Consider the following 72,089-nt stretch of genomic DNA (forward strand, 5'->3'; position numbering starts at 1 on the left):
GACCCTATTAAAGGATTTCAATCACCTTGTTAGGAGTGGGCCTTGTTAGAGGACTTTAGACCATTCAATTCGAATGCCACCTGGTTAAAGGATTGAAGAATGACTGTTAGGTCAACCTTAATCCAAAAGATTTATGATTTACCCTAGACTAATACAATTGTTATAGAGTAACACTAAGGCTTTGATCTAATACAACTTACAACTTCTCTTGTAGATTATAGATTATTGTTCAGTCCTCAACTCTACTTGGCCTTCATACTCTATAGCTCTAATAGCTTGTTCACCATTCAAGCATTTATCTCCTTAAGTCTTCTTGCTTAACATGCCATTGTAGACTCTTCTCTTAGGTCACTAGATGAATAAAAACCCTTGACTCCTTGTTTCTCTTAGGTTCTTGCACATAACAACCTTGCTTCATGACCTATCATCCCTATAAATAGGAAATTAAGATATTTTTCTGCTCATTTTCCATCATACAATTTAGGGTTAAGATGGATTAGGTAGGATGCAATGTATCTACCCCATATCTCATATCTCTTCTAGAAACTTCTCTTAGAATCTACTTTAAATTCACCTTAAAATGGTTTACCTTGAATTCTATGCCACTATCTCATCAACCTTATCTTCCACATGATTGATACAATCCAAGAAAACAAACTTGTTATCTTAGATTGATTGAATCCATGATCTTTTAAATAATGCAACAGCTCAACATTATCAACCTGTATTGCATAAAAATGTAATAAGAGGAATAAACACTAAGAAACTAATGCATATTCTTACATGATTATGTAAAATTCAAAATATGAAAGAGAACATGGAAATAAACATAACATGAACATAAAATAATTTAATCTACTCAACATAACACAAATGCAAGCCTCATGAAATCATCAAGTGTAGATGATTTCATTGTTGTGGGATGTGGTTGCTCACAAATCTAGCAGCATAACAATTAGGTAGATGGTGCTTATGGAAATGAGGAGAGGGATCTTATTTTATAGGAAATGAGATGCAATGGATGGTTGAGATTGAATGCAAGATGAAGGGCTAGGATCTCTCAGGATCGATGAGGTGTCTATGAGGTGGAGGCCAAGTAGACTCCACATGGATTAGGGTTTTGACCAATTCAAAGGGGGCAATATGCTCACATGTGTGTGAGCAACCTTTGATGGTGACATGATAAATAAGGTGTGAGAAGCATGGCTTCTCACACATGTGTCAGACAACTTGACTCTCATGCAAGAGGACTAGTGTGCAAGAGGTGTGAGAAGGCATGGCTTCTCACATGTGTGAGACACCTTGACTCTCATGCAAGAGGACAAGTGTACAAAAGGCATGGAAGACATGAGGGATCAGGGAAGTGTGAACATCCCTCACACATGTGTGAGGATTCCTCACACATGTGTGAGCACACACTTAGGATTAAAAGGAGATTAGTAAGGTGATTATGCAAAGCAAGCATGATTAAGGAAGTGGGTAGGTTTAGAAAGAGGGGTTAGTTAGGAGCCATGTGCTCAGATAGGATTAAATGTAATATTTAATTCCAAATAGGATTAGGCAAGGATTAATTAAGTAAATGAAGTACTTAATTGAAGTGAATGGGTTAGGATTTAAATAAATCTTAGCATATTTAAATCAAGGAAAGGCTAGGATTTAGATCAACCTTAGTTTATTTAAATAAAGGAAAGGTGAACATAATTAAATAAATGTAAATTTATTTAATTAAAGGTAGGGGAATTAAATAAATAATAAATATTTATTTAATTGGTCAGGAAACATAATTTGGACAATTTTAGGTGTCTATACAACCTTCTGATGCTTAGCACATAATGTGTTTCTGGGCATCCATTGTGAAATTACTCAGAATGAACTAAATTTTACTAGTGCTTGACATCAACTAAAATTTACTTGACATACTCTATAATTAATTTTTATTCAGCTCTAACTAATTTTCTACTTCACTTGTATTGACCTTGCTCAACACCTACTATCCACTCAGTCAAGCTTGGTAGACAAACTTTGTGTAACTTGTTCTTCTAAACTTTTTTAGTGTAACCAACCTTTACAACCTTAAGTCGATTATCAATACATCATGTCATCACTATCTCAACTTATCCTTGTACTTCATTACATAATCATAACTCAACCTTTCCTCTAGGTGCTATTGTTACATCTTTTGATCAAATCCTCTTCATCAATCAAATAAGTGACAGTACTTGAATCTTATAAACAATTGTCTTACCAACAAATAACAGGTTTGACATTAGTGACAAAACAATGATTGAAACACATAGTCTTCTTCAAAAATCTCTCTCTTTCAATAATCTCTCTCAACAATGATCTTTTCAATCTATTTTCAAAAATGAATCCCTCCAAAAATGATATTAGTAATTAGGAATTTATAAAATTCCCAAATTCATGGAAAATGATTAATTAATTAATTAGAAATTAATTTATTGGGAGAATTTGGTTGAATAGGTAAATATATAAGATTAAGTGACAAAAATGATTAGGTGAATAGGAATAAACCATGGGTTTTTTTATCCCTATAGGAAAAATTAGTAAATGATTGACCAAATTCATGAAGTAAATGTGGAGATAACTTGATTTCAATGACTGCAATGAAGATTTAGATTGATTGTGATGATAATCAAAAGGATCATATCATAACCTGATTAATTGGATAGTGATGATGTCATTTTAACTTAAAGGATTTTATGTCTATTCAAGTTAATTGGATGAGGATTGATGATGCATATCATTAATAAACTATGTCAATGCCATACAATTAATTGATAAGGTTGGATGGAATGATATTAATGGACATTGTCAGTACTATTAAATTTATTGGATGAATACTTGATTAAATAATAAGGGACTCACAAATGTTAATGATCATTGATGTAGGGGACTCCCCTTAATACCATAAACTCATAACAAAAAAAAAGAAACAACAGAAAATGCGAGAAACAAAATATGGACTTCTTATTATCACCACAAATGTGGAATTACAGAACTCTCAATTACAATATGCTAACCCAAATGGGCACCTTCATTACAGTAATATGCAAGACAGTATTGCGAACTATCACCAAGAGCTATCCTAGATAATATTCAAGCCTTTCTTAAATAGGCAATTTTATTGCACTTAGGAAGGTTCTAGATAATCAAACTTAATACCTAGGGCTGACAGGCCCTAAAAATACACATAGAGTCGGCCAAACATATCTTTGACAAATTATTTTAGAAATTTTGGTAGCCCAACTTTTGAAGGCCATAACTCATGAACCATTTCTCCAATTGGCTATTATAACCACTTTTCAAAAATGCTAGCTCCTGATCTACAGACTCAAAATGGTGCTAGCATCCTTCCATAGAGTTTTTGGATCTCATCCAGGCACTCTAAGGCCTCCAACGGTAAGCCTGAAGATTTTTCTGGAAAATTTTCCACTAAAAATCTGCAATAACTTCTCTAATACTTAAGCTAGAGCAATGAGATTTTAATGGTAGACTTATATCTCTAAAATGAACCTTCTTATAGAAAATGAGAACATTTCGAGCTCGTATGACAAACTTAAGTTCCCATAAATAGTAACCACCCTATCTACTAGTCCATATTAAATTAGAAAAGGCTCAAAATAAAATATTTTTTGGATGATGCAAGCTTTCCCTTACACGTAGGATGCTTCTGCATCAATCCTATTGATGATAAATAATAAAGGATTAGGTCAACAAGGTTTGATTACACACTAAGGGATTTAACAATTCAAGAGGATCAATTTGATGATGGTTGATGATAAATTAGGTTGATAAGGCATTAAGGGAATGCAAAATGTGAGATTATCAATTTACATATGATTGATCAGGTTGATTTGATTAGGGCACTAAGGTAATTGATAGTCCCAATATTTGGTAAAAGTGGTCAAAGTTTGGTGTTGAAATATTTTGTGACTGATTTGAAATGATTAGAGTTATTTTGAAACATCTTGAAACAATTTAGGGTTGATCAAAAGTGACTATGATGATAGGAAAAAGGTTTTTTAATTTACTTTGAAGTATTTAGGATCAATTTGGATTGGTTTTGACTAATTTTTCATTTATTTTGAAATGATTTTAAAAATAATAATAAATGATCTTGAAAAGGTAGGAACTTAGGATATAGTGATCAAACCATAGCATAAAATCAAATAAATTGATTTTTAAAGATCTGTTCAAGGTAAATTATTTAATATTTTTAGTAAAGCACTAAGAAGGTCTCTAATAGTTTAGATGACCATTTTTGGGTGATTAAAGTTTCCCCTCTTTGACTAGTGTGTGATCAATGTGGGAACACATTATGTCAAATAATGAAGAGGCCAAGAAAGTGGTAAAGTGATCTGACTATGAAGAATGAAGAGCAGGGAGAAAGTAGATCTTGAATGTGCAGTTTGGTAGTGATAGTACCAGAAATTGTGTGTGTGTGTGTGTGTGTGTGTGTGTGTGTGAGAGAGAGAGAGAGAGAGAGAGAGAGAGAGAGAGAGAGAGAGAGAGAGAGAGAGAGAGAGAGAGAGAGAGAGAGAGAGAGAGAGAGAGAGAGAGAGAGCACTTGAGATGAGGACTAATATGTCAAGAAAGGTAAGAAAATAGATCAAAAGAAAATGGAAAAGATAAAACATATGCTCCTTAGAAATAGATAGCCATATCAAGAAAACACATTACAATGATGATAGAATATTCTTGCCCCCTCATTATCAAAATTTACATAAGGTAGAGGAGATACAAAATATGAAAAAAATATTATCAAATCAAGATAAATCAAGGTCCATGATGTTAGATAAGAAATTAAGACCAAATAATGACCATCAAGTAATGAACATATGCCCTAATTTACCTAAATTTTACCAAGGAAGATAAAGCATTGGAATTAGGTCAAATCAAGGAGAAAGATGAAGTTAAAGTTAAATGAAATGGAATTAAGTGAGAAAGAAGCATGGAAGAGAGTAGAAATAATGAAGGAATGAAGAGATGATGATGCCCCATCAAGATTCAAAGAGTAAGCCTCAAAAGGTTAGCTAACTGCATAGAAGGAGGAAATTTTGAAATAAAATTTTGACAAACAAGACGCACTCAAATTTTGATTTCAATACTGTAAATAGATCTAGGATGTCAAAATTAGCTAGGGTTGCAATTTTTGCACAATTCCAAGGAGTTTAAAATTTTGGTCACAATATGAGGTCAAAAGGTATAAAAGGGGTCCAAGGGTCATTTTCAATTCATTTTTTCTTCTTGTGATTGTGAGATCTTTTGAGAGATCAAAGGAGAACTCTAAGGATTACAAGATTCAAGTGGCTATTGTATTTTCTCCGTATCTAAGAAAACCATGGCCTTCTTACTGCACTAGAAGAGATCTAGCACAATGAGCATAAAACCTTTCATTTTCCTACTAGAGAGGCCACTATCACACTTGAGGATGTGTATCACATCTTGTAGATAGCTTGTCACATGGACTCAATAAGTATAAAAAATATTTCTCTGTTTCTTTGCATCATGTTGTGATCATGAGTGTTGACATGAAATTTTGTGTGCCATAATTATATTATGATCAGCCCCCAACAGAGGGTAGGGAAAAAATACGATAACTATTTGAGGATATGACCATCCTTGATAGACATCTAACATGGGAGAGGTTGATAGAAGATAATGGGAAGAAGTACCCAAGTATATGCATCATGTGTTCCTTGGTTGCATAGGCATTAGTCATGAATAGAAGTTAGAAGGGCTTCCCATGCAAATGGGGGAGATTGGTTATGGATCTAATAGGGAGGCCATGACATATGCCATGGGGACCAACCATTCTAGCTGATATACACCATGAGTTGTATGAGATTTTTTATAGGGAGGGGAATACATGGGTATGTGGCATAGTAGTAGCACAAATCTAGGCATGGGACAACATAACACTCATCCAGACTTGAGTACAACCTTGAGAGAGGTCATACCCCTTTATCTACAAATTTTGTGGCTTCTTCTCTTAGCCACACAACAAAGATGTGATATACTATCAACAACTATTTGATGAGTTGTCATATTTTGTGTGGAAACCCTACAAGGGATGTGAGGATTGGATGGAGGCAGTGGGTGAGCAGGGATACATGTTTAGGATACAATCATTACTAGGCCAACATCTAGGTATTATGGAGTGATTTGATGACATGAGTGAGGAGGAAGTTTGGGTGGTGAGAGAGGGTCTTGACAGAGATGACTACATACTCTAAGTTCTATGGAGAGGAGGATTTGGGGTAGTTGTTGATGCTTGACTATGCCCTACCTCTACAAGAGACATAAGGTCTAAATTAGGAGATGTGGGACTATCTCTTAGAAATTATGAATGGAGGAGTGTCACCAGATCATGCTTGGAGAATGAGGAGGTATCCATTTCATTCATTTGTGATCCCTAATGCACAAATAGAGGATGCAAGGGAAAGAGATGGTGGAGGTGGTGATGATAGAGGGGATGAAGGAGGCATAGGAAGAGGGGACATAGGGAGAGAGTAGGGGAGTGAGTCAAGGGTGCATCGAGTAGCTAGAAATGGTTGCAAAGACAACTAAATATGGAGGTAGAGGAGAAGGAGGATGAGAGACATGAGAGACTAATGAGATGACCTTGGATGGAGAGGCATCAACCAAAATAGAAGAAAAGGTAGGCACCACCTACCCTAGTTGAGTGATAGTATGATATGAGGGACCAAAAAATCAATGTACTAGAGGGGGAGTTACACAAGGCATGAATCACCACAGTGATATGGGATCAATAACTCATATATGAGTGGCCACAAAGTGAGGAGATGAGGTAGGAGAGATACATAGCTAGAGGAGATTCTGAGCACCATAGAGTAAGGGAAACCTATTACTATGTGGCTTATAGATTCATAGTGTCTCCAAGAGACGGGTTTCCTGACTACTATGAGAGAGCCAAGAGATCAAAGGGAGTGGTACAACCATGAGACAAGACACAAGTACCACTTCCATAGCCTCTTCCCACACATAAGGGAGAAATTTAGTTGTAGGTGTAGGTTTTGATGCCCTTTTGACATTGTTGATGTATATTTTGAGACAACTATGCATATTTTGGATCCTATTTTGTACATGTACTTGATTAATCATTATTTATGAGGTTCTAGATTTGATTTATGAAATTTTGTACTTGTCTCCTTTGTTTCTCATTTGATGGGTGCTTATGTGTATTTTAGCACATGTCTTTATGTTTCTATATGATGTTGCTATGTATGCTCATCTTTTGTTTATATACTCATGGATGTATCTCTCTAATAATTGTTTTAACTCTCATGTTATGATGTGGATTTATAATTTGAAAATATGGGACTTGGATAGATTATATATGATGATGAGGTTAATCTGTAGGGCCCATTTGCCATTGCACCAAAAGCCATGACTGTTAGTGAACATGGAACACTACATAATTAACCACCTGTGGGCAGGGGAGTGCATTGCATTACCCAACAATCTTCCCCTCGACATGCATACCAGGCACTTACGCGGGTTGGGAAGGCACCGAGGAGATTTTAACCCATGACTAGGCCAATACTAGGCTCTGATACCAATTGTAGGGCCCATTTTCCATTGCACCAAAAGCCATGATTGTAAGTGAACATGGAACACTACATAATTAACCACCTGTGGGTAGGGGAGCATGTCGCATCACCCAACATAATCTCTTGTGATGATAGGAATTAAAGAAGCATTAAGTTGATATGATTGACAAGGAGTGAAAGAGGAATCCAAGAGGTGAACAAAGTTAGTTGACATGTCCATGAAAGTATCTCACTATGCAAGACACAAAAGATAAAATAGAATGAGTCCTTAAATGCAAGCTAGTATTCAAAGGTGCAATTACAAGGGATGCATAAGAAAACTCTACTTTTTATCATTGAGCTTTATTAGGGACATTGAGATATCATATAATATCATCTTAAAATGGAAGAACTTTGTCCAACCCTCCAAGTAAGTGGTTTAGGGTCATGTTGAGTGCCTTGGATAGGTCTTTGCATGGATCTGGCTATTTTCCCCCTATTGTACTTCTCTCTTTGTATTTCCAACCTATTTTTGACAACTTTATCTATGAATCTGAGGAATCTAACTTTTTGGGTCAAGGACAATTTGAAAGGTCAAGGTTGATCTCGACCCTCACCTTGATCAAGGATGATCTTGAGCCTAACCTAGGGTAGGGTTGACCTCGTCCCTGACCCTAGTTCTCATTTTCAAGTTTTAGGAGTTTTGGGACATCAGGCTTGAAAAAGTTTCATTTTCCCACTTCTAGGTCGATTGTTTTTGGTTTCAAAATTGTAAACTCTTAAATTGTATTTAATCTAAGTCCATTTCTAGGGCTTAAGATTAATTGGTTTTTAATGCTCCCATGTCAACCTTCTCTAGAAGTTTGTGTCCTAGATCTCTATATAAGGAATCCTTCTTCTCTCATTTTGATATCCATCATCCACTTACTATGAGTGAATACCTACCTTTCATAAGGAGATATTACATCAGATGATCTATTTCAAGCATCTATTTTCAAGTGAGCAAGAATTTTGATCATTCAAGCATTCAAGTTTTCCATTGAAGATCAAGGATTGAAGCATTCAATTCTTTGAAGAGATTTGGTTTAAGCATTCAAGATTCATCTTTCAAACCCTAGATCTATCCATCATGGTGTTGTGATCTTCCTTAAAGATCCTTTGTTCATCTTCCATATCAATTCATTATTTTCTCAAGGTGGATTCCAAGCATACAATCATGGAGGTTTTGATTTACATTTGTTAATGTTATTTTCAAGCTTTCATATCAACATACTTGTTTACATTTCAAATATAATTATATATCTATTGAATATCATAGCTTCATTATTAGATTTACTTCTACTACTTGCTAGCTTTCTTTATTTCAATTTTATTGTTAAGTTTGATTCCAAACAAGGGTTTCACCAAAGAAAACCCCTCTTCCAAAAAAACAAACCACTTTTCTTGCAAATAAAGGTGAGGAACAATGAATTAAAGTGCATATTTGGAAACCCTTTTCGTCAAACTTACAAGATCACAAAAAAAAAATCCATCAAAGTAGTGTAGGTTAAGGTTGACTTTTTGGGGTATAATTGTGCCCTAGGTTAAGATTATGCCCCACTATCTAGGTCAAGGTCAACCTACTTTCAAAAGGACAATTTTTTTATAGATTTTCTTTGTCGAGACATTCCTAGTCCAGATCAGGTTGCAGAATTCCCCAAAACTATACATAGACATCAGGAATCAACATTTTCTAGATTTACCCTACTTTGAGGTTAGTATTATCTTCTATTTATTCAAGATTTCAAGCACATACTTTCTGTAGTAGATTATAGGATTTCCTCCTTTCTTCATACTCTTTATTTTTTGATATATTTGTGCATTGGTCACTTCCTTGTGGTTAATCAATTTGGATAATTCCTTTTCGGAATTTGGATTAAGGATAGATCCTATATTCCCCACTCATCATATTTTCCTATGTTCATTTTTACTTTTATTGATGTTTGAAAACTCGAAACACTTACCCCCTATCTTTTTTGGAATTAGGCACCCTATTGTGTTTTGTAGTGTTAAATTTCATTTCATATTTGTTAGGTCTTTTCTTGCATTAAGATTAGATTTAGTTTATGCTCTTGCATTTTAAAATTCAAAAATTCAAAATAAAATAATATATATATATATATTCATTAAAAATACAAAAAACATTACTTGCATTTCAGCTACTATGAAGATTATTAAGATGCTTTGGTGTGTGGTTATGTTCCTTATTACCCTTCTTTTAGCATCTCTTTAAAATACTTATGTTGTTTATGAGAGTATCATTCACTTTCTTATGTTGATGATCCTTCATTTTATTCTCACTTATGATTTTGTGAATTTTACTGATACTAGTCTTCCTATATTCAAACCTTTCATTAGAGATTCATGTGTGTTGGTTAACTATTTGTTCTCCTATTATATTTGATAATCTTGACTCTTTGATTCCCAATGTTTGGAGCAACAAAAGGATGTTTACCAAAAATAGGTTAGTGTATGTATTCTATCACTTCCCTCTAAATTGATTAGGTACAACTCCTTATGATTCTTTCAATAATATGCAATGAATATGTTTTTATGTGATTAGAAAATCTTTATATTATAAGCTCTTAATCTGAGAGGAGTAAAGGATAATCAAGTTGTTTGTAGACACAAATAACTCAGGAAAGATGTATGTGAATAACCTATCACACTCAATGGAATGATTGCAATAGATTAAGTTGATATTTTCTGATTTCTAATTCTATTCTAAATGAAAATTACTCATCTAAATGTAGAATTAGGAAAGAAAGGATTGTACATATGAGGGAAAGTGGAATTGCTTTGACTATTAGGCTTGTCTGAAATGGAATTCAATAAGTATCCAATAGATTCACATACATTATCCTTTAATTTCCAATGAAATACCTAACATGTATGAAACTTATCAAGAGAAGAAACATAATCATATATGAAGTAGAAAATGGAATTTTTGTACTACAAATATCAAAATGAAGTGGAATCAATTTGATTATTTACAGGATCACAGATAATTGTCTTTCAACTCTAGGTGCAAAGCTATCTAATACATGGGCTACAAAATATGAAAAGAAAATACTATAAATAGAATTACAAAACCTTTCCTTCTCAAGTTTTCTAACCCTTGTATTATCAAATGAGGTTACATTTATAATTTGTTGTGATCCTCTTCTAATTTTGGTAGAGAAACAACCATATAATAGAAAAAGAATAAAATATAAAATTATCATGATATGAGCACTTGATATCTCTTTTACTAACAATGCATAATATTTTTGAAAATACCCCATGACATTTTAGCTTCTTATGATTTCACAAATTCTATAAAAACCTTTCGATCTTTCATATTCCACTATTTCCCACTAAACTACATTTTTAATATTCCAACAATTACTGCTAGTTTAAATTTCCATCGTTGATCTCACACAATCTAACAATCATGATGAAACCTTTATTACCTTTGTTATGAGTGCAAAACAAAGCCCTTCAATGAATGAGGGCACATAGATCCATGTGTCAAGAAGTTTCTTCCCTACATCATTTAAAGTTTGAGCATCTTCAAAAAGTGGGCAAGCACCCACAACTTATCTTCCAAGATCAGGAAACCATGTAAGGCTAACCCACTTTCTTCATGTCAGAGAAGTTGACCAATTGTAGCACACTAATTTGGCATCCATTCTGACAATCTTCTTTTATTGCTTACAAATTAAATTTTTCCCCACAACCACATGTATAACGGTTACTTTCCTAGATTTTCTAAACTTCAAGCATCTTTGAAAAGTGAGATAGTGACATTTGTAGATCTCTTTCTGATCTAACAGTGAAAGCATCCAACTTTCAATTTAATATTTAAATGGGACCTGATCTAATAGGTAAGCATTTAGACTTTTCAACTGTCCAATAACACACTTTCTGTCATTTAATTGACTTTTCAACTTTGGTCTTCACCACCTTCGACTTGGTTCTTTCACCATTTATGTAGTTTTTAGCATTGATTCTATATTGGATCTAACTAATTTTTCCTTTAACTTTTTTTCATGATCCATATATCAACCTTTATTCTTAGTCTTCAATGTTCTCCACTACTATTTACTCCAAATATTCCTATGATTACTTCGTTCTACCTACATTAATGCCTTTGATGGAAGATTTGATCATAGAATTAGGGTTTCTCAAATAGTTGTAGAAATATTTTCATGAGATACTAACTCTCAACATAAATCTTTGTCTTTCACATGATTGGGAATAAGGAACATATGAATATTTAGAACCTTTAGACCTTCTTCTCATTAGGAAAAGAATGAAGAAACCCTCCCAAAACCCTAATCACCTAGCTTTGGACTGATGCATTGCTCATATGATTCCTATGTTAGATTTATCTCCAAGGAATGGCGAGAAGAAAGATCATCCTATAGGAAATCTAAACTCAGACTCAAGACTTCAACACTTAACTTGATTCAAAACCTAAAGGAAAAAGTTATGAACTAAAACTTGGGCAACAATTGGCTCTATCTAGGGATTTAAGCATGATAATGCTTGAAAGAATCCAAGAAATCTCTAGTTTCACACAAGGGTGAAAAATTGGAAATAAAAAGAATAGGCTAAACTAAGAAAGAAACAAAGAAATAACTAAGGAAAACAAGCAACTAAACTAAGAAAAAAAGGAAAACCTACCTAGCTATCTACTACACAGGAGTTACCTATTTTTAATTTTACATTTGATACAACATTAGATCCTACCCATTATAAGAACACGGTAGGGTTTCTCCCATTGGATATGTCGATTTGAAAGAATTATTTTGATTAGCTTATGTGATCTAAAAAGGTCCTTTCCACAAAGACTAAAAATTGGAATGCATACCTCTTGACTCATGTCTCTTATCCCATAACAACACTAAATCATATTTCATAAACTTTCTAGGCCTTGCCCTTTTATCAAACAATTTCTTTATCCTTCCTTGATGTTCAATAATTTTTCCAACCATCTCTTCTCTCTCTTCTTGTAGTTTAGTAAGATACAAGATCCTCTTCTCTAACCCATCTTGGAAAAAATCATCTTCAATTGTAGTTTTCAATTTATAGGTAGCTAGTTCTAATGGCAATGGAAAATTATCTTCTACTCCTTACACTAATTCAAAAGGTGAGATCCCAATAGCTCTCTTAGGTGTGGTCCTATTAGCCCATAAATCATCATGAATTTTCTTATGCCAACCTTTTTGATAATCTCTGACCAATTTCTTCAAAATATTAATTAGATTTTTATTACTAGACTCAGCCTGATCATTTCCTTGAGGGAAATAATCAAATGAATGTGCAACTTGAATACCATTATCATAACAAAACACAATGATCTCTAAAGAGAAAAAATAAGATGCATTATCCATTACTAACTTCATAGGAACTCCAAACCTTACAAGAATATGTTCTTTGATAAATTCATATAGGACCTGTGAGGAAGTTTTCTTCATTAGATTTTCCTGTATCCATTTGTTGAAATAATTTGTGGTAGTGAGCATGCATGAACGTCCTTGACTAGAGGGAGGATTAATTGGGCCTATAAAGTGTAAACCCCATTGATGGAAAAAAAAATCAATTACTACTGGCCTAAGAGGCAAGGCAACCACCTAAAGTTTACCAGTAAACATCTTGCATTTTTCACAATTAGCAACTCACTTATATGGATATTTAAACATACCAAGCCAATAATAACATTGTCTCATAATTTTGAATGTAGTTTCAGTACTAGAAAAATGTCCTCCACATGCCTTATCATGAAAATATCTTAACAACTTTACCTGTTGTTCCTTATACACACATCTTTAAAATGTTCCACCAATTTCTCTCTTATATGAGACATAATCATGAATTACATATTTCAAGGCTTTAGATTTTATATTTCTCCTTTTCTTAGTAGTCAATTCATTAGGGCATTCACCATATATTAGAAAATAAGAAATGTTTGAGAACCAAGGATCTTGAAGTCTTACCATAAGAACTAGTGGCATATCTTCTTTTTTGAGTTGTTGATCTTCTGCTAAAGCTTTACAAAGTGCATTTCCTCTTACAAGTTTGGTTGGTTTTTTCTTTCTCTTCTAGTTCTAGCTTGACCTTTTTGTCTCCAACTTGTATACTGGCACTAGACCAATCTAATTTTATTTCTTCCCCATGTCTTGCAAAAGCTTCTACTTAAAAGCATCCCATAGCTTGCAGGGATGTCCACTACTAGAATGGTAAGTTTCAATCTCTTAGAGGGGTAAGTAGAAAGGGAAACTTGATCATCTTTAATACATCCTAGAAATGGCAGTTGTTTGGCATCCATTGAGTAAAATCTACCAAAATTTTTAGTCAATGGGAATCCTAAATCTTTTGCAACATAAGCAAGCATCACATTATCATAGGCTTCTAAGTCTATGATGCAATTACTCAATTTATTTCCATTGATGAAAAAAAAAATATAAAAAGGTTCCGGCTTTTGATTTGGGTAGGTAGCTAAAATAGTAGATTCTTCTTCTTGACTCAGTCTAGGAATTGCAAAATCTTCATTATTAAAAGAAGCTCGACTAGTGCTAGCCTTATCATGATGTTCGGTATTGGAATTAATATTAGCATGATTTGTCTCTTTACTATTGCAATACTCAACTAATCTTTTCAATAGATCAGAATTATATTTAAAAAAATTCAATGGAGATATCTAAATTCTTGTTTCTTCACAATATTGTACTATGTCAATAGATTTAGTAGACCTACCTTTATACTCCTTTTCTGAAGATGAAGTTACTATGCCACTATCTTTATCAAGTTCACTTGATGGTGCATTATTCTTAACAAGAACTAAGTTGTTGTTCTGATTTATATTTTTTTGACCTCTAGTCATTACTATTAATTGAAGTCCTTCTAAAGTAGTGAAACAATCTCCTCCTACTTCTGAATCTGACTCATACTTTAAGAAATAATTTTTAGAGTCACCAAAAGGAGCATGATCATCCTCATTTTTAGGATATGCAATTGTTTGTTCTTTTTTATCCACCATCTGTCTATATCTCATCGTATCATCACATGTATCTCCATCATGATCCACTCTTAGGTCAAAAACACACATATTTTGCCTTTGTGGAGCAGGTTCAATTGCTAGTCTCTATTGAATAAGTGGTATTTGCAATTATTTACCTTTATTTAGATTTCTATAACCTTCTTGATGAGGTTGATGAAAAGAATGAGAAGGACTATTAATTTGTTTCTTCAATGAAATGAGTTTATTAGACAATTTTCAAAGTATGGCTTTTGTAGTATTGGTAGTACTAGTTGTATTACTCGTAGTTCTAGATTGAAACTCTCTTTTCCACTTACTAGAAGCTATCATGTCATCCTTCATCTCCACAACTAGTATTTGAGAAGCTTGCAAGTTGGCTACATTTTCTTTTCTAATTTGGTATCCTAGATTAGGTGGCATGGATCTAATGTAGAAAGTTTTCTTATTATCATCAGTAGCGGCACTTGTAGTAGGAATTCTTTTGAGAATTTTATTGAATTTTTCATTGAAACCTCTAATAGAAATTGAGGTTTCTTTATTTATTTGTGCCAATTGTAATAACAAGGTTTGTGCATCTTATGTGCTTTTGTATCTTTTCTCAAACCTTTGTTTCACGATGTTCCAATTTGTGATGAATCCTATAGGTAGGCCTTGAAACCAATCAGCGACAGTATCCACCAATGTATTTATAAATATTCTGACTGTCACATCCTCATGTTGAGGATTTACTATACCACAAGACCTTTTGGAAAGCACTCAAGTGTTCTACAAAAGTAGATTCGTCTCCATTGAATCTAAGAAAGTTCTTCCTTGATGATTCATGGTAAGGTGGGCATCTTACTGGGTGAGGTAATCACTTCTTCTTTTCTTTCTTTTTGCTTTGATGCTAATAGGACTAGATCATGAAGCTATGTTATTTATAATGTTTCTCTTGTATTTGTTATGCAATCACTTATATTTTTATGATAGCTTTCCAAATATGATATTAGTATGAGACTTATTTCTTAGCAAGGTTTCTTGTGCTAGTTAATTTGGGTTTGTTTAGTACCAACCCTTTATTTATTGTTGTTTTAGTTTTCTTTTCATTTTCACACCCTCATGCATGTATTTTGAGTTAGAATCCTTATCCTAGGGGGCTTGTGTCCTTAGCTAAGTGTTATTGTATCTAGTTAAGAATCCACTTGGATCTCTTATTTCTTCTACTTTACCAAGAGTTTGCATTGAATCCATACTCTTGCTAAAGTGGGGGCTTAATATATCATCTTTAAATGGAAGCACTTTCATGTTAAGAGCATTTAGCTCTCTTAGTAAGTGGTTCGGGGTCATTTCAAGTGCCTTGAATAGGTATTTTAATGGATCTAGCTATTTTCCCCCTATTTTGCTTCTCTCTCTCTATTACCAACGTCTTTGTGACAACTTTCTCTATGAAACTGAGGACTTTGACATTCTAGGTCAAGGATGACCTAATAGGTTAAGGTTGACCTCAACCGTGATCTAGATCAAGGATGACCTCAACCCTAACCAAGGGTAGGGTCAACCTTGTCTCTAACCCCAGGTCCAATTTTCAAGTTTTAGGAGTTTCAAGATATCGAGTTTTGGAAAGTTTCATTTTCCCACTTTTGAGTTAGTTGTTTCAAGTTTTAGAATGATAAAATCTTTAATTTATTTTAATCTAGGTCCATTTCTATGGGTTAAGGCGAATTGGGATTTAACACTCCCATTTTTGCCTTCTCTAGAAGTTGTGCCCTAGATCTCTATATAAGGAAGTTTTCTTCTCTCATTTTTACATCCATGATCCAGTTACTATGAGCACCTACCTACTTTTTCTAAAGAGATATTATATTGGACAATCTATTATTAAGCATTTATTTTCAAGTGAGAAAACATCTTGATCATTCAAGCATTCAAGTTTTCCATTGAAGATCAAGGATTGAAGCATTCAAGCCTTTGAAGGGATTTGGTTTAAGCATTCAAGATTCATCTTTAAAACCCTAGATCTATCCATTATGGTGGTTTGAACTTCCTTCAAGATCCTTTGTTCATCTTCTAGATCAATTCATTCTTCTATCAAGGTGGATTCCAAGCATACAATCATGGAGGTTTTGATTTATATTTGTTAATGTTATGTCCAAGCTTTCATATCAATATACTTGCTTACATTTCAAATACAATTGCATATCTATTGAATATCATAGCTTCATTGTTAGATTTACTTCTACTACTTGCTAGCATTCTTTATTTCAATTCTATTGTTAAGGTTGATTCCAAATTGGGGGTTGAATAAGGCAAACCCCTCATCCAAACAATAAAACCATTTTTATTGGGGATGTAGGTGTGGAAAAAAAAATTAAAGTGCAATTTTAGATACCATTTTTGTCAAACTTGTAAGATCTACAAACATAAATTTTGTTAGAGCAGTGCAGGTGAAGGTCAACTTTTTGGGGTACAACTATGCCCTAGCATAAGATTGTACCCCACTATCTTGGTCAAGGTCAACCTACCTTCAAAAGGACAAATTTTTTCTAGGTTTTCTCCATTTTGACATTTCCAGTCTAGATCAAGTTGCAGAATTCCTCGAATTTATAAATAGACATCTAAAATTAGCATTTTCCAGATTTACCCTACTTTGAGGTTACTATTTATCTTCTATTTATTCAAGATTCCAAGCACATAATTTCTATAGTATATTGTAGGATTTCCTCCTTTCTTCATATTCTCCATTCTTTTTTTCATTTATACATTGATCACTTCCTTGTGGTTAATCAATTTGGATCATTTTTTGTGGGAATTTGGGTTAAGGATAGATCCTATATCCCCCACTCATTATATTTACCTCTATTCATTTTTACTTCTATTCACATATAATCACCACAAGTATAACTATGAGGATATGAATATGGTCTATATCAGATAGAAACCGTGAGAACCAGACCTAAGCATCAATGATATATAGATCAAGATGATGAATGCAATTAGGTTTCCTAAGTTTAGTATAACAAGATTACACTTTTATAAGGCATGAGTACTGGGATAATGTCTGAATGTGGTCTATTAGAAATAGACAAGGATGATACATTGTATACCCAAAATGTCAAGTAGGACAAGCATGAATGCCCATGACAGTTTAGATCAACAAAGTATACGCACAAGTAGAAAAAAAGTAAAACATGCCCCATGCCCCTAGTCTTCTAGTCCATGACATCATTGAGAGACTATTATGGAGAGAAAATTCAACAAAGAAATTTTCATAGACAAAACATAAAGAAAATAAACTCAATAAAGTCTCATCAAGTTTAATATTCAAGTGTGTGTGCATGTAATTCAGATGACCATTCCTTTAGGACTTGAATATAGAAGTGACAAATATTGCAACATTCTAGATTGTAGCTAAGGTATCAAAAAAGTGTTAAGAAACACTTTATTTCAAGGGAAGTGTTAAAAAAATACTATTGAGCAAGTTGCTAAAGAATCACCTATGCAAATAGAGAAACCCTAATAAGCTAAGACAAATCCTCATGGCCCTATACTCCTCATTAGTGATCAATCCATGCAAAAAGAATCATAAAAAGTGAATCTCAACTTATAATGGGAGCACAAGCTCAGAGATATAGACCAGTGCAAAGGGTGTAGCCCTCGTGGGAGTGTGTATGTGGTTTTATAGGTCCATATTAGAGGATTAATCTGTAGGTGCCAATCCCTTCCTGATTTGTTTACCATCGTATGCAAAATTTTTGGCAATGTTTTATTTGAGGCCTTAGCTTGGCCATTACCTTGGGGGTAGTATATGGAGGACCAATGTTTCTTTATTTAAACTTTTTGCATAGTTGCCTAAGGTCCTTGTTCTTAAATTTTTCCCCATTTTCAATGATATGGGGGAGGGAATGCGATAGGAATAAATAATGTGATTCAATATAAACAAGGCAACATGTTTTCCTATATCAATAGAGTGTAGAATAACTTTGACCCACTTAGTACAATATTTAGTTTTTGTGATAATAAACTTGTGTCCACTAGATGAACTTGGATGAATGTTTCCAAAAAAGTCAAAGGCCCATTTCTAGAAAGACCAATGTGTAATAGAAGGGATGAGTTCACACCTAGGTGCATGAATTAGGTTGTCATGTAGTTGGCACTTCTTATAGGATTTAGCATATCCAAAAACATCAACTTACATAGTTGACTAATACCTTTTCACACTCTTCTATCTCTATATACCTAAGGAGTGCTTTGTCTAAGCTATTTCTAAAGAAGTCACAAGAGACGAGGGTGTAATGGGAAGTGTTATGAATAAGCTAATACTTTTCATTACATGTAAGGTTCTTAGGAACGATTTGGTCTTGTAGATAAGAGAAAATGGTGGAGCAGAAGGAAGAATCATGAACAAAAATACTACAAATGACTTTGTTCTCATAAGAATCATAAGTGGGATGGCACAACTCTTCCACTAGGAACATGAAGTGAGACTTATGCTCTTGTAATTGTAGGATAGATGCAAACAATGCCATAACATTTCCTAGCTTATTTTCTACCCTCAAAATTGTTAGAGTAAATAATTAATTAATTATTAATTATTTATTCTATTTACTTAAGCTTACTTAGGTTAATGCATTTATTTAATATTTAGCATTTAATAGTTGTAGTGGTTAGGTTTTGACAACACGGGAGTTTGTTCCCTTCTAGCATGTTCCACCTTTTTGTGGATGCTTGGTTGTCAACCTTATCTTCTACCACTTTCCAACTTGTTCTAGAAGCTTCCATGAGGCCTTTATATTTAGTCTCTCTCTCATTGTAAAATCATCCATTCACATAGCACTTTCATTTTTCCTATTGTGAAATATTTTCTCTTGCTTTGTTTCCTTCAAGCTCTTGCTCCTGAGGTTTCTCTTCGGCAAGCTATTTGCATTGTAGGTGATCTTGGCAACTATAGAGTTGGATTTCATCAACTCCTACATGGTATCAGAGACTCCCTGTTGCTTCTTGTTCAAAATATTTTTTTGAAGCCGCAATTTGGAGACACAAACCCTAGTTTGTTTGTGATTTTTTCTTCAATCAAGAGGAAGAGCATTTTTTTCAATATTTGGAGAAAAAGGAGAAAGAGGGTTTGGCATACCAAATCTGATATTTTGGGCTTTTTCTTTATTTTTTGGAGGTGCGACGGTGGTGATTTAGAAAAAATAACTACATAGGTGATTTTCAAATAGTGATATCTCCCTCATACCGACTCATTTTTTCGAGCAATTTTTTTTGTTTTGGGGTAGAATTTTGTGATCTACACATTGGTGTAGATGGTTTGATATTTTTGTTCCTAAATTTTTCTACAAATCACAAATTCCAATTTTTACCACTTTAAATGCTTTGTACGTGCTCATCTGGACACATAATCAGGTTCCATTTTTTTTGAAAGTGCATATTTTTTTGTCTACATTCCAGATCTAGAATTAGATTATAAGTTCTATGGAAAAAAATATTACTTTTAGAAATAGGCCCTAAATTGGCTATTGTAATTGTACTAAGTAAAGAGTGCCCAATTTATACATTGTGGAGGGGGGGGCAGCATTTTTTTTTCTATAATTTAATTCAGAATAAGACCCTTCTACTTTTGTCTTCTTCTTTCTCTCAATGGCGGATCCATCTATGACCCATCTCACACCACACAACTATCACACCTGGAAGGCACAAATGACATGACTTCTCATGTCAAGGGGCTTATGGTCATGTTTGGATGAGAATCAACCTGTTCTTACACACCCTTTTGAGGTTCTTCAGCACAAGAACAAAATGGATGAGGCCATGGGATTGATTGCACTAAACATTTTAGACAATCTACTATTTCACTTGGATGGTTTGACTACTCCACAAACTTATTGCCTAAAATTTCAGACTTTGTTTGGCCAAGTAAATGAGTTCTGGGCACTTCAACTAGATGCAGAGTTGACTTCTTTGACACCTAACAACTTTACCACCATTGAGGACTTCTTGATGAAGTTCAAATCTCTATGTACACTTTTACAAGGATGTGGGAAAACCAAGACAAATGATGAGTGTATCTTATTTATACTCTCAAAGTTGAGGGGACAGTATCACATCTTCTCTTCCACTTTCTACTCCACTATGGATGCCTTAGGTGATAGACATAGGATACCTTCATTTGAGATATTTTGTGATCAGTTAACACATGAACAGTCCAAGATCACTCAAATGGATTCACTTTCAGGTTCACAGTCATAGGTATTGCTTGCCAAGGATACACAGGAGTAGAATTTGAAGTAGATATTAGATCCCTCTTCTACTGGTTCATCATCTTCTAAGAAGAAGGATAAAAAGAAGACCGAGACTCCTACCTATTCCTATTGTGGGAAATGATCTCATTATGAGGCACATTGTTTTCAGAAGAGATTTGATGGCTATGAGAAATAAATTGCAGATTTGCAAGCTCTTTGTTAGAAGAACATTGTCTCTTCTCCATCCTCTTCTACCTCACAGTGGTTTTCCTTTCAATCTTCTTCCACATCTTTTCCATCTACATTGGATCTTGGAAAGGGTCATGCATTACAAACTACTATTACATCTCATTCACAGGTTCCTTGGATATTAGATTTAGGTGCTTCTCACCATATGACATCTTCTCAAGGTGTCTTCTCTACTCTTGAGGCTTCTTCTATTCCTCATATTCTCATGGGGAATAACACTACACTACCAGTCTATGGGAAAGGTTTAGTTCACATCCAAGATGGCATATTCAATGATGTATTGTATGTTCCATCTTTTTCTACCAACCTTCTCTCGATTTCTAAGATTACATGCAATTGATCAGGGAAGATAGTTGAGTTCACTACTAATTCAATCTTTATTTGGGATTGTGTAACATGAGGTCTTATTGCTATAGGGGTAATTGATCCTTCCACTTGTCTCTACACCTTCTCACACTTTGGTCCACCATCTCCATTATTGAAGCACACTACTTCTCTTTTGCAGGAGCATCATGTGGTGCACTCAAGATACTTGAACCTTTGTATTGTTCCTAAGATCCCTATTTTGACTACCACACCACATCTAGTTGAGGACTTTTTTCTTCAACAGGATTCTTTTTCTTCTACTCTACCTAATCCTCTAGCTCCATTCATCAAGCCTCTAGGTGCACCTATTGTACATTCTATAGTGGACATTCATGACAGTGTCATCACACCTGCCTTAGGGATTCCCTTTATGATTCCTCATACATTCTCCTCTAGGCATCAACTAGGCTTTCCAGTTTTGCCTCTCATTCATGGATTCCCTTGCTATGTACCCTTTCTTCTTCCACATTGGATTTGCATTGGTTTGATCCCTCCGTCAGGGGCTCCTTTATTCTAGGGAGGCTTTAGTATCTCTCATGGGGGGGCTAGTTGTACTTATGGTTTTGAGCAGGTCTCTTGAATCTTTTTTGGTAGAAGTTGTCCTTGGGGGGATTGGTTGAGGCCTTCCTTCCTTCACCTCATGTTTTTTTGTCTTTACATTGTACATGGCTACCTAACATGGCCTCGTTGTCGAGACCCATTCTACATTTCATCTTAGTTTTGTGAGCTTAAGGCATTCCCCTAAGTTGCACTTAAGGGGGGTATTAGAGTAAATAATTAATTAATTATTAATTATTTATTCTATTTACTTATGCTTCCTTAGGTTAATGCATTTATTTAATATTTCTTATTTAATAGCTATAGTGGTTAGTTGTTGACAACACGGGAGTTTGTTCCCTTCTAGCATGTTCCACCTTGTTGTGGATGCTTGGTTGTCAACCTTATCTTCTACCACTTTATAGCTTGTTCTACAAGCTTCCATGAGGCCTTTATATTTGGTCTCTCTCTCTCATTGTAAAATCATCCATTCACATAGAAATTTCATTTTTCCTATTGTGAAATATTTTCTCTTGCTTTATTTCCTTCAAGCTCTTGCTCCTTAGGTTTCTCTTCGGCAAGCTATTTACACTGTAGGTGATCTTGGCAACTGCAGAGTTGGATTTCATCCAACTCCTAAAATTTTTTTTTGGAAGGTAATGACTATGAAATAATTCCTTAAGGCATCAATCACTTTCTTGTAGGGTATTAGCTTGTCATCCTTATTTTGATAATCATTGTTAACTTGAGTAATCATACGCTAGGAATCTCTATAAATGTAGAGTTATGTTATTTTCCATTCAAGGGCTTTCTTGATTCCATTAGTGAGAGTTTAATATTCACCTATATTATTAGTGCATGGGAATAGTAATTTTTAAGATTTTGATATAGTATAGCCATGAAGTGTAATAAACATAATTCCAACACCAGCTCCATTTTGAGTATATGGCCCATCAAAGAAAATCTTCTAGGTCCTTTCTATAACATACATGATTGATACATCGGGGAAGTCAATCTTCATAGGAGCATTATTTTTTATTGATAACTTACCAAGTTGATAAGCAATAGCCTATTCTTTAATAGCCCCACATTCAACATATTGAATGTCAAATTTGGAAAAAATCATCATCCATTTTGCTAGTCAGCTTGTAAGCGTAGCCTTACTCAAGAGATATTTCAAAGGATCAATTTTAGGAACAAGTTGTGTGGTATGTGCAAGCATGCAATTGCAAAATTTTTGTGACACAAGCACTAAAGTGAGATAATATTTCTCAATATTATTGTAATTGATCTCATATGCAACCAATGTATGGTCCATGTAATATATATATCTATTTCTTTCCCATTCTCATCATGTTGTGCTAACAAATCTCCTAGAGAATTTAGAGTAGCTAAGATGTAAAGAATCAAGGGCTTCCCTTGAATTGGGGGCATGTGGATAGGAGGCTTTGATAGATTTTCTTTGATTTGAGAGAAGCTCTTCTCACATTCCTTATTCCATATGCATCTAGACCCTTAATACATATTTTTATTGAATGGCTACAATCTATAAGCTAGTTGAGATATGAACCTGCTTATGGACTTAAGGAATCCTTGTAGCCTCCTTAGTTGTGTAATTATTTTGGGAGGTCACATTTCTATAATATCATGTACCTTTTATGGATCAACCTCTATGCCTTTAGCTAATATTATGCACCCTAACATTTTTCTAGATGTGACACCAAAAGCACACTTTTTGGGATTAAGCCTAAGTTGAAACCATTCCATCTAGTCTAGTATCAAACTTAGGTTAGATAGATGAGTGCTTAATTGATTAGACTTTGTGAGTAAATCATCAACATAATCCTCCATATTTTTATGAATCATGCCATAAAAGATTTTAGTCACAGCTCTTTGGTACATAGAACCTTATTTTTGGTAGCCTTTCTCATATCTTTTAGGAGAAATAGGGGTAGGTGATATGAATTCAACATTATCTTCTTCCTCTCTATAGGTCTGGTCTCTAATGGTTTGATCCTCTTTTTCATCTTCTAAAGGAATTGAGGATTGAACAAACATGCCAAAGCTAGTTATAGCCAATGAAGTTAATTTTATTGTCTAAGACAATTTTCCATAGGAGCATGGAGAAGAAGGTAATATTGCAAAGGAGTCTAAGATATACTCCCCCATGACAATAATCATCATTTTTGAATTTTTTTCACATTATACCAATGATGGTCTAATGTCACTTTAAGGTTCATTTTGTGGAACTACCAATTCTACAATAAAAAGCATTTTCATAGACATGGAATTGTCTCCTAAGATCACAATCTCTACACCATTGAATGGGAACTTGATACACTAGTGGTATGTTGGTAGTATAACTTGCATTTCATGGATCCATGGTCTACCCAATAAAATATTATAATAAAGTGGGATGTCTAATACTTGGAAGACCACATCTATCAACTCCATAAGACCTACACATATATGAAGTACAATTTTTCCTTTGGAGGACTATTCAACTTCATCATACACTTTTATGGTTATCTTGCATCTAGGATAGATTAAAAATTTTAACATTCCTAATTTTTTATTACACTAAAGGAAATAATATTCAACCCTACACAATTTTCTATCAGAACTCATCAGGCTAAAGTATAGTAGATGTGAACTTTAATGTGGAGAGAAAGGTTTTGTGGGTGACTCAAGGCTTTTTCATCCTCTTTCAAAAATGTGAGATAGTGAGGTGAGGAAATGTGGTTTACAATAGCTTGGAATCTCTTAGTATCAATATCTACATGAATGTTAGTAGTGCGTAGAGCTTTTTCTAGGATCTCTTTCAAAAAAGGTGACAACTCTAGCAACTTGAAGATAGAAATTTGTGTAGGAGTTCATTGTAATTAACTCACAAGGTTGTAACTGGATATATCAAGTGGAACCACTTGTTTGGAAGATGAGGCATGTTTGATATTATTAGCCACTTTGAAAACAACCTTTGATTTCCCCTTAGTGACAACATTTAAGGTCTCATGGTGAGAAGAGGAAGAATCCACCACCCTAAGGGATGCCCTAGACCTTTGAAGTTTTGATGAGGATTGCATATTCTCAAGACCACTTTAGAATTTTCATTATCAGCATCATTATTGGGTTCCTCATCAAATTTGGAACTCATCATATAAACATTCTCAATAGGTTCCAACATGTTGATAACATTATCTATGTTGCCATATGCATAGCTAATCTTTGCTTCATTACCCTTTTTGTTAGCTTTATATATCTTTGCCTTTTGGTGTTCGAGAAATGCTAGTTTAAAATCCTTATGGTCATCAGTATTATGGCCCTTATTCCTATGATAATTTCACAATTGGTCATCTCTCCACCAATTGGGTTTAACAAGTGGATTATAGGGTCATTAATTAGTAGGCACTATGATAAGATTATTGGCAAGAAAATTTTTCAAGACCACTTCATACAAGTCAACCATTGGTGTGTAAGTGTGTCTTGGTCTAGAGGATTTCTTAGCCTTGCCGAAAGATTGGGTCTTTGTGGTCTCTTATTTCTTAGTGAAATATATAGAGTTTGGTAAGTGAAAGGTTGGCTCCTTCATCTTAAGAGCATTTGCAACTCCATATTTAATGACATACTTTTCTTTTATTCCAAAGCTTACTCTTATCCTTCACATTTCGATTACTAGTTTTATCCGTGTTGAGAACAATGTCACCCTTCTTAATAACAACACCTTTGACACAATAGGTACTTTCAAACATGTCATTGAATAATGTAAATAGTTTCTTCCTAAGATCATGATACAATTTAGGCACAAATGTATTGACAAAAATGTTAATCTTCTCAATCTTAGTTATTTTTTTGGGATACCTAGAATGTAGTGACCTTCATCATTGTAAGTATGTGGAAAATGGTTCTCTTTGTCTTTATTTTATGTTGCAAACATCCAACATAGTAATAGGGTGTTTTATATTATACAAATATTGTTGGATCAATCTCTATGCAAGTTTGTCAAATATTTTGAGAGGGGACAATTTGGTAAACCATTACATGTCTTGTCCAATTAAACTTCTAGGAAATGTAGACACCTAAAAACCTTTAGAAAATAAAGTATTTTTATTTTCTAAAAAAGTTTTGATGACATCATCATTAATTAATTAATTAATTATTTAATTAATTAATTAATTTTCATGCCATTAAATCCCTTTATCTTAATTAAAAATATTTAATTAAGGAATCCCTCCCAAAAATGTTTAAATCTTATTTAAAAATTATTTCCTTATTTATTAATTATTTAATTAATAAATTGACAAAAATCCTAAAATAAATAAAAAATTTATTTTTTGCCCAAAAACTTGGCCAATTTCCTTATGACCAATAACCTCTTCCAAAATCTTCTAATCCTTCTTTAATTTTGATTAAAGGCTAATCCCATCATTTCCTACCCCTAATCCCAACTCAAAATATTTAATTAAGATTAAATATTAATCCTCATGTTTATTAAAAAAGTTTTAATAAATATCTCCTCAACCCAAACCCTTGAAATAAATAAAACTTTATTTATTTCTTAAAAATCTAATTTATCCTCATCTTAAGAAGTTCTAGACTCTTCTAGAAAGTCTTCATCCTCATCCTAGGAAATTCTAGACTATTCTAGAAAGTCTTTATCCTCATCCAAAGTCTAGACTCTTCTAGAAGATGTCTTTAAACCTAATCCTAATCCCCTCCTAACCTTGTCACATTCCCTAAACATGGGTTAAAACTTACTAACCCAAGCCAAAGTTAACAAATATCTCCTCCTTCACCCACCCTCATTAAATGCCATCCACTTGCCTATCCCTAAGCTAATCCTAAACCATCCTAATCCATCCTCTAATCATTTGCACAAGCCTAAGCAAGCTTAAAACCTTCCTAATCAAGTCCAAGTCGAATTTTCTCTCATCACCCTCAAAATATCTCAACCATAAAACTTTATGAAGTCCACTAGGTCATAAATGACTCTTACAAGCCCTTTTATTGCTCTTACAAGTCATTATGAGGGTCTATATGAAGATTTTATCCCTTGAGCCTCCTTTGTTGACTCATCCTTCCCCTTTCCTCCATCCTCTCACCATGTGACATGTGTCACTCCTTGATTCGCTATAAGGAAGCACAATCCATGTGCTCTCTTCTCATGCAATTTGAGCCCTCCATAAGCTTTTTCCCATCCTTGCATCTTAGCCCTCAATCCCTCAAGCCTCTTGCCTATAAATTGGGTCCTTCCCCTTTGCAAAATAACACAATCCATGAAGTAAAGTTATAATTCTATTTTGAGAGCCAAATCCATACTAAAGCCATCTATCCACACCAAAAATCCACAATCATCCATTGAAGCCCTTTTTGAAGCATAAAGCTTGAGCATACATCCTATCTATTTAGATAAAGCCACTCAACAAGAGAGCTTCTCATTGAGAGAGCCCATTAATGGCTCATATTCTCAATTGAGAGCTCATCTTAGTCTATCTTGAAGTTTATGAATTTTGTTTAGTTTGTAGAAGCTTTATTTAAATTTGGTTTCTATTAGCATACTAACATTTCTCATATACATTTTGGCACGCCCGGTGGGACCCCGCATGGGTCATCTTCATTAGCTTTTTTTAGTCAAAGTTTTGTATGTTATTTGTTGATTTTGGCTAATTTTTCTTGTTTTTGTGATTGGTAGGATTGTATAAATTGGTTTTGTAGGTCCACATGAGCATGAAGAAGACAAAGGAACTCATAATCTATCTCATAGTGTTTGCAGATTTTTCAAGCTTATAGGTGGACAAAGAACTTTAAATTCTTCTTCCTCTTCTTGTCTATATTCTTCTTATTCCATCTACTTCTTCTTCTTCTTCTTGTGGGAGATCTTGGCCATTTTCTTTTAAGGAAGCAAAATCATACACACTTCTTTTTAGTGCTTAAAATGAACCCGCAAATCATACTTAAATCCATTGAAAAATTAAAAATTTGCAAGAAAGAAAAAATCTTTTAACAAGTGAAACTAAACCAATCTAATCATTTGCATCCTTGAAACATCAAGGTTTTAGATGCATTCATACAAAATTAGGAACACTTCATTTTTGAGAATTTAAAAAGAACTTCAAGTTTCCATTTCAAAAGGTTCAAAATCAACACTAAATGCACACTAAAGTTCTTTTAAAAAATCTCATGAAAACTAAGAGTCCTAAATGGTTGCCAAAAATTGTCCTAAAAGCTTTGTTATTTGTTCCAAACAAATGTCTTATTGCAAAATCTTGAACGTTTCTTAGGATTTTCATGCATCAAAACAATCTAGGAATATCATTTTTGGGCTTAAAATATGCAAACTAGAACACAAAATCTTGAATGAAAACCAAAGTCCAAAGAGTCATTTTCACTTTTGAGTCCAAAACAATCTTGAATGATCTAAGGTTAAAACAAAGCACTTCAAAGTTCTTAAAACAACACACAAAATCTCAATCTTGAATGCTCAAAAGAAAACACTTGAATGTTTAACCACTTTTCTTTGAATGCATGTTGCTAAAATCACTCTTGAATGCCATGGATTAAAATCAAATTTTCTTTGAATGCATGATTAAAACAAAAAATCCAATCTTGAATTCTAAGGATCAATTAACCATTGCAATATCAAAAACTTCATTTGGAGCTTCTAAAAATTGAACAAAACGAATCTCTTTTCCACATGCAATCTAGGTAAAGTTTGATTTTTGGACATTTAAGAAACCTTGTTAAGTTAAAATACAAATTTGCAAAAATCAATTTGAGTAGTTCCTTAGACTCACCTCTTTTCTAATCACCCATCAAATATTAACCATTGGTTGCAATCTCAGTGCCATTTATGGGGATGGGTCTACTTGAAAAAGGTGTTAAATGTTCCACAATCTAACTCACTCACTTGGTCTTTGAATGTTTGCTTTAACTTTATCAAAATTCTTAAATGATCAAAACTCTAGATTAAATCGATCACACTTCAAGTTTGGGCACTAAAATTGAACAAAAACTGACGTGGAGAGCCTCCGGGCGCGCGCTTGAAATCAAATCTCACACACTTTTGTTTTGGGCTTAAAATAAACTCACACTCAATCTTGAATGCCTTAAAGAAAAATCAATCGATACTTGACGTGGAGGGCCTCCAGGCACACGGGTTTACCTTCTTGTTGACCCTAACTCTTCTTCTTGTTCGCATTCTTCAATCAATTTTATTTTTGTTGATGCTTGAAAGTTGGAATAAACATTGTATCTTAAACATGAGTGCTTGCAAAGTCTAGATCAGAAAACTTAAGCGTCAGTTGGTAAAAGAACAAGCGTGTTTTTTAGCCCAAGATCATCCAAGTCTTCTCTCCCCTTTTCGTCTTTCGAGGCCATCTTGGGTGCATAAGATTAGGATCCAAAATCTTGTCTTAGCTTTTTAGGAGGCCTGCTTGGGGATTTCATCACCCCTTGGGACGACCTCAACTCCAGCATTCTGGCAGAGTATAAAGATCGGGAGGTGAATCCAAAGACACCTCTCTTGGGATAAAAATTTTGTCACTCGGGCTAAGCCTCAAGGAACTTTATACCCTTGAGAAGTGAAAGAGGAGAAGTGGGTTACTGCTCCTCTCGGCTGTCTGACATCTTTTTGGTTTCATCTACAGATTTGGGCCTCACGTACCTTGTGTATATCGAGGACTCCCTAGCTAAACCAAATTTCATCCTTGTAGAAAGCTTCCTAAGATGTTGGTGTGTTTGACGTGCTTGCTCAAAACTTTTGTCTGCTTGTTTGTTCATAGCTTTTGAATGAATGTTTGCCAATTTTGGTCGAAATCCCAAAAAAGCAAAAATCTCCCAACTCAAGGCATACTTAGCGTAGTCACTGCCTTATCAGAAAATCATCCAAGCTCCCCCGATGCAACCGAATCTATCTAGTTCTTTGCCTTAGAACAATCCCAAATCCAAAGTCCATCCAAATCATCCCCCCAACTAGCTAGCAACCCAATCCAAAATCACCCAAGCCTTTAAAGAGTTGTTGTCACTTTGCTAGATTTTGTTATCCAATCAATCCTACCAATCAACCAATCTCACCAAGGTTATCCCTCTGACAGAGCTTTGTCTAGGGTAATCTAGCTTTGTCACCAATTATCCCTCATCACCTTGAGCTAAAGGTTAGGATCCACAAGTGATCAATCTCGTGTCATGCCCATAGGATCATTAGTCTATTCTTAGGTTGACACAATCTCCACCAATCTAGTGCATAGGAAAGAAAAACTCTCACCTTTTGACAACATGCCCTTGAAGTCTTCCATCCACAGGAAAGCCAAAAATCTCCAGCCAATCCTCCTTAGGTCTATCATGCAGCTTTGACTCTCCCTAGGAAATCTTTCATCAGCCAATCCAAAATCTGTGCTTAATCCAAATCCAACCATGAGCTTCCGTGTTCATCCATATGCAAGACCCCATCCCCATCAAACTCACCATCAAAGCATGAAGTACCAATCCTATCATGATGTGTTTGGTCGCATTGTCCTTGCTCCCGCCACCTCCTATTCCAATGATGATGAAAATCTTGTTGACTATGACGGGTATATTGAAAGCCTTAGAAACATTCCCCCAAGCATCCCCCAAAATCCAAGAGTTATTCCAAACTATCTAGTCATGCCATCTGATATTCCAGCTTCCCCTCCATCACCCCATCAACCAAGCTTCCAATCTTCCACCCCCATCACACTAGCTATTTTTATCAATCCACCTCCACCTTCGACACACAAGTCTCCAAGGAATCTCCTAGAGGAAATACAAGAAAAGTTGCCTCCAACAGTCGATAAGCCATGTCATCTAATCCAACCATGTGAAGTAGTCAGTGATGAAGCTTCCCCATCTATAATATCACCTCCATCTCCCATAGCTATCATCCCCATACCATCCATCAAATTGCTTAAAATCCTTCCACTTCCCACAAGCATCAAAATCCCACCACCTATCAAATCCCTCCAAATCCTATCCACATCACCTCCAAGCATTTCCCAAATCTCTCGTAATGACCCTTATGCATCCATCTTCTACTCACCCATCTCCACTACTAAATCTCCCATCTATCCATCCGCTACCTTTGAAGAATCTGTCCCTTCACCTCCTATCGCACCATCAACTCCAAACCAATCCTATCAAGATCCTTCCCAAAAGCATGTTGACATCCCCCAAATCATAAATGAAGATATCATCGTACCATGTCTTCCATCCATAGTGCAGTCACCATCTCCTCCATCTCCAAAACCTCGAGCCATATCTCCTCCACTACAAGATATCTTGTCATCCCACCAGCTACATCAAGATCCTATCCTTCCATCTCCCCCACTCCATGCTTCCATCTTACCACCTATCCTAGCTATTCCACCATCTATAATCTACCCTCTTGGTTCACTTACATTCATCCACAGTGGCCCTCTCTCAGCAGAAGAATTAAGAATAGTATCTCCCCATTGCAATACACCTAATAAATCACTTCTACCATTTTCTGCAAGCAAAAAGTTTCCTCAGCTTGTTCAAATGCTCAATCGATGGCATTATCAAGGTCAAGGTTTAGGACCACAAGAGCAAGGAATCAGAGAACCTATTATTGCACCAAAAAAATCTAGGATTTCATGGTCTTGGATATGTATCCAAAGGCTCACCATCTAAAGGTGTTCGTACACCACACCCCCAAACCAAGCCTATCTCCAAGCCCACCATGCCAGCCTCCCATCACTCCTTCAAGAAATCTTATGTCATCCCCCCTCCACCATCTTTGCAACCCAAAACAACCTACCATATCCCCCCTTCATCCGCTAAATCCATTTTGGGTCCCTATGTCCCAAAATCTACCATCCTCCATCCTCCTATCAGCCATCATAAAAATCCTATTCCATCCATTCCTATGCAAGATCAACAAAGGCACATATTTAGGCACATCACCCATCATCATCCCCCTACATGCTCTTTCATATCCTCTCCATCTCACAAAGCTTCTCCTAACCATCTTCCCAAAGCTTATCACAACAATGTGAATGCCAACTTCAAAATGCATAAAGCTAAAAATCCACATCCTAGGCAATCATATGTCTATTCTAAAAGACATACTCCAAAAAGGAAAAATCCAATCAAAGAATGCAAAATAATGCAACAGCCTATGAAAATAAAATCCAAAACCATGTGGATCCCCAAGAAAAAAGTTGAAACCCAATGCATAATGGCATCCACCATTGCTAATCCCCCATCTAGTGACTCATGTCCCCCATCTCCTAACTCCATCTTAGGTGCCTATATCCCCAAGCACGCTTCCACAAATCCTCCATCATGCCCGCATCTACCATCTATCCCCCATATGCTCTTTTCACACCCATTCCAACATGTGCCAATGTTGCTCTTGCAAGCATCCCCATCTCATGATCCTTTCCAACATTTTCATCCCTCCATCTCCTACCATCAATCCCATCTAATTCGATCTATTGCATAAATCACACATCTGGTGTACCAACAGCTAGCAACAAAATTGAACATTCCAACAGCCAGTGAAAAATCCCAAAAAAGCCAAAATAGCTGAAGAAAGCATAAATCATTCTAGCTAAGTCCAAAGTCAAAAAGTCAAAAAAAAAGAAAAAAAGAAAAAAAAAGCGTCCACTGGTGAAAACTTGGCAATTCAAGCGCCTTGGACAAGTACCATGATGAAAACTTGGCAAACAAGCGTCATGCGTAATTCCACCATCCCCAGCTTAGCCTATCACCCTCATGCTTTTGGTCATCTCTTGACATCCAACTCCATCTTCCAATCTATCCACCTATCCTCCACCCTCCATCTTCCATCTCACACCGTCCACTAATCTCCTACAACTTCAGCCAATCATCCCAGCTATCATCCATCTCCCTAGCCCCTTCAACTTTTTCCATCCTAGCTTCAATCCTATCACATCCATCATAAGACCTCCTTTCACATGTTATCTTCTGATTGGGGGCACTATATTCCTTGGAGATCTTGTCTTGTCCATCCTCCCTTTTCATTGCTATCTAGCTCTAGGCTATCCTCATGCAAACCCAATGTCATCTCTTTATATCCATCATAATCCTAGCTATCTACCATCCTATCCATCCATCTCATCCTGCTCCTCTAGCTATCCTTGGTCACAAAATCTCTCCTCATCATTGGATGCATCCTGCCAAATCCATATCTTTCGCTATCACCCCACCCTTAGCTTTCACATCTTGCACAACATCGAACCATCCCGCTATCCTCTCATCCTGAGCTTTTTATCCATCTGTATCATACTTATCATTGGTCTGTTAGCTTGTCCCATATCTTGATTAGCTCACTTGTAACATATCTTGGTCCATCAGCTTGTACATCCTCTTTAGCTTAGTACCATTGTATCTATCTAGCGTTCATGTCAGTTCATCCTTGATCAACATCTTGCACCCATCACACATCTTGGTTAGCTATTCCAACACATCCTTTAGCTAGATTTCCTATCACCAAAGTGTTATCTTTCTTAGTTCAGCTTGCCAGATGCATCACTCATCCAAATCCACCAGCTTCGGTGCTCTCCGATAGGTCCTTGCAGTATATAGCTTTCCTCATGTTTGATCTTGGTCCGTTAGTACCTTGTCCTACCCATCTCGTTGGCAAACGGCTCTCTTTTGGATTTTCACTTTCTTTTGATTTGGGATCTTCCCTTTTGGGTCTTGAAGTATCTTTTCCAAGCAATCTCCTTGTTCTCTCCTCAAGGTTGCCACGATCTTCCATATCATGGTATGCTGTGAATTGGGCAATTAGAGCATAAGGTCTTGATCAAGTCTTTCGTTTGTTTTTCTTTTCTGCTTGTGGGTTCTCCAGTGTCGTTTCCACGCTGCTTCCTTTAGGATTCATGTGTGATGCTGGGGCAATCCTTGCGTGTTTGTTTTGAGTTATTTTGTTAGTCCTTTGGACGGTTGGTGAAAAGGCCTTGATGTTCGTGGTAACCTTGGCAATTAACCAATAGTCCTATAGCAAATCTAGTGCTCAACTACATGGTGGTGCTTCTCTTTGAAGTATCCCCCCGCTCAAAAAGCTTCAATGGTTTTCCTTCATCTCCATTATCCCCCATCCATATCCAGCATCTGTCTCTCCTACCCCAGCTGATGCATCAGTATCTCTTTGAATCACTCATCACTCTTAGCTTTAGGGATCCACAATCCTAGTCTTAGGGATCCACCAATCCAAATCAATCCACCAAGCCTCATCTTTCGAGATCCACAATCCTAGTCCTAGGGATCTCCGAAACCCATCTTCCGCCAATCTAACTCTTTGAAATCCTGTTGCATTAGCTTTATAATCCCCTCATCCATCTCCCTATCCTGGATTCCTTTTTATAGCGCTCCGCTCCTTCATCCTCCACCTTCCCTAAAGTCTTAAGCTTGCTTCCTCTTGTGCATCTGATTCTCCTTTATCATTCTCCCATAGTGAGAGTTTGAGCTAATTCAGCCCCTTCTCTTTGCCAATCTGAGTCTCCTTGCTCATCTCGAATTCTTGTACTTTTCAAGAAGCCATCGAGCCTCGCTTTCTCTCCTCACTACCTTCTTGAGGGGGCATCTCACAGTCCATTCTCTCCTCTTTTGCTCTAGCCTTGGGCATCTTATTTTCTTATCTTTGATGCCATGCCACTTGCGGCATCACATCAAAGAGGGGCAAAATGTAGACACCTAAAAACCTTTAGAAAATAAAGTATTTTTATTTTCTGAAAAAGTCCTGATGACATCATCATTTATTAATTAATTAATTAATTTTCATGCCATTAAATCCCTTTATCTTAATTAAAAATATTTAATTAAGGAATCCCTCCCAAAAATGTTTAAATCTTATTTAAACATTATTTCCTTATTTATTAATTATTTAATTAATAAATTGACAAAAATCCTAAAATAAATAAAAAATTTATTTTTTGCCCAAAAACTTGGCCAATTTCCTTATGACCAATAACCTCTTCCAAAATCTTCTAATCCTTCTTTAATTTTGATTAAAGGCTAATCCCATCATTTCCTACCCCTAATCCCAACTCAAAATATTTAATTAAGATTAAATATTAATCCTCATGTTTATTAAAAAAGTTTTAATAAATATCTCCTCAACCCAAACCCTTGAAATAAATAAAACTTTATTTATTTCTTAAAAATCTAATTTATCCTCATCCTAAGAAGTTCTAGACTCTTCTAGAAAGTCTTCATCCTCATCCTAGGAAATTCTAGACTATTCTAGAAAGTCTTTATCCTCATCCAAAGTCTAGACTCTTCTAGAAGATGTCTTTAAACCTAATCCTAATCCCCTCCTAACCTTGTCACATTCCCTAAACATGGGTTAAAACTTACTAACCCAAGCCAAAGTTAACAAATATCTCCTCCTTCACCCACCCTCATTAAATGCCATCCACTTGCCTATCCCTAAGCTAATCCTAAACCATCCTAATCCATCCTCTAATCATTTGCACAAGCCTAAGAAAGCTTAAAAACTTCCTAATCAAGTCCAAGTTGAATTTGCTCTCATCACCCTCAAAATATCTCAATCATAAAACTTTATGAAGTCCACTAGGTCATAAATGACTCTTACAAGCCCTTTTATTGCTCTTACAAGTCATTATGAGGGTCTATATGAAAATTTTATCCCTTGAGCCTCCTTTGTTGACTCATTCTTCCCCTTTCCTCCATCCTCTCACCATGTGACATGTGTCACTCCTTGATTGGCTATAAGGAAGCACAATCCATGTGCTCTCTTCTCATGCAATCTGAGCCCTCCATAAGGTTTTTCCCATCCTTGCGTCTTAGCCCTCAATCCCTCAAGCCTCTTGCCTATAAATTGGGTCCTTCCCCTTTGCAAAATAACACAATCCATGAAGTAAAGTTATAATGCTATTTTGAGAGCCAAATCCATACTAAAGCCATCTATCCGCACCAAAAATCCACAATCATCCATTGAAGCCCTTTTTGAAGCATAAAGCTTGAGCATACATCCTATCTATTTAGATAAAGCCACTCAACAAGAGAGCTTCTCATTGAGAGAGCCCATTAATGGCTCATATTCTCAATTGAGAGCTCATCTTAGTCTATCTTGAAGTTTATGAATTTTGTTTAGTTTGTAGAAGCTTTATTTAAATTTGGTTTCTATTAGCATACTAACATTTCTCATATATAGGAAATAGTCTCATGAGGTATGTAACCTCATGCTTGAAGTGCACACTAAGAGCATAGAAGTGATGTACATGATCATGTAGGTCACCATTTCCATTGTATTTTTCATACTTGGGAACCTATGTATCCAAAGTAAATGGCACCATGTAGAGACTTCTATCAAATAAGCAAGCACATATAGTTTCTATAAAGGATCTTTTGGGTTGTTCCTTTTCCATTTGTAGATGGAAAAGTTGCATTCTTAGTTACTTTATTTATTTCCTTAGGATCTTAGCTTTGGTTGGTTCTCTTTTGTGGACAATCCTTTGGACATCATAATCATGAGGGAGTTTCCATCCCTGAGAAGTCATTATTGGAATTGCAAGTGGGAAAGGAGTAAACTACTGGGAGGGGGGGGGGGGGGGGGGGGATGGGTGGGGGGCAGTGTGAATAAAAAATTAAAACATGAGCCCATAAAAATTTCACCACACATCTATCTCAGTCATTCAATAAATAAACTAAAATAACATGTAAAGCACATACACTTAAATCATGTAAACATGTAAGCAATCACACATATAACACCATATATGATTACCTAGAAACCCTTCAAGTGAGAAGGTAAAAATTGGGGTGGGGATGACACCCACAAATCTTCACTACTACAACAATAAAGTGTATCCAATTAAGGTTACAATGGTTTGACCATGATTCATGATCTACCTTGTAAAAGGCCTACCCTGTTAAAGGCTTACAAAGACTATCAAGTCCCACCTTGTTAGAGAATTTCAACACTCTATTAGAAGTGTACCTTGTTAGGGGACTTCAACTTATAATTAACCACCCTATTAAAGAATTTCATACAGCCTATTAAGACTACTCTGTTAAAAGATTTAACTGAAATCACCTATCAAAATGTCTTAGCATAGATCCTATAGTTGGCACTTGCTTTCTTGATAACATATCACTTCTACACAATGTCCAATTTGATCATTTCACAATCAGATGTCTCAATTTTGTATCCTTCTCTAACTTATTTTGCAATTCATTCCTTCTTGATAACTTCTAAGTCTCCATGAATGCCCTATTTTCGTATGCAAACTTCTCTATATCTCTCCTTCAATCTCTTACAAACTCATAAGAAGTTTAGGGTTTTTTCCTCCTTAAGAAGACTAGGAGGCTTAGGGTTAGGTATAAATCTATGACTAAGATTCATCAAATTTTTCCACTTAAACCTTCCCATTTTCTAATTTTCCACATGTAATTGCATAGAGAATCTACATATAGATTTGTCCTTATCTCCAAAAGATCAAAATCTATCTTTAGGTTAGCTAAAAAATGGTTTACATAGTTTGTTGTGACATAATAAAAAAATATTTCCAATTTGTGTTACTCAGCACATGAAGTCTCTGATGCTTGACATATACTATAATTATATTCTGACTTGACAACTGGACTGCTCGGCAGCCACTACTTACTCAGCTACTGAATCACTCAGCATGGCTTATCTATTTGATAGTTGAGTGACTTGGCACATGAGTGACTTGAAACTCATTGTAACTTGGCATGGTATACTATTTACATGTTGTACTTGTCATTCATTACTAGTTTGGCATGAACTAAATAAATGGCTTAAGTGTGTTGAAACTCACTTGTCAAAACCAATCTGAGATTAACAATCTCCCACTTTGACATGAGTTCCAAAAACACTTGAATATACATAATCAATATAATCTTCTTGAGTATAACATATCCATGACTCAGCTTATATACAAAAATTCTAAATTCTAAATTTTTTGCAATAACCTATATATCTCAAAATTTATAACTCACCCTGAGTTAATATGCCTATTATGTATAAAAAAATTGCTCTCCATTCTAAGTATATTTGTCTCTACTGATACTCTTTGACTTCAATGCACTTATACTCTTTCATGCTATTCTATTTCTATCACTACATTGTATTTATCCCTCTTTATTTATTCTTCCCTATAAGATATTCTCCCCCTTTTTGTTGTCTCCCCTTTTTTTATCTATCTCCCCCTTTTTGACACTTATGTCCAATGGGCTATACACATATAGTGTGTTTGTCCAAAAATTATTTATGGACCCCCATTATAATTTTAAGATCTGCATCCATGCAACATTTAGTGAATTGAGTTGGATGGTAAGCTCAGCAGCAAGGTGTACTAGGCCATCTAGAGTAGAAAGATTGGGGTCTTTCTTTAGCAAATTTTCTACATAGCCTAGCTCCTTATGCAATATCTCCATATGAGGGGTGAGAGATCTTTTTTCTTGGCTTATTAGGAGTAGGTGCTTCCTCAACTTCTTCTCCCTCAACACCTTTAGTTTCCTCCTCTTCTTTATCCTCTCCCAAGCCTTGAGTCAATGCAAGAGGTCCTTATGTTTGTTCTTGCTCTTCTGCTTCATCCTCTTCATCTTCTTCCTCACCTTCCTCTACACCTTCACCAAATTTAGCCTTTAGACTTTTTACCAATTTATCTTTCTTCTCGAGTGTGGAGGTAGCTTTTTACTCCATTTCAATATTTGATTTCATCACATCATAATTTCCAAAGATTTTTTTAGTCTTGTCAATATCCTCTGCTATGAGTGTAGTTATTGTTGTTGATGCTTCATCAACATTAATCTCATACCCAAGTGGTCTTAACCATCTGACCCTTGGTGTGGCAGCTTGCACATATGTGTAGTCAACATCAAATAGAAAGCATATATCATTGTAATGTTTCTCAACTAAAGAAACTGGTATCCTCGTTCTTTCTTTCATAGATTTCTTAAAATCTTCAAAATAGCTAGTCATCAATGTTTCAAAATTTTCACTCATCTACTCAATGAATTCATTAATATGCACTACTATTGACCTATTTTTTTTCCAACTTACTATACCAAAGGAGGTAAATGAATTTTGCACATAAAAGAATATATAGATAAGTATTGAACCAAATTTACATTGAGAACTCTTGGTTTTTCTAATTGCTATAAGATTTTCCAACAATTGTTGTAACTGTAGCTCAGCCATATCATAAGTATGATCTTTCTTCACCATTTTGTAGCCAACATCCATAGATATGTAGGGTACACTATTCAATTTTCTAGATTGATATAATTTTTGTGAAATTATCCTAATATCAAAGTCTAGTAGTGGATCAATGATAGTATCAATTGTCATCCCTCTCTTGTTCCATTTTGCTCCATTGTTTCTCTTTATGACTTCCTTAGAGTCTTGGTCCAATCTAGGATTGGGTAGCCAATAACCCTATGAATTATCCTTTTTGATATCTTAATCGGTCCACCTTCTATCCATAAGGATCCATCATGTATTCAACTTAACACAATTCTAATCCATTCAGTCTTGAAAACACTAGGAAAATCCAGGGCACAAGTCAAACCCTTTCTCTCAACAATTTTATATTATTCCTTTAGAACACCATTATCACATAATCTATCATAAGCTTCTCTAATTTATAAGTTTCTAATGCTACCAATCTTGCCATTATAATGTTTCCCTACATCCTGAACCATAATAACATTAGGCAAGACCATTGATAGAGTGCCAGAAGGATCTTGTTTGTAGGTGATGTCAGGAATGGTCTTAAATATGGGTTGTTTCACTAAATTTCTAATGAGATAAACATTCAAAACCTCTTTCCCTTCTAGATTTTTCAAGCTAGATGTCATTCTTATCAAACTAGGGTTTGTGCAAAGTAAAACTACATAGCTCAGCTTGTGATAAATACCTTGTAAAAATGTATGCTGCTATGAGATCATTGCTGAAATATTTGCAAATACTTCATACAAGTTTATGCATCACCTTCTACTCTATTTTTTCTTACTCAAATTTTAAATGATGAAGAATGAGTGAAAAATGACCATATACCCTTCAAAACCCTTGCATTTAATGCTTAGTGCATGTACAACTATAAACTTAGCATCCATAGATATTTCCATCACTCGGTAACCACTACGAGTTCAACATCAACTAGCTAGGTTGCTAGCTCAACGTCAACTAGCATTCAAATCAACATCCATTGAAAACTTTTCATGCTCAGCAACAACATAAAAACTTAAAGATTTAATCTTGAATTTTTAACATCTTGCATCTTCCTTCATACTAATGTAGTCCTTTCAGTACTAATTTCTTTTGGAATCAATGTATGATATAACACTTAAAATATCAGTTCCACATACCTCTTGATTGCTTAGTTTGATGAGGTGTGATCACCTAACCCATTGTGTGAAGTGATCTCTTTTGCATTTGATATGTTGCAAACCTATTTCTTTTTCCATCACTTGTTCATCTCATCTCTTACGTGTTCAACATTTTCCTTGCCTTTATCTTTATCAAATTCACAACTTGGTGCCTTTGACCTAGTTGGACAATGCTTACTAATGTGACCAGTCTTCAAATAGATAAAGCATGTGGTTTGACTCAACCACCTTTTGTAGTTACCATTGTAAGTGTGTCCTAATACAATTCTCAGGAATATGTCCATATTCTTGACAATAGTGACATCTATATCTTGTATTGTAATCCCAATTATAAGATTTTCCATAGCTTCTTACCTTTGCTGGCTTTTTTTATGACCACATGGATTTGGATCTACATTCAAAAGCTCTATGTCCATACTTTTGACAATTTTAGCAATATCCTTCAAATTTTTGTGTGTTCATGGTTGTAGTTTTGCGTTCATGTGCCTGATGACCTTGTTTGTTGCACTTATCATAATGAGCCATGTTCTTAGGCTTGACATTCTAATTTTTTTTATTGCTCCTACACACATTAGTAGTAAGTCCTTTCTTTCCACAATTATGACAGGTAGGTTTGGAGTCCTTACCTCTGTTGTTCTTCTCTTCAGCAAATTTGGATCATTCTCCTTCTTTAGTGCTTGTGTAGCCTAATATTGATGCATCTTTGTTAGATCTAGGGGATCTCAATAATTTCTCAAAGTGTTTGATGGCTTCATTTGGCTTGTTGAAACTTTTAGCAAATTCATTTTTTGTTTTCAGGTCATTTTGCAACTTTAATGTAGTAATTTCAATGTCCTTGACACTTAGTTCATAGTTGGCATTCATCATTTGACTTAAAGTATCCAATGACATGTTGGAGATCTTTGTTAGCTCTATTGACTTTTCTTCCAATCTATTTGCCAAAATTCTTTTATCTTCTTCAATCATGGCTTTGTCTTCCATGGCTTTTTTCTTTTATTCAATCACCTCACATAGTAGTATAGCTTGTGGTTCGAGATTTCTAATTTCTTCAGCTTGGATTCTATTCTTCCCCATTAAATCTACAACTGCTACATCAAATTCACTAGAGCTAGCATCTATAGATAGCTTGGTGGTGTCTATCTCTTTGTATAGTGTGGCATTCTCTACAATAGAAATCTCTTTCCTTCTTTTCAAGGAATTCTTTAAAGCATCTCTAGTTTCATTCAATTGATATAGTATAAGATGTATTTCAATCTCCTAGTTCTCAATAGCATTTCCCAACTTGTAGACTTCCATTTCAAGATCTTCCCTCAAAGCTACAAAGCTTCTCTTTTAGAAAACAAGGCTCTGATACCAATTTTTGGAATTACAAGTGGGAAAGGATTAAACTTTTGAGTGGGGGGGGTAAATTAGCAATTAAAACATGAACCCATAAAACTTTCACCACACATACATTTCAGTCATTCAATACATAAACTAAAAAAATGTAAAGCACATACACTTAAATCATGTAAACATGTAAGCAATCACACATATAACACCAGATATGATTACCTAAAAACCCTCCAACTGAGAATGTAAACTTGGGGTGGGGATGACACCCACAAATCTTCACTACTACAATAATAAAGTGTATCCAATTAAGGTTACAATGGTTTGACCATGAATCATGATCTACCCTATGAAAGTCTTTCCCTATTAAAGGATTACAAAAACTATTACGTTCCACCTTGTCAGAGGATTTTAACACCCTATTAGAAGTGTGCCTTATTAGGGGTCTTCAACTTATAATTAAGTAAGCACCTTGTAAAAAGATTTCATACAGCTTGTTAAGACTACTCTGTTAAGAAATTTAATTGAAATATCAAAGTGTCTCAACATAGATCATGTGGTTGGCACTTGCTTGGCTGAAAACATATCACCTCTACACAATGTCCAATTTGATCCTTTCATGATCAGATGTCTCAATGTTGTATCCTTCTCTCTATCATTTGTTCTTCTCTAACTTATTCTACAAGTCATTCCTTCTTCATAACTTCTAAGTCTCCATGAATGCTCTATTTGCACATGAAAACTTCTCTATATCTCTCCTTCAATCCCTTACATACTCATAAGAAGTTTAGGGTTTCATCCTCCTTAAGAAGACTAGGAGACTTAGGGTTAGGTATAAATCTATGGCTAAGATTCATCAATTTTACTGCTTAAACCTTCCCATTTTTTGATTGGATACATTTAATTGCATAGGGAATCCACATACAGATTCGTCCTTATCTCCAAAAGATTGAAATCTATCTTTAGGTCAACTGAAAAATGGTTAACATAGTTGTTTGTGTCATAACAAACAAATATGTCCAATCTATGTTACTTGGCATATGAAGTCTCTGATGCTCGACATACACTATAATTCTATTCTAACTCAACACCTACACTATTTGGCATCCACTATTTACTCGACTCCTGAATCACTCAGAATGGTCTATCTATTTGGCACTTGAGTGACTTAGCGCTCATTGCAACTTAGCATGGTCTAATATTTACATATTGTACCCGACATGCATTGCTAGTTCAACATGAACTAAGTAAATGGCTTAAGTGTGTTGATACTAACTTATCAAAAGCAATCCTGGATCAATAGTCATGTATTAAAAATATTGATCTTCATTTTTTCTAAGGCTTTAAGAATAATTTTTTTGGAGAAGTTCATCTTGTTGTGATTGAATGAGGTCTTCACTAGTAATATTATTGTCTACCTTACTCTCATGGTGTGATTATGAGGGTTTAGGTGGTGAGGGACATCCTTCTATGGAAAATAGATTTATACAAGTATGATAAATGTTTTTCAATCAGTACTATCACTTATTTTATTGATGAAGAGAATTTGATTAAATGATGTAACAATAACACATAGAGAAAAGGATGAGTTATGATATGAAAAGGAGTACAAAAATAAGCTAAGATGGTGATATCATAGTGCATTGATAATCTACTTAAGCTTGCAAAGGTTGGTTACACTAAGCAAGTTTAGAAGAACAAGTTAAATAAAATTTGTCTACCAACCTTGACTGATGGACACTTGGTGTTGAACAAAGTTAGTACAAGCTAAGTAAAAAATTAGTTGGAGCCAAGTAAAATAGTTAATGCTAAGTAAATTTTAGTTGATGCTGAGCACTAGCAAACTTTAGTTTAAGCCAAGTGATTTTATAGAGGATGTCGAGCAATGCAGTATGTGCTAAGCATTAGAAGAAAGTTAATGTCAAGTGTCAACATTATTTGAAAGATTGCGAATTTGATAGATCTAAGTCAACAAAATTATTTTCTTAGATTGTGTGAACCATGTGGAAGATGAGATTGGTGATCTAGTAGGATAGAATCCATGGTAAACTATTTTGAGGTAAATTCAAAGAGCATTGAAGAAGAACTTTCTAGAAAGGGATGAAATAAAATTAGGGTTTGATTAATTGAATCCTACCTAATATATCCTAAACCTAAATTGGTTAATTGAGAATGAATGGAAAAATATTCTCTTTCTCTATTTATAGGGATGGTTGGTCAGAAGCAAAGGTTGTCATGTGTGAGAAGCTAAGGAAGATAAGGAGTCTAGGGTTTTGCTTCATTCAACAACCTAAGTGAAGAGTCAGCACTGGAAAGTTAAGAAAGAGGGATTAAGGGTATGGATGCTTGAAGGGTGAACAAGCTATCAGAGCTGAAGTGTGTCAAAGTCAAGAAAAATGGAAAATTGAAACAAAGATCTGTAATCTATAAATAGAGTTGTAAGTTGTTATCAGATCAAGCCTTACTATTACTTTCTAATAATTGTATCAATCTAGGGTAAATCCTTTGGATTAAGGTTGACCTAGTAGTCATTTCTAAATCCTTTAACTGGGTGAAATTCCAAGTGAATGGTCTAAAGTCCTCTAACAAGGCTCACTCCTAACATGGTGACTAAAATATTTTAATCGAGGTCATATTTAACAGTGTGCATTATAACCTTTAATAAGGTTGGCCTTTCATAGGACATCACTTTAGAAGAATGAAAAAGAGTAGCATGTTACTAGTGGTTTATCCCAAATTGGATTTCCATGTAAATCATTGTATCAAGTGTGTTATTGAATCTGTTATGTTTCATGTTTACATTTTTGCAAATTGATTTGTCATTAACCTACAAGTTTTAAGTGATTGCATAATTTTATGGAAGCATGCATGATGATAGATGTTTTATGGGTTCAATAAGCTATTAAAAGTTTTATTTATACATCTAGACCTTGGATAACTAATTCATCCTCCCCTCTTAGTTATTCTAAAGAATTCCAACAATTGGTATTTGAGCCATCTACTTAAGAGGACTAGTTTGAAGGTACTAGAAGAACAAAGATCAAGATGTCAAAAAGAGAAGTACCCAAGCTTAATAGAGATAACTTTCTTGCATCGCAAAGTTTGATGAAGCTACACCTTGGAGGACTTGGAGATCATGCACAATCTACCATTACTATTGAGCATGTTGACCCTGTTGGAGCCCTAACTACGAAGGATCTAAAAACAAAGAAAGACCACAACTGGGTGATGTTGGAGATTTCCTCTTCCCTAAGCTATGTTGAGTTTGATGATTTCAAAAGTCTTGATAGTATAAATAAAATGTGGGGTGTTTTACACACCATCTATGGAGGAGACAAGAATGTTCTAAGAGCCAAAGCTAAAAATCTTAGAGGTAAGTTTGATTATATGACAATGCAAGAAGGTGAAAATATTTCTTTATATTTCTCAAGGATAAAAGATGTTGTTAATACAGTAAGAGGGGCTACTAATACAATAGATGATGATACAATACTAAGAAAAGTTTTGAGAACACTGCTACCTATATATGCCATTAGAGTTTCTAGTAGACAAGAACTAAGATGTGTACTAGGGGGTGTTCTAACTCTTGAAGTTATGGTAGGTAGACTCACTACTTTTAAGCTATCTAACTTTGATAATTACAAACCTGAAAATGCAAAATTTACTTTCAAAGCTAAGCTATCATTGAAGGAAACTAATGAGAAGAAGAAGAAGATAAAATATGTGTCTAGTGAGAGTCATATAGATTAGGAGGATGTAGATCAACTTGAAGCACCACTAACAAGGAGATTTCATAGAGGTAAATACAAGTTTAATGGCAAATTACCTAGCATTTGTATCAATTGCAATGAGGTTGGTCATATTGCTGCTAGATGTCTAGAGAGGTAGAACTATAGAGGTGGTGACAAGTACAAAAGTATAAGCAATGAAGACAACAAAGATTACAAAGACAAAGGCAAGAATTCTTGCTACATTATTAAAAATGAAACAACAGATAAATATGATGAACATGATGATGAAGTGGTGTATGTTGCAATGAAGGATGAATCTAATGAAGATGAGGCAATTGCACTTGTGCTAACAAGAATGATAGATGGTTTATTAATAGTGCATGTTCACATTACATGACTAGAGATAAAATTAAGTTCATCACCTTGAATTTTTATAATGGAAATAGTGTAAGATTTGGTAGTGATGCACCATGTTTGATAAAAGGAAAAGGTTCTATCAAACTCACAGGAAATATTTTATCTGACAATGTTTACTATGTTGAAGGACTTAACTATAATCTGTTGAGTGTGTCAGAATTGAATAATTTAGGATATAAGGTTGAGTTTGAAAAAAAATTGCTAAGATATATGATACTGATGGAAAATTAATTGAAAAGGGTGATCAAACTAGAAATAATCTATTCTACCTTGATATAGAGGATGCTTCTTGTTTAGTTGTAAAATTTGGTGATGTGTGGCAATGGCACAAGAGGTTATGTCATGTTAATTTTGATAACTTGGTTAGTATTAGTAACATGAGAAAAGTTAGAGGTTTACTAAATTGAAAAAGCTTAACAATATAATGTGCAAACAATGTTAGTTAGGCATAATGAAAAAGTCAAGTTTTAAGAGTAAAACTCATACCTCTAAAGGAATACTAGAGATTGTTCATACTAACTTGTGTGGATCAATTTAAGTGTAAAGCTACAAAGGAGATAAGTACAATATGCTGCTTGTTGATGATTATTCTAGAATGATACGAGTTATGTTTCTAAAACATAAATTTGATCCTTTCCAAATGTTTAAGTGGTACTTAGAAAGAGTTGAGAAGGAAATAGGTAAATGTTTGAAATGTTTGAGATTTGATAGAGGAGGATAATTTACATCAAATGAGTTTGAGATTTTTTGTAATGACAAAGGAATGAAAAGATAGAGATATGCTCCTAGAACCCCTCCACAAAATGGAATTGTTGAAAGGAGGAACATGTCTATAATGGACTATGCTAGGACACTCATGATGGAGAAAAATGTTGCTTTGAAATACTGAAGAGAAGTTGTAAGTACAATTGTTTATACCTTGAACTATCTACAAGTAAAGGAAGGTAATCATTCAACACCTTTTGAACTATGGTATGGATACTTACCCAATCTAAAATATTTTAAGGTATTTGGAAGAAAATTCAATATTCTCAAAGATTTTAAGAATGGTAAACTAGATGTAAAAATAGAAGAAGGTATATTCCTAGGTTATTCCACAAGAAGTAAAGCTATAAGTGTTTAAATACTAACAATAAAAAAGTTTTGGAAAGTGAAAATGTGATATTTGATGAATATATAGAAGTATATGAGGTTGAACCTATGAAGGAACTAGCAGAATACAAATAATTAGTATAATTTTATGAAGGTATACATGCTAAAGAAGATACTACAAATAAAGTTACTAACCAACATCAAGTTTTAGTGACTACCGAGTCACATACGATGAATGCCAGGTTGCATTTAGGAATCAAGCTATATTTAGGTGTCGAGTTATAGAATGAAGTTGAGACACATTCTGATTTTGAGATTAGTGTACATGAAAGAAATGCTGAAATACTTGATAGAGACGTACATAGTGACTTAGAAGTTGAAAGACCAAATGAAGAAACCAGAGTTGAACGAAGATTATCTATATTTGTCAAGAGACATCATCCTGCTGCACAAATCATTAGAAATAAAGATGCTAGACCCATGATAATGAACAAGTTTTAAAATGATACATGTTTTTTGAGCATGAAAAAATTCAAAATAGTGAAAGATGCCTTAGAAGATGTGGTCTGGAGTAAATCCATGGAAGAAGGGATTGAGAAAATTGAGAAAAACAAGACACAGACTCTAATTCCTAGACCTTAAGACAAAAATGTGATTGGTTTGCAAAGGACATGCACAAGAAGAAGGAATTGACTATGGAGAAACATTTTCTTCTGTTGCTAGATTGGAAGGAGTGAGAACTTTGCTTGCTTATTCTACATACAAAGGTTTCAAATTTTATCAAATGGATGTTAATTGTACATATTTGAATGGTTTATTAGAGGAAGAATTTTATATAGAACAAATAGAATGATTAATTGATGTTAACAATAGAAACATGGTATATAGATTACACAAAGCTTTATATGGTTTGAAGCGAGTACCAATAGCATGGTATGAGAGACTTCATAATTATCTTGTGAAGATTGGATTTGAAAGGACTGATGATAATAGTAATCTATACTTGAAGACAACAAAAAGAAAAAAGTATTTTGCTATTTGAAATTTTTGTTGATGATATCATATTTAGAGGTCAAGATACTTTATGTAAGGCTTTTGCAAATGAAATGAAGCAAGAATTTGATATGCACACAAAGACTAAGTACATTGCAATCAAGTATTATTACTTGAGAGAATTAGTTCAAGATAAAGAGGTGAAGATGGAATATGTTAACAAAAAGAGAAAATTATTGATATCTTCACAAAGGCATTACTTTTATCAAAGGCTATCTAAGAAACAAGAGGAGTTCCCCATATGAAATAAGTTGATTGACATATGTTACACATTGATGCAATGGATCTTACTTTAAGAGCTTCCTAAAGTAATCAAAGAGCTGAAACTACAAATCAGTTACAAGCAAGGTGACAAAAGGAGAAACTGAAGAAGTTCATATCTACATATTAAGATTACAAGTCTTTGGAATTGTTGTCAAAGAGGGAGATATATATAGGATAAGGGAGATAGTAAGTGATAAGAAGAGATGTTGAAGATAGACATTGTTAACAACACATAAAGGAACTAAACAAAGAGGGAGAAATCCTAAAACATAGTATGAGGGAGAAATTTTGACTACTAAGTAAGAAAGTGTATGCTCTGATTACATCTACCTAGTAAGAGGAAGATAATATAGAGGGAGATATAATAAGTAATTCAGAGGGAGTCATAATGATGCAAGGGACTCCCCTTAATATCATAAACTCATAATAGAAACAAAGAAACAATAGAAAATGCGAGAAAAAAATATGAACTTCTTATTATTGTTGCAAATGTGGAATTATAGAATTCTCAATTACAATATGCTAACCCAAATGGGTGCCTTTATTACAGTAATCTACAAGATAGTGTTGTAAACTATCACCTAGAGTTGTCCTTGACAATCTTCAGGCTTTTCTTAAATAGGCAGTTTTATGCCGCTCGAAAAGGTTCTAGATACTTAAACTTAATACCTAGGGCCGAAAAATCCTAACAATACACATAGAGTTAGCCAAATACGTCTTTGACAAATTATTTTAGAAATTTTGATACCCCACTTTCCAAAGGCATTAACTCACAAACCATTGCTCTGATTGGCTATTGTAACCACTTTTTGGAAATGCTAGCTCCTGATCTACAGGCTCAAAAGTGGCCTTCCATTTAGTTTTCAGACCTCATATGGGCACTCTAAGGCCTCCAATAGTGAGCCTAAAGATTTCTTTGCAAATCGTTTCCACCAAAACTCTGCAATAACTTCTCTAATACTAATGCTTGAGCAATGAGATTTTTATGATAGGCTTACAACTCTAAAATGAACCTTCCTATAGAAAATAAGAAGATTCTAAGCTCGTATGACAAACTTACTAAAAATAATAAGTTCCCATAAATAGTAACCACCATGTCTACTATTCCTTATCAAAATAGAAAAGGATAAAAATAAAATATTTTTGGGTGATGCAAGATTGCCCTTACACCCAAGATACTCCTACATCAGACACCCAGGGTAATTTGAGAAGTGACCCTATCACATCTCAGGTGTTCAGAGGAAAACCAAGATGGTTGACCTCCTCCTTTGCTAGCCATGATGAATCCTCAACTGGTCTCCCTTTCCATTTGACCAAATATTCCTCATAAGTTCTATTTCTAGTACTTTTTACAATATGACTATCTAGTATCTCCTCAATCTCCTTGGTAGCCAAACTAGCTGCTAGAATGCTCCATTGTGCTTCTACAACTTCATCTCCATCACCTCTTTCATAATACTCTATCAAATATAAAATATTAAATACTAGTGAAATATTCAATTCAGTAGTCAACTCCACTTCATATGTATTTCTAGAATCATGCCTCTTCACTATCTTGCACAGTCTAAACTTCTTCATCTTCAGCTTAATATATATACCTACTAGAAAATGCTCCTTTCTCAAATGAACCATGACTTCATCTCCAATCTAAAATTCCTTATATCTCCTTTTCACATCTGCCTTAGCCTTATACTATGTATTCATCTTTATGATATGCTTCCTCACCTCCTCATGGATGTTCTTCAAATATTCAGCAAAATCTTTTGCTTCAACACTACTTATCTCTCCCTTATCCAACTTTCTCAATTCATAAAAATTTATAGGACTACTACCATAGACAATCTAGAATGGTAATTTACCAGTACTCCTATTGATAGAATTATTATATGAAAATTCTACTTGTGGTAAAATCATATCCCATCCTTTTGGTTTATCTCCAACCAAGCATCTCAACAAGTTTCCTAAACTATGATTCATAGCTTCTATCTACCCATTGTCTATGGATGATGTGATGAACTAAACTTCAAATTTTTCTTCAACTTCTTCCACAATGTACACCAGAAATACCCAAAAAATTTGGTATCTCTATCTGAAACTATACTCTTTGGTAGACCATGCAATCTCACCACTTCTCTGAAAAACAACTCTACTACATGAACAACATCACTAGTCTTATTGCAAGGAATAAAATGTGCCATCTTTTAAAATCTATCAACCACCACAAAAATAGAATCATGCCCATGTTATGTCCTTGGTAATTCATGGATAAAATCCATGATGACATCCTCCCATAGCTTCTCTGGTACAGGTAATGGCTAATACAACCCTGTATTCTGATTCACTCTTTTTTCCATCTTACATACTTGGTAAATTTGTACAAAATTCATCACATCTTGTTGTAACTATGGCCAGTAATAATTTTCAGCAACCAAAGCTATAGTTTTATCTCTACTAAAATTTCCTACCAATCCTCCACTATGCTTCTCCTTGATGAGGTTCTCTCTCATTGAACTTCTTAGAATGCACAATTGGCTTCCTTTGAACAATATATTATCTTGGATCATAAAATTGAACCAGTTTGTCTTGTAAAGTGTAACAGGTTTTGTACAAGCCTTCCACACTTCACCAAAATAATATTATCTAGATACAATGTACTAAGTTCCTTGAACCCAACCACCTCTATCTGCATTTTTGTCAGCAAAATTTTTCTTCTACTAAGAGCATTTGTAACTTTGTTAGATTTCTCACTTCTTTGTTTCAAAAAAAATGTATAAGTTTGCAAAAAAATAACCCATTTTAAATTCCTTTGGTTTAATTTTCCTTGACTATTCAAATATTAAAAAGCTTGATGATCAGTATACAAAACAAACTCCTTAGGAAGAAGATAGTGTCTCCACTTCTTCAATACTTGAACTATAGCATACAATTCTTGATCATAAATATAATATTTTCTTTTTGCATCATTCAACTTCTCACTAAAATAAGCAACTAGTCTACCTTTCTAGCTCAAAATAGCTCCTATTGTAGTACTACTAGCATCACAGTCTTCTTGAAACACCTTGTTAAACTTAGGAAGTGCTAAAATAGGCTACTTTGTAACTTTCTATTTGAATAGATTGAAACTCTTATCTACCCCTACAATCCGTTTAAACTCTTTCCTATCTTCTCTCATTGTATCAATCAAGGGTCCACAAATACTACTAAAACTTCTTATGAACTTTCTATAAAATGTAGCTAGTCCATGAAAAGATCTTATCTCTATCGTGCTCCTTGGAGTAGGCCATTCAAGGATAGCCTTCACTTTCTCTAGGTCCATTTTTAGACCTTCTCCTGAGACTAAAAATCCTAGGTACACCAACTCTTTCTTTACAAAAATGCACTTCTTCAAGTTTATCAACAACTTTTCTTCCCTCAACTTATCAAACACCTTGTGAATATGAATCAAATTCTCCTCTAATGTCTTACTAAAGGTCAATATATCATCTAGGTAAACAATGACAAACTTACTCAAAAACTCCCTTAGTACCTCATTCATGAGCCTCATGAAAGTGCTTGGTGTATTGATTAGCACAAAAGGCATGATTAACCACTCATATAGTCCTTCCCTTTTCTTGAATGTAGTCTTCCACTCATCACCTTCTCTGATACAAATATGATGGTACCCACTTTTTAGATCTATCTTTGTGAAATACATAGCTCCATGAAAATAGTCCATAATATCATCCATCCTTGGTAATGGAAATCTATACTTTATTATGATCTTGTTGATAACACAATAATGTATGCACATCCTCCATTCTCCATTCTTCTTTAGTGCTAATATTGCTAGTACAACACATGGACTTAGACTCTCTCGAATCAACCCCTTCTGCAACAACTTTTGAACTTGCCTATTCAACTCTCCACTTTCTATAGGTGTCATTCTGTACACTTCCTTGTTTGGAAAACTAGCTCATAGAACCAAATCCATCTGGTGACTGATCTTCCTCACAGGGGGTAATCCATTAGGTACATTATTAGATATAGTATCAAAAAACTCTCTCAACATATTTGCAACTTCTGTAGGCACCTCCTCTACTTCTTCCTTACTATCTTTAGGAATTATAGAAAACCACATATGCTCATGCTTCATACCTTTAAGAAACTCCTTTCCATCAAAAAATAATATTTTGGCAGCACTACATACATTTTCTTCTTTATCCTTCAACAACTTCAGCATATCTTTCACTCCATCCTTAGTTATAGTGTAGGTATTTGCTTGCCCATCATGTACAACATACCTATCAAACTGCCATGGCCTACCCAACAACATATGACATATTTCCATAGGTATGATATCACATAGTACCTCATTCTGGTAGCTCCCAATCTTGAACTTCATTGAGCACTGCTCATTGACCATAACCTTGTGGTCATCTTGCACCCAAGCAATACGGTATGAACATGGGTGTTTTTGTCTCTTCAGCTTCAACTTGGTGACCATCATTTTTGACACTATATTTTCAATACTTCCACCATAAATAATCACATTACAACACTTATCTTCACATCTATACCTTGTTTAAAACAAACTCCTTCTTTGATCAGGTTCATTCTCACCACTCAATAGGACTCTTCTATTAACTAGGACTTCTCCTCTTTTAGCATCTCTAGAATGTGAGGATCTAGCATCTTCATCAACATGTGCAACTCTTGCCTAACCTTCTATTCTTTGAGCTATCCTGCCTTGGCACTAGATACATTCAAATGCTTTATGCCCTTCTTCTCCATAGTGAAAACATTTCCCACGGAAGCCTCCTCTTCTAGATCATTGTCCTCTGCATCTTCCTCTCTGATCTCTATTGTTATGATCATGGAAATGATTGAAATTATTTTCCCTTTCATTATAATTGCCACTTATAGCCTCATCCTGGTTCCTCTGATCATCATTACATCCTCCATAAGATCATCCACCAGATCTTCCACCACTACCACTTCCACTATTCTTATTGTTAAACCTCTTGCTTAGTTTCTCCTCAACTCTTAGGGAAAATTGGTATGCCTCCTCAACACTGCTCATTTGAACTAGACTTAGCTCATCCTGAATGCTTGGCCTTAACCCATTGAGATAATGGGTGACTTTTTCCTTATCAACTTCTGCATGGCCAATTCTAAAGAGAACTTGGTAGAACTCCTCAATATAATCTTGAATAGATTTTCCCGCTTGCTTCATTCCTTACATCTTCTTCAATAGATCAAGCTCATAATCCATAGGAATGAATTGTTGCTTCATTTTAGCTATCATCTGATCCCATCTAGTGATTTTTTCCTTTCCCTTTCTATTTCATTCCAAATAAACCTCTTGCCACCAAATCTTTGCACGTCCCTTCAGTTTTTCCTTTGTAAACTTGACTTTATCCAGATCCTCAATATCTTCATATTCAAAGTACTCCTCTAGTTCATTGATCCAATCAATCAGCTCTTCTAGGTTAAGATTTCCTAAAAATGTGGGAACCTCAAACTTAGGTCTTTTTCCAATCTTGGAGATGGCCCTAAAAATTATCTCTTCCTCTTGGTTTAGAATTACCTATACTTTGGCATTTTCTTCTACTTCATCCTCATCCCCACTTTCATCTCTTATGGGAAGATTCATTCCTTTACACATTTGTTCTTCCAATGCTTGCATTTGTCTTTGGAGGGCTCAAAAAACCTCAAGTGTAACACCTATAGCTCTTTGGCCACACTATCTTTGTGAAGGTATTTTTGCATTTTTGTTGAAACCCTAGTGCAAACTACCTCACAATCAGTGATTTTTCTACACACTTAGCCCAAACCATGGTCCTAGTGCAAACTACCTCATAGTTGGCAATTTGTCCACATGCTCAAGAACTCTAGCTCTAATACCACTTGATGCAATGGACTCCCCTTAATACCATAAACTCATTACAGAAACAAAGAAACAACAACAAATGTGAGAACAAAATATGAACTTCTTATTATTTCCACAAATGTGAAATTAAAAAATTATTAATTACAATATGCTAACCCAAATGGGTGCCTTTATTACAGTATTTTGCAAGACAATGCTACAAACTATCACCCAAAGTTGTCCTAGACAATCTTTGGGCCTTTCTTAAATAGGCAATTCTATGCCACCTAGGAAGGTTTTAGATGCTTAAACTTAATACCTAGGGCCAATAGACCCTAAAAATACACATAGAGTTAGCCAAATACATCTTTGAAAAAATATTTTAGAAATTTTGGTACCCCAACTTCTAAATCACATAACTCATGAACCATTGCTCCGATTGGCTATTATAACCACCTTTCAGAAATGCTAGCTCTTGATTTATAGGCTCATAATTGCCCTTTCATAAAGTTTTCAGATCTCATCTAGGTACTCTAAGGCCTCCAATAGTGAGCCTAAAGATTTCTCTACAAATTTTTCCACCAAAAATCTGTAATGACTTCACTAATACTAATGCTTGAGCAATGAGGATTTTATGGTAGGCTGATAATTCTAAAATGACCCTTCCTGTAGAAAATGAGAACATTATGAGCTTGTATGAAAAACTTAATAAAAATAGTAAGTTCTCATAAATAGTAACCACCCTGTCTACTAGTCCTTATTAAAATAGAAAAGGCTGAAAATAAAATATTTTTAGGTGATACAAGATTGCCCTTACACCTAGGATGCTTCTGCATCACATAAGGATGAGTTGATTGTCTGTTGAAAGTTCCTAATATAGGGAGAGCTTTCAATGCAAGGAATTATTTTCTTTTTGGTGTTTTATTGGTCTTACTATTTAAATCGAGTCAGTATGGTTGATCATTTTGGTTTTCCATCAATACCAAAGAAGGAGATTGTTAAAAATAGTTTGATACAAGTATATTAAATGTGCTTCAATCATTGTTTTGTCATGAATGTCAAACCTGCTATTTTCTAGTAAGATAACTACTTATATGATTTAAGTACTATCACTTATTTGATTGATGTAGAGGATTTGATCAACTAATTTAACAATAAAACTTAGAGGAAAGGTTGAGTTATGATGTGAAAAGGAGTACATGAATTAGGTAAGATAGTGATATCATAGTGCATTAATAATCTACTTAATGTTGCAAAGGTTGGTTACACTAAGAAAGTTCAAAAAAACAAGTTAAACAAAGTTTGCCTACCGAATGGATAGTAGGTGCCAAGAAAAGTTAGTACAAGCTGAGTAAAATAGTTGATGTCAAGTAAAGTTCAATTGATGCCAAGCACCAGTAAATTTTAGTTCGTACTAAGTGATTTTATAGAGGATGCCAAGCAATGTAGTTTGTGTCGAGCATCAAAAGCAAGTTAATGGTGAGTGTCAGTATTATTTGAAAGATCGTGAATATGATAGATCTAAGATGACAAGTTATTTTTCTTGGACAGTGTGAACCATGTGGAAGATAAGTTTTATGAGTTGGTGGAATAAAATCCATGGTAATCCATTTTGATTCAAATTCAAAGAGGATTGAAGGAGAAGTTTCTAGAAAGGGATGAAATGAAAGAAGGGGTAGATTCATTGAATCCTACCTAATTTTTCCTTACCTTAAATTGGATGATGGAGAATGAATGAAAAAAATATCTTAATTTTCTATTTATAGGGATGGAGAGTCAAAAGAAAAAGTTTTCATGTGCAAGAACCTAAGGAAGACAAGGAGTTTAGGGTATTGCTTCATTCAGTGACCTAAGTAAAGAGTCTACATTGGCAAGTTAAGAAAGAAGGTTTAAGGGTATGGAAGCTTGAAGGGTGAACAAGTTACCAGATATGAAGTGTGCAAAAGCCAAGAAAAATGGAGGACTAAAATAGAGATCTATAATCTACAAATGGAGCTATAAGTTGTTATTAGATCAAGCCTTACTATTATTCTCTAATAATTGTATCATTCTAGGGTAAATCCTTTGGATTAAGGTTGACCTAATAGTCATTTGTAAATCTTTTAATCAAGTGGCATTCTAAGTGAATGGTCTAAAGTCCTCTAATAAGGCTCACTCCTAACAAGGTGTTTGAAATCTTTTAACCAGAACACATTTAATAGTGTGCATTGCAATATTTAATAGGGTTCACCTTGTTGACAATTGGCTAATAGTGATATGTAATTGTTATCATTTATGGAAACACATGATGTACGTAATCACAGGAAACCTTAGAAATAAAGATACTTAGTGTTTGGTAATCAAAAAATTTATCCAAGTATAAAATTTTGTTTACAAAAATATATTGTTTTGTTTATAACTTGTTGTTGACACCATATTATGACTAGTAAAGTTAGATGGAGATAGTATGCATGTTGGTGATTATTTGTATAAATTTGGAAGTTAGTACAAACCGTATGGAATAGAGATAAACATGTTTGAAGAGAAATAGTAAAGAAAAATTGAAGGAAAGGATTATTTTGTTTACAAGATAATTACTTGTCCAATTAGGGCTGACATTCTAAATGTTTACTCTAAGTTGGAAAAGTGGATTGTGGTTTGAGTTGACCTAGCAACAATTTGTGTAAAGGCATGGTATTTATGCGAAAGAAATCTTGTGATGATAAAGAGAGATTATGATTGCAAGTGCTATCTCGTAACTATGATTATATGTGAACTTTTGTGAAAGCAATATATGTGAAGTTTTATATAAGCTATTTTGTGATCCAAGATTCAGTTGAAGATTAGTGATCAATCAAGGAAGAAGATACAATACTTATATTCCAAAAGTTTGATTACTTGTTTGGGTAGTGAGCTCTTCTTGTAATTGGAAGTGCATGTTTATGCAATGGTCTCATCTTGCATTTGTTGTGCTACAACTCCTAACGAGGTTGGAGTCTCCTAACAAGGATTCAAAGTCTCCTAATAGGGACTCTTATACTAAATTTTCTCACTAACTCCTAACAAGGTCCATGCTCTGACAATGAACTAATATATTAGCATATTATCTAGTGGGTATCATCCCACCAGAGTTTTCCCTTAGCCAAGGTTTCCCTAGTTAAACAAATATTGTGTTATGAGTTATCTTTGTGCATTGTTACTGTTACTTTTTTGCATTACTTTACTTCTTTTTTATGCATGGTTTAAAGTGAGAAATAATATCTAGTTGATGACTAAAGTTTGTAGATTTATGATTCACCCCCCTCCCCTCTCAATAATCCCTATTTCTAACAATTGGTATCAGAGTGTAGTTACTTTGAATAGGCTTAACAACTTGATTAAGATCCCTATGGATATGGAATAGTTGATCAAGAACCTTGAAGAAGCTCTTGAAAAAATTGATCTCCTTATTGAAGAAAGAGATAAGTTGAAGGATAGATATGAAGACTCCAAAGTATACATTGGTCAGTAGAAGGAAAAGATTGAACATCTCAAATCTAAGCTGGAGTCTACTGAATCTAGAACTAATGATGATGATTAGTCAAAGTTGAAGACAAATTACAAAATCTTGAAGCATGAATTGAAGATTACAAATCTAAAATTGACTTTGAGAAATGATCCTAACAAAGTTGAATCTAATTTGAAGACTGAAAATGAAAATCTAAAAGCAAGTTAATCAAAGAAAATATCTGAGTTTGAAACATTGAAAGAAGATCATGAAAAAATTCATAAGTACAATACTATTGTGAAAAGTGAATTAACTTAGTGTAAGAAACAACTTGAGAAGCTTTATTCTAGCAGAGAAAAGCTTGATGATTCAATGTCAACACAAAGACCTACTTATTATAAGACTATCCTTGGTTATCTAATTAATATGTCTGTGAAGAAACCTAAGATTAGATCAAATCCAAAAGATAAAAGATAAATCTAATGATAAGTGTTGTCACAAAAGTTTGAACCCTTGTCCAAAGTTTTTACCTAAGGACAACCTTGTGAAACATGGAAACAACCTCCAAGCTATGGGACTTGAACTGTGAGGTTGAGTCTCTAGAGAAGGCCAACTTCCTTTACTATCAGGGTGCACCTAACTAGTCTTGGAAAGGAAAATGGAGAAGGAATGCATAGAAGCAAATCTACCTATTCTAACCTAAGGGGGGTGATGCACCAAAAATAGAGTGTTCAAACCAATCTTTGCCTATACATGCACTATTGAACCATCATGACACCAAAAGATATACACATCTAGGTTTTCTTTAATCTAACAATCACATGTAGATCAGAAAAAACCCAAATGAATAACACAAGGAAAGAGAGGATTCACTTATATACCATTCATAGGCCAAAAGAGATACAGTCATGCAAGATTGTAGATATCTACAATACACCAATGAGAGGAAAATAGTTTTTGCACTTCACATCAATGACTAAAGGAGATAAGAATGTCATACAATTCAGAGGCAAAGGGGATTTATAGTGAAATTGTAGAGCAATATCAGAGAAAATAGAGAAGAGTCGACCTCAAAAAATCTAAAAAAATTGCCTTTATAGCTTAGGCATAACTAAGATGTTCTCTAATTGAAGCTAATCCACAACCACTATGGTTTAGTCTCTTTAGAGATCTGGAGAAAATTTGATCTAGGCATAGATTCAAATACAATGAAATTTGATATTTTGTTGGAACAGGGCCCTGACAGAAATGATGCCATTAAACCATTCTGACCAAGTAGATGGATAAACTAGCATGGTGGATTTTTCTTCTATTTTTTACTGGGTTCAACATTCATTTGAGAGTAGTTGGAATTGATCAAGAGGATCAAATCATGCAATAAAACTCAATTTCCTTCATTTTTGGCTCATTAGTTAGCAAAGTCAAAAAGTCAACTGAATCTTGCAACCAAAATGGGCCATGCGGGCCAATAATTTCATTTCATTTTGTCACCCCATAAAGTCTCCACATGGTTGACCACATCTTCTCAATTAACTGAGCCACCTTCCCAACTTAACTGCGATGTCACATAGCCATCAACCTTAACTGTTAATGACTTAATCAGGCCCATAAGGACATGTGTCCTTTAGGCACTTTCTCACGTTGTTTAATTACCTTGCATCTTCATAATGCAAGAAAGCATTGATCATTGATCTTTTTAAGATCAACGATCATGAAAGATCTTCATTATACTATTCCTTCCCTTAATAATTTTGGGCCCATGAACCATTCTGCATACACCTCAACATGACCTGGCCCCACCTAACATCACCCTATAGCTTATGAAATCAACCTGACCCCACAAAGACACATGGCATTGATGCACTTGCCTACATTCCTTAACATCCTTGCATCTTCATAATGTGGCGAAGTACCCACCATAGATTTGTTTGCATTGGATGGTGGATCTTGCTACACAAATAGAGTATCACCTTTCCAAACCCACATGCTATGACAAGTGCCACGAAAGAGAATTCATTTATTACCTTTGAGAAGAATGGATGCATGATGTTATTATCAGCTATGTGTCATGAAGGGGCTTGCCTGCATTAGGTAAAGGTAGTGCATTTTGAGAAAGTGAGAAAGTGCCCACCATAGATCATGAAAGATTTGATGGTGAGGGAATTACGGGCAAGCAAAAACATTAAAGTGCACAGTCACTTAGAAACAAGGAAATACATTAAGGTTTTATTTCATTTATTTTTGTATTTCCATGGCATTTTAAATACTTAAATATGGAAAGTGACTGTTGGGTGGGCTCAAGTATTTGAATTCAAATTTTTGGCAAGAGACAAATATGGTTAACATTTCTAGTGACTTAGAGGGGACGCAAGCCAGTTATGGGTATGAGCAATGACCTTATGCATCCATTGGAACATAGAGTCATAAAAAAGGTGGATCTCATGCATTATGAAACCCTAACCCTACCTCTGTGGTAGTAAAACATTGAAAACTCTATCTTTGCTCCTTTGCAACTCAGCAAAACACATGTGCTCATGCACTTCTTGGAAAGCCAAAAATCAACAGGAAGAAAACTAAGCTACCTATGTACATGAGACCTCAAACCCTATCAGAAACATGGTTTGAGATAGATCCCATTGACTGCAATAGGAAAAATTTCACCACTAGGCTTGCATAATTGAAAAACATTAGCCTGCTTGTAACTGACAATCACATAGGGATCACTTCATAGTGCATCAAATTTTAAGTGTCTCCCTAGTTTTTCCCTGTATGCATCCCATTTCAAAACCAAATCACCTTCTCTAAAGATTTTGACCCTAGCTTTCTTGTCAAAGCTCCCTTTCACCTATTGTTGATGTGTTTCTAGGGTTTGCATGGCCTGACTTCTTTTCTCTTCTAGCTCCATTAGCTCTGCCATTCTCACTGTCATGGCATCATCCTCAATTAGCTCCAGTAGATCAGCTAGTTCTAAGGACCAGAATTCTAATGAAATTGAAAGCCTTGCTTCTTTGCTATATACCAACATAAATGGTGAATTTCCTATTGACCTCTTAGGTTTTATTTTGTTAGCCCATAGTGTAGTCCTTAACTTTTGATGCCAACAACTCTGGTTATCCTCTATAGTTCTTTTCATAATCCTAATTAGGTTTTTATTGGATGACTCAGCCAAACCATTGTCTTGATGATAGTAGTTTGAGGATGTGCTCAAGTAGATATTATGGTCAACTACCCATGCACAAATTTGAGCTCCTACAAAATATTTTAATTATCTAAAATAATTGTTGAAGGGGCACCAAACCTGGTCACAATTCTGTCAAGGAACTCAACAACTAAAGATTCTGTTGCATCCTTCAATGCAATTGCCTCTGTCCATCTGGCAAAGTAATCTATAGCAGCTAAAATCCATTTGTGACTAGAACTAGAAGAAGGACTGATAGGGCCTATGAAATCCAATCCCCATTGAGCAAAAGGTTGGTCCACCTGAATGGGATGAAGAGAAAGTTTTGCAAGCTTTTTCTTACTAGAGAAGAAGGTGCATTTTTCACACTTCCTCACATACCTATGGAAATCATAGAACAGGGATGGCTAGTAGTAACCAACCCTCATGATCTTCATTGCAATTGTCCTTGTTGAGAAGTGACTAGCATCAGGACTATCATGAAGCTCTTTGATCATTCTTTTAGCTTGGTCTATGTCAATGCATCTTAATAGGGCTCCATTAAAATATTTCTTGAAAAGGATACCATCAACTATGACATAAGAAATTGACTGTAATCTATATTATCTCCATTTAGTTCTATCTAATCCTTGAGGATATATGTTTCCTAATAAGAAAATATTCATATCATCCATCCAATTCTGTGGGTCATCATTTCTTGTCTCTTATTGTTCTGTTAGTATTATAGAAACTTCCTCATCTAATTCATGATATGATATAATCTATTTACACAAACCCCTCCCTCTTACCAGCTTGGTGATCAAGATGTCAACATCATATTCCATTACTTTAGTAATCCAACTAGCTCTCTTCTCATTAATATCTTTGCTCAAAACGAAATCCTTCACACTTGCATGGGGTACTAACAAATGAATTTTATTATGAGATAGGGGGTGTCTAAATTTCTTTAAAGCTCTGATGATTGCAAGGTCTTGCTTCTCTACATAGTTGTATTTGTCTTCATACTCTTTAAGTCGTTCACTAAAGAAGGCTATGGGCTGCTCTTCATCTTTATCATTTGTTTGAGTCAAGACAACAAAAATTCTTGACTCACCACCGAGGGCATAAAAGATAAAATACTTTTCAAAATTTGGATTAATGAGAGTAGGGGCTGAGGCTATGGCTACCTTGATCTCTTCAAAACTTTCCTTCCCTTCCTTGGTCCATGCAAAGACCATACTTTTCTTGAGCATAGCTATAAGGGGTTTTACCATGGTACCAAGATTATGGATAAATCTTCTCACAAAATTTATCCTACCAAGGAAACATTGTAACCCTTTGTTATGTTTTGGAAGAAGGAGAGCAAGTATTGCCTTTGTTCTTTTTGGATCAATGGTTAAACCATCCTCAGATACAATGTGTTTTAATAATTTTCCTTGATTGGTACCAAAGGCACACTTGCTTGGGTTAAGGGATACCTCAGACTCTCTACACCTTAAGAACACCTATCTCAAATGATCAAAATGATCTTCTACATTCTTTGAATACACTATGATATCATCAAGGTAAAATAATACAAAATTTTCAATCACGTCTTTGAAGGCCATCCCCATTGCCTTCTAAAATGTAGCACCTACATTGGTTAGTCCAAATGGCATCTTACAATAAGCATAGGTAGCCCATTTGGTGGTAAATGCAGTCTTGTACCTATCAGACTCTTTGACCAACACTTGATTGTAGCCAGAATATCCATAAGATCAATGGTCATGAAATATCTGCATTATAGTACGTCTGCTCTTAATACTTTTAGGCCCACAAACCATTCAGCATACACCTTAGCATGACCTGGCCCCACTTGGCATCACCTTGTAGCTTATGAAATCAACCTGACCCCACAAAGACATGTAGTAGCGATGCACTTGCCCACATTCCTTAACATCCTTGCATCTTCATAATGCAGGGAAGCACCCACCGTAGATCTATTTGCATCAGATGTTGGATGTTGCTACACAAATAGAGTATCACCTTTTCAAACTTACATGCTCTGACAAGTGCTATGACAGAGAATTCATTTATTACATTTGAGAAGAATGGATGCATGATGTCATTATTAACTATGTTTCATGAAGGGGCTTGCCTCCATTAGGTAAAGGTAGTGCATTTTGAGAAAGTAGAAAAGCACCCACCATAGATCACAAAAGATCTGACGGTGAGGGAATTGTAGGAAAGCAAAAACATTAAAGTGCATAGTCACTTAGAAACAAGGAAATACATTAAGGTGTTATTTAATTTATTTTCATATTTCCATGGCATTTCAAATACAATATGGAAAGTGACTGTTGGGTGGGATCAAGTATTTGAATTCAAATTTTTGGTAGGAGGAAAATATGGTTAACAATAAGATTGAATCAATCTTTTGATAAATTCAAAGAAGTTAGACATGACAAGGAAGTTGAAGTTTTGGATGAACCAAAGCAAGTGGAATCTCGTAAGGAAACTAGGCATGAATTTAGAGGTAAGTGATTTTTATGTAATGAAATAGGTCATATGAAAAGAGATTGTACTAATAAGTCATATAATCATGTTAAGGACTTTTATTATCATAATTATCATGGAATGGGTCATAATGTAATTGATTGTAGGAAACTTAAGTATGATAATGATATAAGGAATAATATAATGTCTAGAAATACTAACCTTATAGATAGAAGAAGATCTGATGAAAGGACATCAAGAGAAGGAAGATCTTATGAAGATAGAAGATAGATCATGTGTTATAAGTGTAACAACTTAGGACACATTGCTTGGAATTTTCATGCATCTGATAATGAATAAAATCCTAGAAACAAAGCACCTGTATGTCAGCTATGCAAAAACTTTAGACACACAACAAAGTATTGTAGAATGGATAGAAACTTTGGGGATAGAAGGAACATTGGAAGAAACCTTAGGAATAGAAGGAATGATGGAAAGAACATTGAAAATGATAGACAGAACCATGAAAGGAACTCCAAAACCAATAGAGAGAATGAGGAACACAAAAACATTGTTAGTCAACTTTGCGAAGAATTCAATAAGGCATTTGTAAAAGGAGTAGATAACTCAAAAGAAAGCTAGATGATGATGAGACAAGAAGATCGAAGTTAGTTGTTTATTTTGATTCAACTAAGTTGAATTAAGCTTGTGCACAACATCATAATTTGAGAACTTTATCGAAAGATCAAATTAGAGGTAGAAAAGTTGCAAAAAGATGTATCTAGTCAAGTTTAGATGGTACATAAGCTCTTTTGTAATTTGGAGCTCATCTAAGAAAGTTATGAAGGAGTTCAGAGTTACTGGTATTATAGAAAAAGGCTAATTCTATAACAGTAGATGAAAAGTATGTTTTAACAAAGAATTTCATTATGTAAATTCTTGTAGAGTTTTATCATGATGGAAACTAGCTATAACAAACCTTGAGCAGCATTTGAAGATCATATAGATGATCTTGAGCAGTTATTTGATCATAGAATGTAATTAATAGGTTTTTTGTGTTTGTAAAGTATGCAATTAATGCAAGTTCAAGTTGATGGAATAAATGGAGTATAGAATTGATTTTCACTTCATTTCAAATTCATCTGAAGTGAAGAAGACTTAGAGGCAACTTGTCAAATCAATTTTGAAGCAAACCCTATTTTTAGAAAGAGGTATTTTATAGTTTTTCACAAATTTGTTTGGTAAAAGTTTATAATTGATAAGATCATGGATATGTCAGTAGTGCACAATGTTGAGAATGAGGATAGACCTAAGTTGAAGGTTGTTTCCAAAAAACCTACTAAATAAAACCCTAACTCAACATTGTTTATCACTCCGAACAATGTAGTATATCTTGAAGATGTAGGAAGTTATCTAAATAGTAAGTTTGAGTCAATTGGTAAAAAATTTATGAACAAAGATATGGAATTAGTTTTTAATCATGACATGAATATGAAGCCTAGATTTGAACATTTAAGGGAACTAGACCTATTTAAATATCACTTCTACCATGAATTAGACATAGATGAGTGGACATAGATCATATTGAGTACGATACATGATGGAAAACTATGTATGCTAGATAATGTAATATACATTTTTGCTGACCTTATTCATGAGGTAACTAGCCTTAGTAAACAAGGTAGTGTACTTATAGGTGAGAAATCATTCAAGAAGAATGTTGAGAGCTACCCTAAAATAGTGTATAATGGAAAGGCTATGGTGATCAACACCATCAAGCAAGATGATATAAGATTTTTGAGTAGGATTACTACCTATTCTATTTGTGCAAGTTCAAAGATTGATGAACTTTCAATAGGATTCATCTATGTAGCTTATAAGATATGTGTAGAGAAGGAACAAGTGAATCTTAGTGAAATTCTAAGAATGCAACACTTAGAAAACCTTGAAAAGATCAAAAGGATGAAGAATGATGTGTTTAGAGTCCAATCATTAATCAATCACATATTCTTTCATGTACTTAAATGACTTCCTTAATTATCAGTCATAGACATGATGTTTAGTGATAGATGTACAATGGAGAAGATTACATAACTATGTAGAAGGAATCCTACAAATAAGATATTGGATAGTGGCAACCTAATAATGAGAACATTTGAGAATGAAATGAAATAAAGATTAAAAATTGCAACTATAATTGTTGATATATTTAAGGAAGACATTTGTATTTTGGTTGATATAGATTATACCTATATTCAAGCAGTGGTACCTCAAGAAATGTTTCTTGATCCCTTGGGTTAGGAATTAAATGATGATACAACATTTGGTTATATTGATTTATTGTTGAATTCAGATAAAGAGAAAGCAAAATATAGATTTGGTACATATGATGATATCACACAGTCATCTCATCAAGCAATCTTGGAGAATGCATCACACAAGAAAATAGAATCTATAATGAAGAAAGAACTATTAGAAATTGGAATGACAAAGAGTGAGTCCGATGCTGTAAGACAAATAATGAAGCAAGGAATAAAAAATATTCAACCTTTGTCAGTATATGTTGTAGAGACATCTTCAAAAGATGGCATTCCATATGTAGCAGCATCAGATGTTCATCCTAGTGAACCTAAAAGAAAATTTGAAAGATTGGTGGAAGCAATATCTACTAAAATAAACAAGGTCAGACAACAAGCCATCAGATAGGGAAAAGACAAAAAACATTGTTGAAAATTGTTGAGTCCAGTGATGCAAAAGAAGAAGAACAAGAGATCAAGAAAGAAAAGAAAGTGACTTCATCAAAGAAATTATCAAGCAAAGCTCGGAAACCTTGGAAGCGAAAAATAGAGAAGATCAACACAACTATTGCTAATGAAGGTAACTTTGTTTAGATGAAATTTTTTTACGATTTATATAATAGTTTTGAGAAGGATTAGATTGATATATCTACTATGATATATATCAGAGAAAATAATCTAAAATTGAAGCATCTTGAGAGCATAATTAATTAGAAAGTCTATGAAAAACTTATTTAGAAGAAGGTTCCTACAAGGGAAGAAGATCTAAAACTTTGGAAGCCTATGCTTAGAACTATTTGCAAGACTAATGACGAAGAAGAGATTAAAATATTATTGAATACCCTCACACTATATTTAAGTAATAAAGTGAGACCATTTCTATTTATGGTTGGTGAAAAAGTTAAACTAAGGAGTAAGATTGTGGCAAAAATTAGTTAGATGTTGACAGAGTCAAAGGCAACATCTCCTCCAGCACCTAAAACCTTAGAAGTGTCAGTAAGTGGTGACACTGCAAATTGATTAGACCAATGCTACCATTAACATTGATGATACCAATCCATTTTGTGGTTTTGAACCTAATGAACCAGACATCGATGATATTCATGAGGGCATGTTGAGATAAATTGAAGTAGAGAAGAGGCTACTTGAAGAAGAGAAGAGGAAAATAGAGGAGGCCAACCAAAAATTGCTTGAGGAAGAAAAGAAAAGAAAAGAAAAGGAGGAAAAAGGGAGAATTGCAGAAGAAGAAATGAGGAAGAAAATAGAGGAAGATGAGAAGAGATTGGAAGGGAAGAGAGAAAAGGAAAGAGAGGAAAGAGAAAAGAAAGAGGAAGAAGAGAGAAGAATGAAAGAGGCAACTAAGAAACAAAGGGAGGAGGATACTAAACCATCTAGTTCATTCACTCCACATTCTCTTGCCAATTTAGCTACTAATGATGATCATCAAATAGATTTGATCTCATCCCTATCCAATCTTATATAAAAGAATGGAATAGTAAAAATCTTATAGAAAAATTTAATGGAAGTTACTAATAGACTACATAGTTCTTTGGAAATATGACACACTAAATCAGATCCTGAGTAGAGGGAAATGGCAGTGTTGAAATCATTTGATGAAGAGTTTACTAATTTGTTAAATGTTACATAAGCTAAGGCATAGATTTCCCATGATGCTAACTTGTTTAGCACCATCTATCAAAACATTAAGAATGATTTGGTTAATCTTGATATTGTTGGAAATATTCAAGACTATGCTAGGTTACTAAGAGGGGAGAGGTAAATCAATAACCACGAATACTTTACCAAATTCAAATCTTAGTTGCAATAATAAAAATCATTAAAAAAGATCTAACTGCAATCATGAGAAACATAAAAATTCATAACGCATGAACACACTGATTTGGTGACCCAAAAACCTTCCAAACAAAAAGTAAAATTGGGGTGGGGATGATACCCACAAAACTTCAATACTGCAGTATAAAGTTGGGCTGTTAAGGCTTACAATGACAACTTTTGATGATCTACCCTATTAGGAGCAATTAGGACTGCTAGGTCCACCTTGTTAGGGAATTTTCAAACGTACAAAAAAGTATGCACTTTGTAAAGAGATTTGAAAAAGACTGTTAAGTCTACCTAGCTAGAGGATTTGAATTGGTTCACCTGTTAGAATGAAACAACTGATCTCTGGCCTACAACTGATTTTATGATAGAGATTCTTTGAAGTAATGATTACCTTTATGTGATAGATATGACTTTGCTGCTCCTTTGTTGATATGACCTTACAATACACTTGCTATTGATACACTTGCAATACAATACATTACATATATATATATATATATATATATATATATATATATATATATATATATATCAATCCAATTTTACAAAACTACAAAGTTGGCCAATATGCAGTTAACACCAATATGGAAAAGTTGGTTAAAATTAGGACACTCAGGTTTTGAGGATTGACTTGGTGAAGTTCCAATACACAACATCTACTATCATTACTCAACATCATCATGAATTTGGTAGAAGTAGAGGCTCAATTCATACTAATTATCTCAGAGTAGTCTCAAACTTGGTCTACACTAGCAAGTCGGTAGATATTGTGTAACTTGGTAGAAACTAAATTACACATTTACCATACCTGAACTTAGTAAACACTAATCATTACATAGCTTGATTAACACTATCTTAACTGTATATGAACTACTAGCTCAGTTTGAACTGCAAAGCTTGGTAATGATTGGGATGTATGGTAGGAACTGTAAAGCTCAGTGATTACTAAATTACGTGGCAAACTCTGTAGATTGTACAATGAGCTTGGTAGCCATACAAAATCTAAATAAGTGTTCTCACTAATAACAAACTTGAATTAATGTCAATAGATACTTGTATCAAGGAACTTTAGAAATGTCAACAAGATGGGAAAAATTTGTATATCAAGTGTACCTTATCACACAAGCTGACTAAGGATATCAACAATTAGATAGAAGGAAAGATTTATGAGCTAGAGGCTTTATCTAGCTAGATCCAACATCCATCTTGCAAAGTAGAGTATTTTGAAGGAAAATTGGCTAGTATCCATAATGATATCAAGAAACTAGAACTTTAGAGAGAACAAATTTTTTAAGAGGATATTTGATTTCAGAGAATCTATTGCTCTGAAATTATCTTTTGTTGAGAAACAGTTGGAGGAATGTGTCAAGGCCAAGGACACATATTCTAACTTTTTTTATTAAGATCTTAATGTAGTTGAGATTGTATCATATGCTTTATGTACAATTCTCACCTTAGCTAAATCCACCAAGGAAACATGGACTAAGGGTATGGATAATTTGAAGGAAAACTTTGATGATTGCATGAAGATCATATCGACATAAGGAAGGACATTAGTTTTGGATAGATTTTTGTTTTGAACTTTTTCATTGATGTCAAAAGGGGATTAGTTGTAGAAAATTTTAAAGTATATTTCAAGGGTGAGCTTATGTAAAGTTAAACAAATTGTAATAGATGTAATATAAGATGTTATTTATGTTTGTTGTGTTAAATTTTTTGTCACTTAGCCAATTTTCCCTATTTTGTTGCCACCAATGCCAAAGGGGGAGATTGTTGACAATTGGCTAATAGTGATATGTAATTATTGTCATTTATGGAAACACATGATGTACATGATCATAGGAAACCTTTGAAATAAAGATACTTAGTGTTTGGTAATCAGAAAATTGTCTAAGTATGGAATTTGGTTTACAACAGTGTATTGTTTTGTTTATAACTTGTTGCTGACATCATATTATGACTAGAAAAGTTAGATGGAGATAATATACATGTTGGAAATGACATCTATAACCTTAGAAGTTAGTATGGATTGTACATAACAAAGATAATCATGTTTGAAGTGAAACAAGATAGCGTAATTGAAGGAAAGGATTATTTTGTTTACAAGATAATTACTTGTCCAATTAGGGCCAACATACTAGATGTTTACTCTAAGTTGAAAAAGTAGATTGTGGTCTTAGCTGAACCAACACAAATTTCTATAAAGGCATGGTATTTATGTAAAGAACATCTTGTGATGAGAATGAGAGAGATTGTGATTGCAAGTGTTATCTTGTAATTGTGATTATATGCAAACTTTTTTTAAAGTGATGTATGTGAAGTTTTATATGAGCTATTTTGTGATCCAAGATCAAGCTAAAGATTAGTGATTAGTTAAGGAAGAAGATACAATACTTATATTCCAAAAGTATGATTTTTTTTTGGGCAGTGAGCTCTTCTTGTAATTAGAAGTGCATGTTTGGGCAGTGGGCTCATCTTGCATTTACTATACTACAACTCCTAATAGGGTTGGAATCTCCTAATAGAGATTCAAATTATCCTAACACTGACTCCTAACAGGGTCCATCCTCTAACAAGGAACTTATATATCAGTATATTATCTAGTGGGTATCACCCCCACTAGGGCTTTGCCTTGGCCATGGTTTCCCTAGTTAACAAAATATGGAGTTATGAGTTATATTTGTGCATTGTTACTATTATTTTTCAACATTAATTTATTGATTTTTTATGCATGGTTTAAAGTAAGAAATAATATCCAATTGGAAACTAAAGTTTGTAGATTATTGATTCACCCCCTCACTCCCCTAGTAATCCTAATTTCTAACAAGCCTTTCATAAGGCATCAGTTCAGAAGAGTGAGAAAGAGTAGCATGTTATTTGTGGTTTTTACTAAATTGGGTTTCCATCTAAATCATTGTGTCAAGTATTTTAATAAATCTATTAGTTTCATGTTTACATTTCTACAAATTGATTTGATAGTAACCTACAAGTCTTAAGTGATTGCATAATCTTATGGATGCATGCATGATGATAAATGTTTTATGGGTTCACTAAGCTATGAAAAGTTTTATTTGTACATCTCGACATTAGATAACTGATTCCTCCCCCCAAGTTATTCTAAAGAATTCCAACACCTGCTACATGTATCCTTGAAGATCTAGGCAACATGTTATTCCCATTCTTTCCACAAGACGTTTTGTTCATAAATAGATTACTATAGTAGGCATGAGCATGTTTATTTTCAAAGTCATGTAGAAAAGTGCTAGTTTTAGCGTGTGGGTGAGACATTTCCCTAGATTCTAATATTTCTCTATCCATCCTAGCTTGTTCTTCTGTAAGTGAAAATAGGTCTTCTATGTGGTGGTTCCACTCCATACGGTTTATGATGAGTAAAATACTATCAGTATCCCTAAGAGTGTCAAAGGGTATATCAAAGAAACTATTAAAGTGGTAAAGCAAGTTGAGCCAAGTTATAGTGTTATCCTCTTCTTGTCTATCAAGGTTAAGTTCTTCCTCACAGACTTGCTTATGAGGACATCTAGTAGGATTGTAAACTTGTGCAAAAGTAAAAGAGTTATGACTTCCTTGAACAACTCGGAGTCTAGTGACAACCATCATGTAATGGTAAGCCTTTAGCATAATAATAAGGTACATAGCCTTTTAAAATCAAAACATCTACAATAAAAACATTCACTTGTCAAAAGATAAAAGAAGAGTGATTAGCTTGTCAAAAGTCTCAAGAATTTACAACACTAGTGATTCTAGCCAAGATTTGGGCAAGACCCAATAGAAAAATGCCAAGAGAATGAGAAAACTCAATTTTTGAGAAGTGAGAAATAAAGATATTAAGTTTCAATATGAGACATTAAACTCATCCTTTCAACTCAAGACACTACCAAACATTAAGTTTTTAGACTACATCATGGTTAGACTAGGTACAAACACCCCTACTTTAGCTAAAATGCAATCTAGACTCAATTGTGCAAGAAAAAAAAACTAGGCAATAGTTTATAGTGAACCAAGCATTAGTTTATCAACACAATTTATCATATGATATTTTTCATAGTAGGCAAGTGATACTTTCCTAATAGGTGATACTTTCAAGTGGGTTAAATGATAGAGTATGACATAGGTAGGTGATAGAATTTGTTAAAAATGCCAATACTTCTGGTAATCAGAAGCATCATATAATATTTCTCTAAATAGACATGCAATAAAGGTTCAACAAACTTTATAACATGTGACTTGGTGGCTAAAATGTCCATATTTTGATTTAGTTTTTAAGTGTTTTTAGCCTAGAATATAGTTGTGATAGAGAAATATTTTAGTTTGAAATAGTAGATACAAATTTTTGAAGATAATTTGGGATACAATCATATGTCTTCAAACATTTGAACAAGGGACAAAGCAACCTTGTCAACACAAGCACTTGTGATATCTCAAAATAAAACCCTATGAATGCTAATGCCATGTGTATGTTCAAAAAAAATTCATGAGTCTTGTGCATTCAAAAACACATCAAGTAGGACTACCTAAAGGTCATAGCTCATTACACTTGATGCCCCCTCACCCCACACAAAGTGGTTTCCCACAATAGATGTTAGATTTTTCATGGAGATGCCATTGGCACAAGCAAAGGGACACTAAGTGTGAGTGTTAAAATCTTGGGTTACTTGTGTAGTCCACTAGGATTGATCCTTGTACCAAGATGCTAAGAAGATAACAAG

The sequence above is a fragment of the Cupressus sempervirens genome, chromosome 2 (genome assembly GCF_028749045.1).
Source record: "Cupressus sempervirens isolate cs-2001-9-10 chromosome 2, ASM2874904v1, whole genome shotgun sequence".
NCBI classification, from domain to species: Eukaryota; Viridiplantae; Streptophyta; class Pinopsida; order Cupressales; family Cupressaceae; genus Cupressus; species Cupressus sempervirens.